This window comes from Ambystoma mexicanum, chromosome 11 (assembly GCF_040938575.1).
Source record: "Ambystoma mexicanum isolate Mex_15411 chromosome 11, UKY_AmexF1_1, whole genome shotgun sequence".
NCBI lineage: Eukaryota > Metazoa > Chordata > Amphibia > Caudata > Ambystomatidae > Ambystoma > Ambystoma mexicanum.
In genome coordinates this window covers 717,350,236-717,422,324 of record NC_090934.1, presented here as the reverse complement: position 1 = coordinate 717,422,324, position 72,089 = coordinate 717,350,236, and positions in this window count along the sequence as shown.

Genomic DNA, 72,089 nt, shown 5'->3' with positions numbered 1-72,089 from the left:
CTCCCCGTTCCCATTGAGCCCTATGGGGGCTCAATGGGAATGGGGAATGGTTTGTGCAATGGGGACTTACCGGTCCTGCCAGGTCCGGACTACACCGGTTAGTCCCCATTGCACAACACCGGTGCCGGACCCTTTATTGGTGGAAATCATGGTGTAAATAGCGCCATGACTACCACCAATCTCGGAATGAGGCCTATTGACATTTGGACCAAAATTATGGGGGCATTCTAATGTGGACAAATTGAAAACAAAAAACAATTCTGTACCGAGAAAGTTGAAGTGTTTACCCAAAGGAACTCTGAAGATTCCACTCATATTGGAACTAGATTTCCATGGAATTGAAAATGAGGTTGAATCTGGTAATTTACTGGATTAGAATATGGTCCTCCCTTTACATTTTAAATACAAACAAACTATTTTATATGTACTCAAACATGAAGGCAGACCCTGCCTGGCATCTTGCAGTCATATTAAAGCTACACTGAGATCCCTAGATCTTTTCTGTCTTCAATAAATCCATGTATAAAGAAGCATTAAGAAAGAGGGTAAGGATCATTTCCTCTGATGAAGCACAATGAAGTCTAATTGTTCTGTGGCAAAAATGACTCTAGCACGGGTTTACCTGACAAATATGTTTTTTCCGGGGTTTGAAGATTACTGAGAGCAGCTTCAGACACCATTATTTAGATTATTATATATTATATTTAGAGTTGGATCTTTTCCCCTGGCTTATTTTAAGACACAATAGAATGATACCTCTGATGATTGTTGTGCTTACTGTTCTAATACAAGAGGAACTGTTGAACCATTTTTAATGATATGTCCAGTGTACATGAACTTGAGAATATCTTATCTGAAGACATTATTGAGTGAATATGGAACTGATCTACTGTTGATGCCCTGACATTTTGGAAATCAATGAGCAGTAAGGTTGTTGTTTTTGCAGTAGCCAAATATATTTATAGGATGTGGTAACATAGGGAGAATAGTCGAAGGGCTTTTCAATCACCAGTTTTTATGACTCTGTTGAATCTTATTTGGTTGCCATGTTTATTTATGGATTTCATCATTAAACATCTCTTTGAAAATAGAATAATTGGTGTATAACTATGTATTTTTATTTATTGTTATTTATTTCTAATGTGCTTTCATGACTTTAAGTTAAACAAATGCAACTGAATAAAAACAATATTGACCCACTCAGTGCTTTCCATTCCTCAATCACAGATGTGTGTTATTTACTGAGTGCAAAGCTTATGTGCAGGTGAAGGATATATTCCTGGATAGGTTACTGTCTACATTCTAAACACAGCTTAAACCCATGACACGATTCACTGACAACTGTATTGCACCATTGTTGAAGGGAAACATGGTTCACTAATGTCATTTCGATCTAGACCTATGTTTAATATGTGTTCAAGATAAACAGATTAGAGGATACAAATTACAAATCTTCCAATGTAAATAATTACTTGGGTAAAATTAATAACACAAATGAGCGAGTGAAATCCAAAGGAAGGTGTCTCTTGGGGTATAATTATGCAGGTGTATGAAAAGAACATGCCATACTTGCTGGTCCGGAGTACAGGTTTATGAATAGGGTGGATGTATAACATTCTCGGTTGGCTAAAATTGGGGAAATGTTGCATTGGAGAATGTTCCGCTTCTGACTGATTGACTGCAATGAAAAATGTTGTACATTTCTAAGCATAATATCTTCATGTATTCTAATGTACTATACATTCATCAGCATAGAACATTACTGCAGAGAGCTAGTGCTGATCAATTCATGTTTGAATGGAAGGCATGCTAAGAAATTGTCCTCCATAAGATCCAAATAATATGAACTTCTTGTCTAACCAAGAGTTGATTACAACAAATAGATATCAGTATTATGACGATAATTACAACTGAAATTACAAGGATATATGGCCATTCCCACTGTCTACAAACAATGGTAATTAGTGGTATATCACAAATATCTAGTTGTTCTAATTAACCCAGGGTCAGTCAAACTCCCGGTGTTGTTTGTGTCAGGTTTTCCACACTTGACACTAAAAGAAGGGCCCCTGTACATGATCTATTACCTGGAAGGATTTGGCAGCCTTATTGGACCAGGAGATATGGTCCACAATTATTGTAGACCCCACTTTGTAATGGCGGCGTTGGTTTTCTTGAATCACTGCTAAAATGGTGATTGAACCAGAACCGAAGTAAACTGAAGCCATCTAAAATTTGGGCACCGGGACGCGCATGTCTTGCAACCCTTTCTTTAATGCTTGCCCTGCCCTTGCACTTCCTTGTTTCTTCTGGAAGTGGCTTTACACAATACTGTGGATACAGTGTCGTGCAGTGTCCCTTTAAAAGCGGATTGACTATACTCATCCGTTAACCTTAGATAAGTTTAGGGAATCTATTTGAGCAAACCTGCAATTATCTTTTTGTCTCCCATTTACTGGGTGGTTCATCCCTGTTCATCCCCTGTTCCAGGGACTGGAACGGGGGATGAAGGCCATTAGCACACCGGATTGCCAAAGCGGTAACCTGGGGTGCTAAATAAAAAGTATTTTCCTTCCTACAACGGGACGTGCAAGGCATCCCACTGTAGGAAGGAAAATGCTTTTCCAAGATGGCACCATGGAAAGGGAAGAGGGGCTCCATGCGGAGCCCCTCTTCCCTTTACATGTCTCAGCCTGTGGGAGGTGAGGGGAAGGAGTGGATGTGGCGGCAGTGCGGCCTCCGAAAACAGGTAAGTAGGGGCAGGAAAAGAAAAAGGTGGGTCGGAGCATGGGGAGAAGATGGTGGCGGGGAGCTGGCCGTCAGGCTGTTTAGAACGTGGGCTTGTACCAGTGGTTCAAGCCTGCGTTCCTAGTCATCTGATTGGCTGGCTCCCCCCGCCCTGGTGCTATTGAAGCACTTCAGCCCAGAAGACCTGCTCGCCTGAATCTCCCGTGCACTGTGGGATGTTTCAACCCACTGGACTAGGCCCTGCAACATTCCTGTGCATTGCTTACATTAGAAACATCAGAAGCTGTGTGGAAATCCATTTTTTCTTGGTTGTCAAATTTGCAAAAATCATGGCTCACAAACCACCGAAAAGATCCAACCTCCTTGTTGGGTGCTGAACATCATTCTACTTCAAGAATCCACATAAATATAATGTCAGCAGAAGTATATTTTATCAGAACAAAGTCCACTTTTTAAGACACTTTCTGGAAAGAAATATGTCAAAAATGGGTGCAATACCGTTACTCACCTCTGTCAGACGCTGGCGATCTCTAAATCTGTCAGGCGAAACCTGTGTCTCAAAAGCTAAATATGCCAATATAGGGTGCCACACATTGATTTTTATGTTGAAAAAGACTGGAATTGAAGATATGTTTGCTTATTTTTAAATGTATAATTTTTCACAAGGAACAATGTCACAATTGACCATAAGGTAAGCTGATTCAGCTGAACTCCAAGAGGTTTCCCACACTGAGCTTCAAACACATTCCACACCTTCTCCCTAAACAAAGGAATCATTTCCCCTGTGCTCTGCTGATTATCTGACAGGCAAGTGTGAAAGGGAATGGGAGGAGCACTCTGGCATGTTGCTCTGAGTAAAGACAATGGGTTTCTTGAACTGAAAAGAAAATGCTAATTTGGGTGTGACAGAAACCAAGCCGAGGCAGGAAGACAAGCCCATGTGACTCTCTAGCCCAGCCAAGCCTTGGAGGTGGGCCAGACTGAAAATGTGGATTTGAAACTGGAGTAAATATATGTTTAAGGAAAAGACTTATAACAAATTGTACTGAACTGGTAAAAATATGGAATTTAGAGGTTATTAAAATGAAAAGATCGCTCACAGTTTAAAACTAATCTGGAATCTGTGCAATGTTCTGAGACTGAGCCACAAAATGTTTAATATTGTAGCTATTGTGACTATGCTATGAAGATGAACATTTACAGAAGTATGCCCAGATGGTATGTGCATGTATGTGTAAAAAATCTGTACAGATCCGAAAATGTGTAACCAACCAAAAGCGTGAAAAATTGTCATTCGTAAACCCAAACTCGTAGGAATATGAGACTTTGACAGAAGCGTACCTTAAGTAATCTGTAATGTAAATATGCATTATCAACAGGTTTGTGATATTGGAAATATGTTTTTTTTTATGAAAAATTGATTTTCTGGTTAGACACAAAGGGGAATTTTTTTCTTTGGACCATAAACACAGTGTCACTCTGACACATCATGACACACTGTTCCCTTCTGAAATCAGGAGAGGGGAAATTCTCTGACCTATCAGATCCTTAGAGGTTTGGGCATTGTATAATCAGCCTCCCCACCCCTTTGGGAGATGGATAAATAGGGACTGCTGAGGACCTAGACACACACACATTCACTCATCAACTGATCTACTGGCGAAGCACCCTGCAGAGAGATCCAGACTCCAGAACCTAGATCCAGACTCCAGAACCAAAATCCAGACTCCAGTACTCTCAAGCAGAAAGGCCAATCCAAAAAGCTGAACCCTTCTCAGCTGGCCTTTAGAATCTTTTGCAACCTGATTCTAACCCCAAACTTTCAAGGGGCACCACAAAATCCAACAGCCTGGCTGAGCTGTATTGCTGCTTCTGGCCAAGAACCTGTGCTAGAACCCAGAGATCCAAAGTGGTAGAGCAGTGCTGTAACCCAGAACCCGTCAGATCCAGTCCAAGAGACCGTGCATACCAGAGTGCCTTGCTGAGAGCAGAACCAAGTGACTGAGACCTGTCCAGTGGCGAGTGAATCCCAGCCAAACCCTTGACCAGATCTTTGATGGGCCCATTCCATTCCAAAGCCATAGTAGTGAGTATTTAGTATAGAACTGTCCATAGTCATCTTTTAGTTTAAAGTAATCCTATTCAATCCATTTCAACCTATCCAGAACTGCATTATAGAATCTTGTGTCCATCCTGAATCCTTTTCATTATACAGTCTTGTGATAACTGTAGCGATAAATCATCCTTGCGCTAAATATATTTTCTGAAGAAAGTCAAGGGTCCTGGCGGACAGAAGTCGGAGCGGAGGCGGCGCTGCTCTGGTGGCTGGCTGTTGGGCATCTTGCATATCCATAGCCCCTTAGAATAAGTCCATTCTTGTTTGTAAATCTTCAACAGCGCAATCCCATTTGTAAAATCTTGACCCTTTTTGAGAAAACTCGACCTTCACTAAAACCTCTGTAACTTTTGAACCGTACGTCCTAGAAACAAAATTTAAATGTCATTGTTTTTCTGTAATCGCATTTCTCGCGTGCGTAAAAGTTGCCGCAAATTTGCACTTGGCTCAATTTCACCACATGTAAAAACAGCTATTTCTTGCTTTCAACTTCAGAATTTCGATTTCCACCTGCTAATCATTCAACAATCATTGCTAGTGTCTACCTGAACCAATCCAAAGCAACTCTCACTAGTTCTGAATCTCATTTAGCGAATAAAAATAATTTTAGCATTTTTCCTATCCCTTCATATTTCCTTCAAAAGCATTTGACCTGTTTAAAATCATCCTGTTCTCTCTAAACTTGCTGGGGGGAATCGGGATTGAAATTGCGATTGCTGATTGTTATTCCTGAAACCTGTGTGCCCCCATTCCATCTCTTCATATTGTATATTGGGGGGAGTGAGTAATAACAGGGGGAAATAGTGATCACATTGTCTTTTATTGAAGTCATATCAAGTTTTATTTCTGTGTTGCATTCTTTCCTATCATTGCATGTCCTTGAAACATACAAAATATTCTCTGCTATATTATTCTTCCTATTCCTACTCCAAATTGATTAAAGAGATTGCTGATATTGTAATATTACCCATTGCTGATCATTGCATGAATATTCATAAGTGTGATATTCAGATATTATTCATATATATATAAAAGTGTGATATATATTGTTCAATACTTCAAATAAATCTTTTAATTTACAAAATAATCCTACTTCTTGGCTCAGCGAGGCCGGGGGGATTCAAAGAGAGGGGCGTTATATTAGGGTACTTCATCCAGAAATAAAAGAACTTTTGACATAAAAATATATAAATAAGGGTTTCCATTGGGCATCCCATACTAGGCATGGACTTAGGTGGAGTGCTGGTTTGAAACCGCTTACAGAGCTCAAAGATTATTTTCTATACCTTGGCGGGGAACTGAAGGAGTTTCAGATATTTGTACAGTTGGAGTTTCCTTCCCTTCTCCAATCTTGTATACTTACTCCATGGTTCAGAAAGTCAGGTCTGTATACAAACATGACACTTTGGCCCTTATGGAGGACATTTATTTAGCATAACAACAGTGACCTTCAAACAGGTTTTAAAAATAACACACGACTTAATAACAATAGTGAAAGTATGATTCCTTGTGGTGCAGAGAATTGTGCTTGGGTACCATAAGACAGAGACAGGGGTAGGTGGGCAGGGCAATACACAAAAAAAAAGAGTAAGAGTGAAATAAGCGAAATCAGTGACACCAAAACTAACAAGTTCATGAAACAAAGACTGCCTACCCCACGTCATACCACATCTAATGACTGAGCTGTGAGAGAGCACAACGGGTGAGTCTTGATGAGGACAGCAGCCCGCAAAAGCGGTTATCTGTCATGATAGAGGTCCAGTCAGCTTTCCCATTCGAACCGCTGGCCTCTCTTGGTAGCTCGAGAGTAGTGCATAGGCTAAGGCTGGAGTGGATAACAAGCTACCTATGTTTGTTCAGTATTGATTGTATTCCCACTGTTTCCCAATCTATCATAGGACAACTGCAGTCTGCCCTCAACCCTTCCAGCAGAACATCATAGAACTAACAATCTAATCCTAACTTAAGTATTTAGCCATTTGAACAATAACTTTCATAATGCCTTAAGATGTTCCAAGTAGGATGCAGTTAGCCCCACCAACATTCTACGCTGGTTGAAGTGTGTACCTCACAGTCATCTACTCCTTTCTTGAGGGCTTTACTTCTCAGTAAACTTTGCCTTCCTGCTCTGCTATAGGTGGCAAGCCTGCATGGACTTATAACCATGCTGGGCAAATACGTACCTCCCAGTTTCTCTCCAGTCAGTAGACAGTCTATAGCAGTGGTCGAAGTGTACGAAAAGAAGTAGTGGAACTATGTTCCCTGCTGGCCTGCCCCAACTCCCCACAAACCCCATTGCCACAACCCCTCGCACACACAATACACCCCCCCCAAACACTTGCACCTGCTGTTTAAGGGAACGTTCAGTGCGTGCACTGAAAGTGAAGGTTTCAACTTCTTCCTACACTTTTATTTTAAAACAAAAATATTCCGGAACGGTTTCTTTTTAAAATAAAAGTATAGGAGCTGTACAAGGTAATTTTTAAAAGTATAGGAGCACCGCTCCCGACCGCTACCGCTCACTTCGACCACTGGTCTATAGCTACTATGTACTCTATGATGCATGCAAAGTAGACCCACAGGTGGACTCCTGTCCTCGCCTGTGGCCCAATCTGAAACAATATGAGAGTGGTGCTTTCCTTCAACTGTCTCCATTTTCCAGCAGTTTATTTTTCGTTCCTTTCGCTGTTTCATCACTCCATAGGCAAAGACCATTCTGTCTGGCCACCAGAGGGGGCTGTGGGTCTGGCGGGGTCTGGTCATTGTTATTGAACAACGTTCGAGAAATCCCCATTATGGAGTTCAGCAGTCTGGCGACGTTTGGGGGTGAACCGATAACATCACAATACTCCACACTTACAGCTCACACACTTATAGAAGAAATTTTATCTGCTTAACAAATGATGTCTGGGTGCCTTTATTTCTCTCTCTCCCAGAGGTGTACTACTAGGGGTTAGTATTGCATCCGGTTGGACTGTATCTGAACACAGACTTTGCCTACCGATTTTACTTTACTAGGCCTTTGCACACAATGAAGTGACTGTAAGGTGATTTGCCACTTAACACATCTCAACAACAAAAAAACTGATATTGGAAACACAAATCAGGATGCACGACAGCAGTGGCGTGTTGAAAAAAGACTACTAAAAATAATTACGAGACATTCCATTTGGTGACAGATGCTTTTAAACCTTGGGAAATAAAATGACAACTGAAAATAATGAATCTAGGAATTTCTTAGAACTGATAACAGGGGCCCATTAGTTAATGAATGAATGCATAGGGCCTTTTTAGTCTCCCTGTACATTCCCATGCATGTTCCATTCCCTTTCACTTAGCCGATTCAGACACGTCTAGAGATCACTTGTCCACACTGGCCCTCATTACAACCCAGGCGTTAAGGGGTTAACGGCGCCATAAAAGGTGGCGGCGCCGTTAAACCATTAACGCCTGATTACGAGGTCCCTTTGCGGGTGGCACTTTAACGCCTGCTTTTAGCAGTCGTTAAAAAACCAACCCGCAAAGGGACCTAGGAGCTAATTACAGCACCGTAATTAGCGCCTTCTCCAGTCCCATTGAGCCCTATGGGGCAAAAATGGGGAAGGGCCATGGCGGCATGGGGAATTACCGCCCCGCCAACCTCGGAATGGGGCGGTAATTCCCCATTCCGCAATGGCGGAGTCGGTAATGAGGGCCTGTGACTTCAAATTAAACCTTGCCCTCTTCATCATGCAGCTTTACATTAATATAGACCCAGGTATAGTGAAATTACTTGAAGTGTAGGTCCGTTATAATCACCAAACACTCAGGTGGTGACATAATAGTGGTTTGTGCAGCCTTTATATCGCTGCTCCCCCGGATTGACCTTCAATATTGTTTACCGCTGGTAGAACGCTTTTGCTCCAGTAGTGTAAGGTGTCAATGCTGAAAGTCATCAATAGCTGACATATATGTGAACATTACTACCAGAGCATGTTATCATTAACACTAGCATTGACTCCATAATCGTGAGGGTAATACATAAATGTAACATGATGCGTTTACATTGGTGGAGAGGTATATTCAGTGAAGTGGTAATGTCCCTCTGTAAGGAGACCTCATTGGAAAACAAAGACAAAGACAGGAAAGACTAACAGTCCAGAGGCATTGCTGTTTGTGTATGCCGTTTCAGACCACCTACCATCACTGCATAGTTTTATTTTTTATCACAAGATCTATTTCAAAAGCAATACATAAATAACTTCAAACTGTTTTATTAAACTCCTTACCTTCCATGTAATGTGAGTTACTTCTAGTATTACTCCTGTTCAGTGTACAATTCAGAACCCATCTTTACATCGTGTGACTTACAATTTGAGAGAACATGATTAGAGAAACAACGCATATATTCTGCCTTTCACCTGCTACCCATGCACACTGAAGACTTGATTTTAAGGCTGCATTTTATTGTGAAAGGTTGATGCCAGTAAGGGTGGTCCTTTTACTCTAATTTTTAAATGAGCAGCAGTTTCCATGAAAAGGCTATATCCAAGAAAATGGGACCATAACGGGACAGGGTCAGGTCATCCATTCCCTGGATATTTTATACCTGAACATGTTAAATCCGTCGCTTGGGTCAGGCTGCCAGATAATTTCATTGATGCAACCTGGAACATGGAGTGCCTCGTAGCCAAATCTGACCAGCTCCTTGGTTTTCATGAACACCCTGTTTGATTTGGTGACAGGAGCTCGATATTTTCTGTGATCCCTATTGGTTTGTGTCCAGGGAAGGACGGCCACCCTGCACCAGATACAGGTTTTGCTGAAGAGCATGATTTCAGAGTGGAGGTCATTCCACTATGTTGTGAATTCGCCATGGCTAGTCTTAAAAAGAAAACCACCTACCATGGTTGCCTTTCAAAGTGAAAGGTGATATGTTGTTATGATTGGGGTCCCTTTATAGTGCCAATGCACAGACTCCATAGTCTGCAGCAATGAAAATAGTGCTCAGCCCACTCACAGACACTGCCAGTATTGAAGACATTGGAACAATATCCAGCCCACATTGGCGCATGAGCCATTAACCACCCTAGTGGATTGTTCTTTTGCCAGCTGTGCTACTTTGGCTGATTTGTTCTCACCTTAGCATCATTGAATATTGTATTATTCACCATAAGCACACAAAGCAACGCTTTTTGCTTGGAGTGCCTGTCTGAGGAGAAGTCAATCAACAAATACAAGGCTAATTGCAAGATGGTATTTTGCTTTCATCTTGTTTGAGAAAAGCGGAATGAGCTAGCTGTAAGGTGTGCCTAATAATTATGCATGGACGGGACTGTTTATGTTAAGCTGGAACTCCTAGAATTGCCACAGGTTTGGTCATGAAGAACTTGCAGTTTTTCCCCTGGCTCGGTCCAAAAACTTCAAACCTCGGTCCATGCAGAGGTAGAAAAATGATGTGCTTGTTTAAATCAATTGTTTCATTTTTTTTGGGCTTTTCAGGCTTGAGAATATACGTCTTCTGGGCTTCTTTGAAAGCACTATTCTTGCTAACGAGTAGCTGCTGTGGTTGGCAGCAGCTGCTTTGAAGGTTTCAACCAGACGGAATGTTCATGAGGGACAACCTGGCCAATCAGAGCCAGCAGCAGATGATTAGGCACTGGCCATCGTTTGATTGTTTTGGTCTTCTCTTGAAGGAGCATTGTACTTCTATTCTATGTCAAGACCGGAGGCTCACATTATGCTTCTCTTTGTTTGTTTGTTTGTTTGTTTGTTTGTTTGTTTATTTTATTTCTATAGCGCTCGGACCCGGGATTAAAAGGGCACTTAGTACAGGTTACAAGGCACAATACATGGTAATAAGCAGTGATACTTTAACAACAGTTATATACAGAATATACAGACAGTGGAGGTGATAGCAACCAATCATGACATAAATTAGGCATGTGCAATATGTACAATTTATAACTAAGTCTAACTTAAAGGTTGTCTTTATGTCAGGAGCCACCCAATGGCGAGTTTCCTGAACCACTGGAAGGATTTGGAGGACTTAATGTTCAGTGGCAAGGCGTTCCAGAGTTGGGAGGCGAGGATAGTGAAGCTCGAGCCTCCGTCTCTTTTAGAGGTAAATCTAGGTACTGTGAGACATAGGGTATTGGAAGATCTCGTGGTTCTGATGGAAGATTTCATGGTGAATTTGTTAGTAAGGTAGGGAGGCTAGATGGTTGAGAGCTTTGTAAGTGAGGCAGAGGGTTTTTAGATCAATTTTATGTTGGATGGTGAGCCATTTGCATGTAGTTCTAGTGGCAGAGATGTGCTCACGCCTAGGAATATTTAGCGCTGCCGGTAGCGCATTATTTTGAAGGACTTGGAGTTTACTGATTATCGCTTGGTTGGCCCCTAGGTAGAGGCTGTTGCAATAGTCTAGCTTAGATTGTATAAGGGCTCTGGCTAACGTGAAGCAACTGTATTCCAACATTGAAAGAAAGCTCAGCAGCAAGATATTTTTGTACCTGAGCACAATAGGTGCTATGTGTAAAAGAAGGTACCCCAAAATATATAACAAACACAATGAAACATATTAGATCATGTCCATCAGTCCCTGGGAAAGACAGAACTATATTTCCCAGAGGACTTCCCTTAAGTTCAGTCAGAGGTCACCAATATGTGACCTTAGTCCTCCAATAAGAATGTAGATCTCTTCATAAACAGTCCTGAACATGATGTAACTTCCTCTTACTTTGCTGCTCACAGCAAGAGATAAGTACATTTATGTTCAGCACTGTTTATAAAGTGTTTTCTAGAACTTGATGTAACGTTATCTTTATATTTACTTATTTTGATTGACGTTGTAATGCCATTTGAAAATATTTGAGCGTGCCTCTTAATAATCATATTGTTCAGCTACCTCATAGCTTCGTACCTTTCTTCCGTGTTCCCTCCGACCCCATCTAGCTTCCTGCTGGCATCGGAGACAGTGTTGTAGATAGCGTGGCACACGAATCCTTTTGCTCATGCCACATCAGCTTTTCACAGCTGATTTGAAGCCCTCGGCAGTGGGCCCCTCCGTGTGCTCGCGCTCGCTTCCCCGACCCTTCAGCGTTCACTCCTTAGGCCTTGGGGAAGCCAGAGCGGCCTTCCGGAAAGCCTACAGCGCTGCTGCGGGCCGCCACGGGAGCTCCTGCTATTCATGGTCCTTTCCTCAGGATTCTGGTGCTCGCGTGCGCATGTCTGTTACTATTATAATGGTCCTTTGTGAACGCGAGCGCCGGAATCCTCACAACAGTGCTCCTTATTATTGAATTAACGGATTTATATAAAAAAAAGGGGTCAAATCTCCTGATTCAGCTATTCCTTAAGGGATAATTATATATCAACTGAAATCCCTCTCAGCTGTACTATCATTACTGGGCCAGAGAGAAGGCGTTTAAGAAGCCCAGAAGAAAAAATAAATGAGTAAAGGTGCTTTAGATTAACCATGGCAGGCTTGGTCCGAGTGTGAGAAAGATACCTGCTGTATTACTGAAGTGGCAAAGGCAAATAACCTGATAAAAAGTGCTGGGATCTTCTGTTAAAACCAGCATTAAAAAGGCAGTAACTGACATACTCCTACCTATTCAACACCGCCTAGATACTATGGAGGAGCACCTGTGAGAAACCTCTCCGCCTGGGAGGAAAAAGACCCAAAATGGGAAGCACCTTACTGAAGGGGGATGTATCCCAGCTCGCAAGAGCAGAAGCTCTCCGACCCCCCCGAGCCAGCCAGAACCTGCCACTGCTGCCGTATCAGATGCCTTCTCCAGGCTAAAGAAAGCCTTTATGAATAGGAAGGAAACCCCTTCCCTTGATGGACCCTTGTACCCCAAGGAGGATAACAGGGGTAGTAGACCCTCATGCCCGGAGGGAGATAGACAGGGCACGGAAGACTATCAGAGCAGAAGCGTGTACAACGCTGATCACTCCCACATCTCCTCTGAGGAGGAATTTCAAACAGAGGGCTCGAAGCCCTCAAACTTGGGGATTGTGGCAGCCCCCATCCCAAACAAGACAACCGGGAACAAGTCTCCTTCAAAGGAAATATTCACGCTGGAGGATCTAATACATCTCAGATTCACTGACTGGGAACCATCTTCCAGAACAGCTAAATACATTTACTCCAGACTGCGCAAACCCCTCGATAAGGAGGTCAGAGCCAGACTTCAAGCCGAATGCCCCTGTCCAGATATTGCAGACAAAGTAGCTCTAACACCAGAGCTAGACTCTAAGATGATCACATTTTTGGGCAAAAATGTTAAGGACCCTAGGAAAGGCATAGACCGTGCCTGGAAGTCCTGTCAGGACAAGCTTCTGGACATTACAGGTCCACTGGTTAAGATCTTGGACCTAGCGGAAAAAGCCATCGACACATCCGACCCAATTGAGCCAGTGATTCTCTCAGGCTGGGTTCAGCGAGCCATCTGCCTACTAGGAAATGGGAGTTGAGCCATATCAACTGAGCGTCGTAAAGGCATTCTATTTAAGATTGATGCCAAACTAAGAGAAATAGTGGACACAGAGTCAGGTGCTACTGCTCAGGGACTGCTTTTCGGGGATCCTTTCATGAAGTAAATGTCAAAATTTGTCGGTACCTCCACCGCATTGGACAGAGCTCAGGCCTCCATCAAGAGAGTCTTTGCTTCAAATATTTTCTCCAAGGCCGGACGAGTAGAGGTCATTCCTCCGGCCGTTATTTCTTTGACAACAGATCTCAGCACTCCAGGGACCAGCATAACGCCAGGCAAGAACACACCAACACATTCTTCCCTTCAAGAGGACGTGGAAGAGGGCGTGCCTGGAGAAGAGCGACTAGACACCCAGCCCAGCAACAATCCTCAGGTCAGTGTACTTATAACAGTGCCTGCGCCACAAACGCCTATAGGAGGGAGACTAGCTATGTTTGTAAGAGCTCGGGATACCTTATAAGGAGACACAGCTCGCGGTCTGCGCCTAGAGTTTTTCACACAGCCTGTTCAAGTCTGGCGCCCTACCCCTATCGTAATATCCCAGACAGATCAAATAGCGTCAGACAACGAGATACACAGCCTATGTCAGAAACAAGCAATTTGCCCCTGCTCAAGTCAAGGAGGCTTCTTCAGCCCCATATTTCTGGTACGCAGAAAATAAAAGGTGCGCACAGTAATAAATGTAAGAGCTCTCAACAAATGTATCATTTACCACCATTTCAAGATGGAAGGTATACACATGCTCAGGGATCTCCTGAGACCGAACTATTGGCTCATGCGCCTACACCTGAAGGATGCTTACCTCGCAGTGCCCATTCATCAGGCACACGTAGGTTATCTGAGATTCTCATGTAGAAATTGAGACTGGAAATTCACGAGTCTACCTTTCGGGCTCTCCTCAGCACCTTGGGCCTTTACCAAGCTTCTAAGGTCCGTAGTAGCACATTTAAGAGAACAGGGCATCCGACTTATAATTTATTTGGACGACATAATTTTCATGGCTCAAACGCAAGAGCTAGTTCAGAGGCAGACCAGACTAGCCATATATATACTACACAGCCTCGGCTTTCTCATAAACTGGGAAAAGTACATTCTTCATCCATCCAGGGGCCTGGAATTTCTGGGGTTTGTGGTGGATACTCAGAATTCTCAACTTTGCCTTCCAACAGCCAAGATTCACAGCCTTTCTTACGCCCAATGCCTGACACTGTCACCTCAAGCGAGGACAGAGCTCAACTGGTGGCTCACTCACATGGAAGCCTGGAACGGCAGAGCGATCTTTGGATCCACAACAGATATCATCATCGAATCAGATGCCAGTTGCTCCGGTTGGGGAGCGAGATGCGGCCTCGTCACCACGGGAGGAACATGGTCTCAGGAGCTGGATCTACATATCAATTGCCTGGAGCTCATCACAGGCTCCTTCGTGGTGCGCTCTTTTGCCAGAGGCAGAGCGAGTTGTTGTATTTTGTTGAAAATGGACAACATTTCAGCAGTAAGGTACATCTAGCCGAATTAGCCAAGGACTTTTGGCATTTCTGTCAGGAGCATCAGATTTCAGTCACAGCAGAGTATCTCCCCGGTCTAACAAACGTGGTAGCAGATTGGTATTCCCGACATTCCACAGATTACAGCAACTGGAGGCTCAACAGAGAAGTCTTTCTCCACCTCCAACGAGTGTGGGGTGCTATGTGCATAGACCTCTTTGCATCCAGACTCAACACCCAATTACCAGTGTTTTACAGCTGGAGGCTGGATCCAGCAGCGCTGCGACAGACGTATTTCTGCAATAATGGACCCAGGGACTCCATTATGCCTTTCCTCCATTCACCATGATAGCGAGGACCCTGGTGAAGGTCTGTCAGGAGCATTTGGATCTAGTCCTCATAGTGCCGGTCTGGACCTCTCAGACCTGGTATCGAGTTCTTCTGGAACTTTCCTCAGATTCTCCAATCCTCTACCCCAGTTTCTGGATCTCCTACTAGATCCATCAGGACAGCGTCACCCCCTTCTTCTCAGTGGGTCACTGATCCTAGAGACCTGGAAGAGTTCAGGTCAACATAGAGAGTCCCCGACATGTCACGCATGGCGGTCAGCCTCATCGAGGAAAGCTGGGCTCCTGCTACTCTTAAGAGGTATTCCAACTCTTGGGGCACCTGGAGCACCTGGTGCAGAAGGAAAGGATTACATTCAGTTTCCGCACCTGTAGAGGAGATCCTGAATTTCCTAGCTTACTTATTTGAAAGAGGTCTTGCCTACAAGACAGTGAACGCCTATCGTTCAACCATTTCTGCTGGACATGACCTCGTCCAGGGGGTCCCAGCAGGAGAACACCACCTTGTTTGCAGATTGCTCAAGGGTATCAGACTTACAGTTCCACCTCTGTCCCGCTATGACAAGCTTTGGGATGTTAATAAAGTATTGAATCTTTTTCTGTCATGACCACATAATGAGGAGCTATCCCGTACAGCCCTATACGACAAACGTACTACCCTTCTTTGTCTGGTCTCTTGCAGGAGTGTCTCTGATGTCAGAGCTCTTGATCTAGCGGGCAAGATCTTTTCTCCTGATGGCATCACATTTCATATACACAGGAGGACAAAATGCAACTCCAGGGTGATTTCTTACCCCGCTTTTAGAGACCAGCTCAAGCTTTGCTTGGTTAAATGCTAGAAGGTTTATGAAGAAAAGACAGCCCCGCTTAGGACCTCCCCTAATGGGCGTCTATTGATTGCTCTGCGTAAACCACACAAGGCAGTTTCTGCTCCAGCTTTAGCACGCTGGGTGAGATGGACTCTAACTCAAGCAGGGATAGACACCCAGCACTTCGGAGCCCCACTCCGTTAGAGGATCCATGGCCTCCAAAGACTTTCAGGCTGGAGTTCGCCTAGAGGACATCATGAGGATGGCAGACTGGGCAAGAGAATCAATATTTAAGCAATTCTACCTGAAACCGATAGATCAGCTGGCATCTATCGTGGTAAGTAAGCTTTAAACAAGCATAATATGAGCCTCCGGTCTTGACATAGAATAAAGATTTTCCATAATAACTTACTAGAAAGTCTAAATTCTATTAAAGAATTATCCCACCCGACGAGTGAAAGAATAGCAGCGCGTTGCATGCCTGATGGTAATCATGTATATAACTATGAACTACTGTGGTTTTGAGATATTGTATGTGCTTTCTAAATAATTCAAGCTTTTCTCTCCCACCCTTCAAAGGGAACTAGGGTTGTCATATACTCCAAGTCATTATTTTCTCTATTTCTTGACAGCGCCTGCAGACAAGTCCGCCTAACATACAGCTCAATTCTGTTTTCTGTTATGAGATGCCTATGGTTACATCTACTTACCAAGTTATGGACAGTCAAGTTCTCAGCCTTGAAAGAGGAAGTTACATCATGTTCAGGACTGTTTATGAAGAGACCTACATTCTTATTGGAGGACTAAGGTCACATGTTGGTGACCTCTGACTGAACTTAAGGGAAGTCCTCTTGGAAATGGAGTGCTTTCGTCTCCATGGACTGATGGACATGATCTAATATGTTTCATTGTGTTTGTTATATATTTTGGTGTACCTTCTTTTACACATACCACCTATTGTGCTCAGGTACAAAATTATCTTGCTGCTGAGCTTTCTTTCAATTTTGGAATAAAGAAAGAGAAGCATAATGCTCGCCTCTGTGTCTTCTTTAATAGAATGAAGACTTTCCAGTAAGTTATTATGGAAAATCTTTATTTTTCTCAACACTGATAGTATGTGAAATTAGTCAGGACACTCAGAGCTTGACATTATAAGTATAACTATAGAGCTCTGTCTCTGGATAGTTAGGGAACGGAATGTATGCAATTAAGGTGCACTAGTAGTTGGGGTTAGTTGTAGTTGTAGGTTAGAGTAGTATTACATCAATAATGAGGTTGAGGTAGAGATACACAATTGGATTATAGTTTTGATGAAGGTTGAAGGAACTTGATTTATGGATGAAGGAGATGTAGCACACCAAACCAGGTATAGGCAAAACCTTTGAGAACCCCACATGCTTTTTTGTAGGTGAGAGGAAAAGTGCAAAAGTAGTGTTAAGGCCATGTCAAATGTGTAGGTGGGGAGTGTGCCAAAGCAGTGTTAGGCATATGTTAATTTTGTATGGAGGGGACTCCGCCAAAGCAGTGGTTGGCGCATGGGAATTTTGTAGATGAAGAATACACCACATCAGTCTGTAGGTTTGGGAGTATGCCAAAGTAGTCATAGGGGCACAAGTGTAGTTTGTAGGTGCAGAGGTATGCCAGAACAGACTTAAAGGAATGGTTTGGTCAAAAAATGTTATTGTCCCTATGGGTCGGCCATGTTTTTTTAAGCCTAAGTCGCTCGATTTTAGAAAAATATCCTATGGACCTTACCCAAGTTTTCGTCCATTAAACGCACGTAACAACAGGCATCAGAGCGCTGCCATTTTGTGATAATCCTATCACTTGCCCCATCGCCCTGGCTGACCTGCTTTTGCGGCACTAAATCATATCCCCTGAGCCTGACATTATCAAAATATTCATATTCCCCGCCTCTCTCTGTGACGTTACTGTGCTGCGTAGGCAAACGCGCCCAGTCGTCTTCTACGCGACTTCACACAGAACATGGAAACCAACACAGATCAATTCACAACACAGCGCGCCACAATTCGGAATATGAAACTGTACTTTCAAATCAAACAGCAACGCGGTACATTTGGTAAAGTACATTTATTTAACATTAAATGTTTATAGAATATTCAGCAATTGGCATATTAAATCGGAATGTCATTTTTTTTCTTTTCTCTCTATCTGCAAATCCTGTTCTGTTTTATCCTGAGTCACGCGCTGTTACTTTATGGTACACAGGGTGTTGGTTTTCGTTAAAAGAAGCACTTTGGTTGCACGGTGAACCGCAAGGCTGTTCCATCAACTAGGCACTAGGCCAGAGTAAAGGTTGATATGTTACTTCTAGCCGCTAGTACCCCGTAAGGGCATATGGGCCCTTGGCGATCGTCCCATAAGATCGTCAAAGTGGTGCAGTTGTTTACGATAAGCTGCAGCTGGCGGTTGAAGAAACCATCTGCCGGGGTCTGAAACTGGTAGCAGTAGCAGTAGGGTAGGATATACCTGTTTTGAAAACATAAAAATTATAATTAGTCTCGCCAGTCGATCTTTATTAATATTATTCATTTTATTTATTACGGCAGATCTGAAACTATTTGCTTTCAAGGATAATGCAATGGAGTATGTTCGGCTCTAAAATCAATGCGAAAACTAACGAAATAAATCAAGGTTAACACACAATGAGAAACGACTGTTTGTCTACATGCGTGTGGAATGTGGACCTGCATGCCCATGTGCCCGGTACAAAGACGATCCCACAAACATTTTACTTGCTCTTCATTCATTCATTCATCCATTCATTAATTCTTCATTCCGGTATAAAAGCGTCTAAAGAGTTACTTACATTATAGTTTCAATTTCCATTGTGTCTCTGCGTAATGTAGTCCGTAAATCCCACTGTGCTCTTGACAACGATTTTTCGTATACTGAACTAACTTGAAACTCGGTCTAGTTTCAGAATTTTCTGCCTTATCGTCTTTTACGTTATTGCATCCCTCCTTCAAATGAAGTCCTTTCGGCATGGTCCCTTTCTCTCAAGGTCAAAAAACAATAGAACCTTATACTGCCAGTGTGAGCTGTGGGCCTCTTCAGGCCGCCAGCTGAAAATCAAAGCCGCTGACCTTCACTCTAAACGAGCATACATTCTTACTTTGCAACATCCCATAGTAAAGCCATCTGTGAGAACTTGAATTTTCGAATCCATCTATGTACTAGCCCTCAATGTGCAAATGTGAACTGGCTTCTCTCTCATCTGCAACGGCTCGCTTGGCGCATTCTGAGGCCCCCAATTTTGTCCTCGTTGTCCGCGAGCTTTGCAGCCCTAGAGAACCATAACTATGGAGACATTGGGCCTCATTACAACCTGCCAGTCCGGGACCGTGCAAAATCCATGACGGCGGTAAAAATGTTTCCGTGTCTGCAAGGTTGCGGAAAAACCGTCCGATTACACGCTGTCGGTCGCGCGCACCACACGGACTCGGAAACGTTGTTACCGCCGCCACGAAAACCCCACGGAAATGGAAATAACGCAGCCACAAGTGGCGCAAAACCCGTGTCCGCCTCCGCCACCACGGACACGGAACTGGAAATACCATGATCGCCAAAACAGGAAACAGAGAGGTGGCCATCATATAAAAGCACAATCCATTGCCATCCAGAGCCAGCACAAGCACAATCCTAACTCTGAGAAGCCAAAAGGGACCACCAGCATGTCTGCCAGGATTCCTGCTCAGAGGCAGCGCAAACAGCGCTTCAGCGAGGCGGAGTTAACCGTCTTGGTGGAGCACATTGTGGACAATGCGGAGATGCTGTTCAGCGCCGACCAACGGCGTGCCACACAGCAGCGGGGGAAGGAGGTGTGGGCCGAAGCTGCACGCAAGTGCACCGCTGTGGGCGTGACAGCGAGGAGCGTGAAGGACTGCCACAAGAGGTGGGACGACCTGAGGCTGAGGGTACACAACCTCATTTCCATGCACCGCCAACGCAGCAGTGGGACAGGCGGAGGACCCCCTTCCCCACTGAGGCTGCAAGCATGGGAGGAGCGTTGCAGTAGCATCCTCCACCTAGAGGGAATCCATGGGATCGGGGAGGCTGAGGCAGGAGTGAGCCCACCTGCAGATGCCGGTAAGTGCCCAAACATGAATGCCACATGAAAATATGCAGTTGTGAGTACTGGGCCAAAGGACCCATTAACAACCCCCCCCCCCAGGCAGTGCATGTGTGGGCCAAAGGACCCATGAACAACCCCCCCCCCAGCTAGTGCATGTGTGGGCCAAAGGACCCATTAACAACCCCCCCCAGGCAGTACATGTGTGGGCCAAAGGACCCATCATGATCCGTATGGCAACCAATATCACAGAATGCATACACCAGCAATCAGATGCATGTGACTAACACTATTCAATGTACAATCTTAATGACACATGTGATGCACCCATCTGCCACCACAACAACACTAATTGCATGCCCTTTGTGTCCCCACAGCCGTTTCAAGTGACAGTGATGCTGCACAACAGGCCAGCCAATCTGCACCGGCAAGTACACAAGCCACCGCCACCACACAGGAGGATGCTGCCGGCAGTTCTGTACCTCTGGCCACATTACCAGCCACTACAGATGTGCGGCCCACCACCACCACCGACATCCCCACCGTCTCCACACTGCCTGAGTCTAGACAGGTGCCACTGGAACCTATCATGGCAAGCCAACACAACACCGAAGGCAGCAGCACTGCAGAGGGGCGGCATGCAGTGATAACAGTGCCCCGCAAGAGCACTCGGAAACGGGGCCACAGGGGGAGATGCCCACATTGGAAGACCTGGGCTCCTTCCATGAGCTGGAGTTCAGCCCCACATCACTGGGGAGTCCCATGAGGTCGCCCACCCCATCCATGGCCGAACTGAATGCCCGCATGCAGCGGATGGAGGACCAGCAGGCTACCCTCACCCAGCTGGTGGAGAGGCAGCTAGAGGAATCCAGGCTGCAGAGGGAGAGCTACAGTGCCTCAGTGCGTCTCCTGTCGAGGTCCATCGGACGTTTTGCGAGCACTATAGTGACCCTTGCACGCCATGTGCGGGAGGGCAACGACCACACCTCCAGGCTTGTAGAGGCCATGTTGGTTGGCCAACAGGCAAATCTGGCACGGATGCCCTCAATCCCAGATTCTGCCCAATCAAACACAACCACCCCATCCAGCTCCACTACTGCCAGTCCAAGGAGGCGCTCGAGTAGGCTAACGGGTCCCTCGGGCAAGGTTGCACAGGCACAGAAGCGCACACGGAAGTGATGGCATGTGTGTGGGGCAGTGCAGGACACATGTGGACTACAAGGGTGTGAGAGGGGTGGGCACGTTTGGGTGGTGGGGTAGGTAGTTTTGGGGGTTTGAACAATGGGGTCTAGGTGGGGGTGGGCACGTTTGGGTGGTGGGGTAGGTAGTTTTGGGGGTTTGAACAATGGGGTCTGGGTGGGGGTGGGCACGTTTGGGTGGTGGGTGGCCCCGGGTGTACAGCTTCCCTAACCAATGCACCTCCTTCCCTGTTGTTATTACATCAATACATCACAGCGGCACACGCACAATGCTCATTGGCCTGGGCACACACACACCACTTCGACAGGGTTGTAGCATCGTCAGCTGTACTCACCCAATAGCCATGTGCTTTGTCCGGCATAGCTTTCCATGTACCGTGGCAAAGTGGAATTCCGCAGTACCATTGAGTCATGTGATGAGCCTGGGAAACGTGAGCAGCAGTGTGTAATCAGTTGCATGGCATCACAAACCATCTGGACATTCAAAGAGTGATACTGTTTCCTATTGCGGAACACCACCTCAATTGCCCGTGGTACTGTCAGCTCAACGTGGGTGCAGTCAACTGCGCCTATGCAATTTGGCATGCCTGCTATGCTATGGCATGCTATGCTATGGCATGGAAGGCCAACTTGGTGGCAATGACCTCGGGGAGGGTGCGGGGTAGGGCTATGTGTTCCGACACATGGCGTAACAGGGCATCCAGTACCTGTACCAGGATTTTGGAGAAACAGGGTTGTGATATGCCGTGCAGCTCACCAACCGTGTGTTGATAGGTGCCAGTGCCAAGGAAATGCAGTACTGAGACAACCTTCAAGAGGGGGGGGATGGCGGTGGGGGTGTCAATTAGGCTGCTGATGTTGTCCTCAATCATGGCGGTGATGTGCAGGATTGTTGCACGGTCCACCCGGTATAGTGTGTCTGGGGTGAGGTTCCAGGGTGAGGCCCTGATGCGTGGTATTGCTGGCTGGCATCAGGGTCGGGCTGGCTGGGCAATGGGGTTTGCCATAGCTGCAGGGTTGGCTGGTTTCCGCCTGCGCCTCCTCCGCCTACGCCTCCTCCTCTGCGCCATTACTGCCACCATGTGCAGTGCTGCCTGTTGGTTGAGTAGGCCCAGTCCCAGTGCTACTAGACCTGCTGCCTGCATGTTTCTGTGTTGTGTTGGTCTGGGTGTGGCCCTTTTGTAGGCTCCCAGTGGCCTGCTAGGTCCAGCTGGGCTGATTTGGTGCACCTGTGCCCTGATTCAGTTCAGCAGGCACTGTATAACGCCATGTTCGCGGTGGCGGCGGTTCTGCCACCGTGATCACGGTATTTACGCCATTTTTTTGCCGGTATTTCCGTGTCCCCGCTAGTTGTGATGCTCACGGTGTTTCGTGTTGATGGTAACGGAGGGGTTTCCGTGCAGACGGACTTACTTAACGGGACCCCTATTTCCGTGGTGGCGGTTTAGGGTGGTGCTATTACCGGGGTCGCGGGTCATGATTGGGCGGACATGGAAACGGTGCCGGTATGGTTTTACCGGCAGTGTTAATTCCGGACCGGAGTACTTGTAATGAGGCCCATTGACTTTTTGGGGGAAGGTCAGGGAAAGTATAACATACCCGAGGAGTTGAGTTGAAAGTGAGATTTATTGTTTGTTTTATTATTTGCAATACGCAAGCCTTGCGAAACTTAGTTACAGCAACAAAAATATATACATACACATATTGACAAGGTCAGCGATATGAGGTGAATAGAGAGAGAAGTCAAACATGACACCCAGAATGGTGAAGGGAGGGGTTAGGGTTAGCATACTTTGTTTGTACACTGTACAATAACATTTATTTACAAAAAGACAATCATATTACAATTATTTAAACCGGGATTTGTACTTCACAACCAGCTCCGCTTTGGGTGGACATGGCACAGTGGCAATGTTTGGTGGCAATGCATCAGTGCTCTGTTCATAAACGTTCAAAATTCCATATCTGTGCTTCTCGAGTACAGCAACAATAAGGCTTTTTACAAAGTCAAACTCCATTTCCTCATAGACTGGTTTGATGACCCATTGCTTACTTCTTTTAGAAAACACCTTAGTGTAGCGAGGCATCCTTACATTACCCGTTGTCCTAGATTGTTCACGGCAGAGATTCTCATTATGGGCCAAGACCGCAAGTAGAGTCCTAAGTTTCATGCCTTGTATGCTGAAATGCAAGCGCTTTGGCATGTACTTTAGGCACATATTGTGGAACACCTCCATAACTCCATTGTGACAGAATTCTGTCAGTCCCCTCAAATCTCTTGATAGAGTTTTATCGAAAACAATCTTCTCAATGGCTTTGTGTGTCGGTGAAGATGGAATCAACCACTTCTTCTTCCTTGCCTCCTCTGGGGACAAAGGGCCATGTTCACATTGGTGGAAATGTAGGTTTTCTGACCAGCGGTTAATGTTGTACAGTGGTGCATCAGTGACTGCCATTTTTCAAGTAGTATTTCCACTGACACGTCACAAATTTTGGAGATCCACCAAAGATGGTTGCTGATAGACTGGGACCACTGTGAAATACTTTCCAAACCTTTTTTTTTCCCTGCAGCCGAGATTTTCTTATTGATTGATTTAGCAAGATGCCATACATCAAATTGATGTTTAATATGTGGGAACTGCTCTCTCATTGTCTTGGCAATTGAAACGTGTCTGTCCGTGGCTATAAGGTCGATTTGCATTCTCCTCGATTGTAGATATTCCACTGATTTTATAAATCCTAGTTTCTCCATGGCCACTGAGGATGTACATTGTGTTACCTGCACGACCACCGAACTCACAATTTTCTTACTATCCACGTCCTGAAAGTGGTAGGTGCAGTACTTGGCAGAAAATCCAGGGCTGTCGCACTGTCCATCGCCGGCTAGCCTGAATTGTTTCCCTTCGAATGTACTTGCTAGAGACAATTGTTCAATTTTCCAAGCATCACTAAAGGCCGGAAACAGATAATCATGTTGCTATTTGTAGTACTGCGTTTTAGAAATGAAATGAAGTCCCACAAACTGAAAGAAAGACTCTAACTTTCTAAAACTGGACCCACTAAAAAGTGATGCAGCTGCACACAGTAGATTGCCTGCTGGCAGCTTCCCCAGCATCAGTTGTGCAGACCATGCGAACGCATGATTTAATCTACAGGCGGCATGTATTTTGATGTTACTGCCTTGTTTTTGACGTGTCACATGAATCAATGGCCTCTGACATACTTTCCCTCTGACGGAATGCCCACATTTCAGCATACTTATAATATCCATGAAACAAATGTCGAATACTATGTATTTGCCCTCATTCATTAGACTGTCATCCGGTGTCACACTTGTTTCGGACTGCATCGTTGAGGACATTTCACCACAACTGAAAGAAATATTGCTGATATCAGATTCTGATGCGTCGGTGAATGCTGCTGCTGGTTCATTCTATGTCATTTCAACATCTGGTTCTTCAACATTGATGGGAGAACACAACAGTGTCAACATCTTTTTTGGTGGCAATTTTTTGGTGGGTGTAGATTGTGTGAATTGATCTGCGACTACTTCCGAGCTATCCTCAATACATTCAGTATCATCTTCTTGTGGTGGTGCAGTCGCACTGTAGCAATGGTCCATTACAACTTTACTGGATTCTCCGGACACATTCATTTCATGTTCTGGCCATTGGATTTGAGCATCTCTAGTCTCAACACGCGGCGTCTGAATTAATAGTTCCTCCATAGTGTAAATGGTCTGGCAAGCAACATCTCTCATTCGCTTCACTGTCTGTGTATGTATAGTTCGTAGACCCACGGGTAACTACAGGACAGATTGGAAAAGGGATGTTCAGTTTAAACACAAGATAAAGTATAGTACAATTGACTGGAAAAAACATAAAATAGTCCCCAGCACAAAGAAATTCTAAAGTTATGAACTGTTTGTAACTAACCTTTTTTTGTTTCTTTTCTTTGCAACTTTCTTGACTCGACCTTCAACATCTGCACGCTGTAGCTCCGATTCGTTTCCGCATCTCTTCCCTTCCTCTTGCGCTGCAACGACTATATTTTCTGTATCCGCATAGATAGCACGGAATGAGGCTCCATCGACTCCCTGAAACATAGTACTTTCATTACTATGCATCACAATATTGATAACATAAAACACACGTGAGGACGAACACACAGGTATATCTCAATAGCTCAACACGAATTAAACATTGTGTAGAACAATCAAACGACAAATATTCGAGCTCTGATGACCTAGTTCCATGGAACTGTCAGTATCCATACCTCTGGCTCTACATGGACTGCCATGAATGATTGTATTGGAGAGAAGGCATCGGCAACTCCCTGAAACACAGTACTTGCGTTAGTATGGTTTTCAATATTGTAAACATAACACACACTTGGGGTCGACGGCACAGGTACATATAAAGAGATAACCACAAATGATGCATTGTCTAAAAGAATCAAGGAATATTTAAATATGATCAGATTTAATCGACTTATTTCTCTGAATCTTTACATCTGCATCATCTAAATTGGATCTTGTGATTGTAGTGGAAGCTCCATCGTCTCCCTGAAACACAGTACTTGCGTTAATAGGGAAGAAAGTATAGCAAATGGAATCACGTTATATGATCACGGTCGATGGAGCTGTCAGTATCCATACCTCATGCTGCTGAAGAATATCTATGGATGTTGTAAATGTGGTGCGCACTTCCGAAACTGTTGCGCCGATTCGTATCCGCATGGTCCCGCTTCCACTTCCCCTGGAATTACTTGAATGTCAGGCTCTGCATCAAGTGCGTGGGTTGACGCTTCAACAACTGCCTGAAACATAGTATTTGCATTAGTAAGGATTACAATATTGAAAACACAACACACATTTGGGGTCGACGGCACAGGTACATATCAATGGCTAACCACGAATGAAACATGGTGTAGAGCAATCAAACGATAAGTGTTCCAGTCCTGATGATCACGGTCGATGGAGCTGTCAGTATCCATACCTCGTGCTGCTGAAGAACATCTAGGGCTGTTGTCAATGTGGTGGACGCTTCAGCATCTCCCTGAAAGACAGTACTTGCATTAGTATGGGTAACACTAATTATAACTGAAAACAAACACCAGGGGACGACAACTAAGGTGTATATCAATTGGAAAGTACTAACCAAACAATTGGTAAAATAATCACACGATACATAAAAACTATTACTTGACATGCATAAAACAAGTTTGTAGCGGAATAGCCAAGTATGATTGGCTATTCCCTTTCCAGTAGTTCCTCCTCGGTATACTCGGGCTCGTACATGTAGGGCATTATTGTAGCCATTGTGTGTTAAACAAACTAAAATATTTTATAGCGGTGGTACTGGTATCTGTTCACACGGGCTACAAGCAACGAAGGTAGCTGACCAGAGCACAGAAACGAGTCACAGAATACTCAAAGTAACACAGAGAGAGGAATGGAATCGAAAATCTGCTGCTGTGTGTTGTGAAACGGTCTGTTTATACTTATTGAGGAAAGAGGCGTCCTGCCATTTCCATGGCGACACGTCATTAGCTGAAGCGCAGCGAATGTTGACACGAGACGTGCTTTGGTGTTGTGAAATGGGCGGTACGCGTCTGCTGATGACAGGTCCAGGGGCGGGGGTTATGATTTAGTGCTGCAAAAGCAGGTCAGCCAGGGCGATGGGGCAAGTGATAGGATTATCACAAAATGGCAGCGCCCTGATGCCTGTTTTCGTGTGCGTTTAATGGACGAAAACTCGGGTAAGGTCCATCGGAAATTTTTCTAAAATCGAGCGACTTAGGCTTAAAAACACATGGCCGACCCGTAGGGACAATAAAAAATGTTGACCGAACCATTCCTTTAAGCTAATTTGTAGACCAGTCAGTATGCCAAAAAAGGCTTGGGCAACCGTGACTTTGTTGGCAGGGGAGTAAGCCAAAACAGCCTTAGGCACACATACTTTTTGAAGACAAGGGTGAGTCTTAAAAATGTTTTTGTCCCAACTGAATTTTATAGGAGGAGGGTTATGCAGCACCAGACTTGTAGGATATGTGCTTTTTGTAGTTAGGAGAGAAATGCAAAATCAGTGACAGGCTGCCATGAGGTTTGTAGGTGAGGACGTGTGCAAAAGAAGTCTTAGACGATCATGAATTTTGTAGGTGTGGCCTTACAACCAGCAGTCTTGAGCAGAGCTTCATTTTGTATATGAGGGAATATGTTAAAGCGGTCATTAGGTACTTGTGCATTGTGTAGGTGTGGGAGTATGCTACTACAGCAGTATTAGGCAAATATGCATTCTGCATTCAGGGAAGAACACCAAGCAGTCTTAGTCACACATGCACTTTTATAGGTGGTGGAGATTGCCAAAGCAGTGTTAGACACACATTAATTTTGTAGGTGGGACTGTGCACCAAAGCTGTTTTTGGCACATCTGCTTTTTTCGGGCAGAGCACTACAACAAAGCAGTCATGAGCCCATGTGTATTTTTTAGGTGTGGGAGTAGACCAATGGAGGCCCCGGGGTAGACATGCATTCTTTGGTAGAACTACAGTACCAAAGCACTCTTAGGCATATGTGTATTTTGTAAGTGGGGGAGTATGTCATAGCATTGATAGGCACATGTGCACTTTGAGGTGGAGGACATACACCAAATCAGTCTTAGGCAAACATGCATTTTGTAGGCAGAGGGGTAAGCCAAAGTAATCAATTAATCTCAATCAATCAATCAATCAATCAATCAATCAATCAAAGTAAGCTTTATTTTTGCCATAGGTCATATAAGTGCATCCTCAAAATACACATAAATCTGACCAATATCAGCATCATAAAGATACAATAAAATGAATAAATAATATAAGGGTGTGGAAGGAGGAGACTGACACACAGTTGACTTTCTTTCGGCTATACAGGTTTATTTGTTTAGAAAAATAAAGAGAAAACCCTAACTTTCCATATCTTCTAAGAGGGGCCCTGCCTCAACCAATAACATTAAGAAGACTGTCAAGATGTCAAGGAAAATAAAAAAGTCCTCTTTCCTATGTCAGAAGCCTATTTCCTTCCCTTACACTTATAACTAAACTAATGGATTGGTGAGTCTTCTTAGTGCAGAAGGATGTCTCCCTTCTTCTGAAGAATGGACTCTGGTTCCAGTGAAACAAGGGACTGTTCCCAGAGGAAATTAATCCCTTCCCCAACTCAGTATCCTTTTCCAAGGTTCCATCAAAGTTCCAAGTAAAACGTCTTAAAGAGGGCTACAAGTTCTTGGTTCAACTTAAAGTTCAAAGCTCCAAAACATCAGCATTCCTTATTGACAATGATTAATGATTTTACTGTTGGATCCCTGGAGAGTGTCTCCCCTCTCCAGGTGTGCTGCTTCTATCCCAGGGGTTATGATTCTCTTCCCCTGGATCTTATTCAGACTTTCTTCTGTGTGGTGTCTATTCCGCAACACCAAATGTGATCTCTTTTAAGCACCAGGGGATATGCCTTTCTTCCCCTGGTTCTTTTCAGGCTTCTCACAATGCAGAAGAAATGACTCCCTTTCCCCTGGATGTATTCCAGCTTCCCACAACACCAGGGCGAATGACTCCCTTCCAATGGTCGTTCTCAGGCTTCTCATTGTATCAAAGGATATGATTCCCTTTCCTCTGGCTTTTCTACAGTGTCTCGCAACATCAGGGGGAATGACTCCCGTCCCCAGGTCTTTCTCAGGGTTTTCATGATGCCAGAGGAAATTATTCCCTTTCCTTTTGCTTTTCTACAGCTTCTCGCAACACCAGGGGAAATGATTCCTTTCCCCTGGTCTTTCTCATGCTTCTCTGCTGATCCTATAGCAGACCTGGTTCACTTTCACGGAGCCCCTGCATGGGGGTGAACTTCCTCAGATTCAAATTTAGATTTTAGTAACACATGGTTGTGTGTTACTCAGCCTCACAGCCAGCTGCACCATTATCAAACTATATCCCCAGACAAGCATGGCTACATGATCTAACAACCAAACTTTCCTTTCTACACTATCCTGCCAGGTACTTCCATTGTCCATATAGCCATTATATCTTCTTTTCTATAATTAGGTGTCACAGACCCTTACTTCAGGTACAATTACTCGTTCAAAGTCTCTATCCAAGGCTCTCCTTTAAGCCCTCCCTGTTCTCTAAGGTACTTCCACCTTTCTTTATAGGGACCCAGGCACATCTTCTGTCCCCACCAGCTAGACCTTGCAAGCACCTACACCTACGTCCAGGGAGCTTCCGTTTGGGCTCCGGTCATTCCCAGGACTCAATATCTTCCATTCCACGCTCTGTAGCTGCTGTTCCCTGCTGGCCTGCCTTTCCAATGTGGATGGCATGGTCCCTTCTCTTCCTTCGGGATTGGCAGACTACTTCCAGTTGGGAGAATGGTCTTTTCTCTTCCAACCCTTTTTGGAGGCATCACATTCTCGCCTCGCATCTCAGTTCCCTGGTTTTCCCTTTGCCGCACCACCAACCTGCTTTCTGCTCCTCAAGGGAGGGCTGAACACCATCTTCAGTCCCTTTTCCCTTTTTATGTTCCAGTTACTCACAGATTATCCTTATTTACTAGCATGCTGTTTTTGGTTCAGAAGAGCGTTCTTCAATACTACGCACCTCTGCTTCATCTTGGTACTGATGTTATTATTCTCTACTGGGTTACTTTGGTTCTTCTTCATCCCAGTCTTCCTACATGACTCACATACGTAGTCCATACTCTTCCTTGTCTCAGTTCTTTTTAAGGAGGTTGGATTATCTACCTTACACAAGTACATGGAAATGTGGGGAACTATGGCACCCTGCCCAGGATAGAAGGATAAGTGAAGTTGTGGTATAGTCTGGATATACTGTGTTCTCCACAGCTAGTTGTCCCTAGTCCCATATGGGGGATACATCCCCATAAGATCCACCTGCTGCGGACCACCCCCAAGGGTACTATCAGGTGGCAGACTCACCTCCCTGTCCTTATGAGAAGCGGCTTCACCCAGGGAAGAAGGGACAACATCCAGGAATTTGTCACAATATATAATCATTTGCTAATGATATCCTCAAAATGTGGAAATGTATCATTTGCAGTCTCAGTTAGTTTCCAAATATTCACAAGACGCCACATAAGTACGAAACCATCTTCCTGATTTACACACGTTAAAAAAGTCGATTTAGTCTATTTAGTTTCTTCCCATGGTATCCTTCCTCTAACGATTAAATTAAGACGAACAGTGATGACAAAAGTATTATAATCATATATCAGGTAGAAAATAACACAATATTTCAACGGAATAACGTAACAAATAACAATTATTATGATGCAAGCATTATGGTTGGTAAGATTAATAAAAAATTACTAAAATGTTTTTTGTAATAGGCTGTTTAGTGGAAGACAAAACTAAATGTGTTTGTTTATTTGACATATCGCTGTAAAATCTAAAATTCCCCTGCAAAAGTTAATGCTAAGGTATTAAGGGAAGACTTTAATGAAAGTTGTTGTAATTTCTGCTGCCACGGCCAAGCATATTTTTAATGCCAAGGCTGTGCATTCCTCTTCTGCAATTATAAGGCACAGAAGAGAAGGTTTGAGCTTCCTGAACTGTCTGTTTCTCGGGAGAAGGATTCATCCTTTTCAATGGTTAAGCCCCTCCGGATTAATAAACCCATCCACAAGAGATATGATTAAGACATGTATTTTTGGGAAAATTCGCATTGGATAGAGAATCACAAGAAATGCAAAAATCCAATCATATTTTCCATGCATAAATGACAAACCTTTAATTTTAGAAAATCATTTAATTTTGAGCTTGACACTAAGGAAGCACTTTTTTATTTCAAGGATCATATTCAATTCTCTACACATTAATTCCATTCAAGTAGAAGGTAGGAAAGAGACCTCTACTATTTTCGATGCCCAAACAGTCCTGAGACGATAATAAACTATCTATTGTTCAGTCCTTTGTATATGTTCATCCATAGAAATACATTAATTGATTTCAAATATTTTTTAACATACATTAGCACCCTGCAAGAGGGTGTTGACCAATCAGGATGCTCAGAAAGTGGGCTGTATTCTAAGGTACAAGCCTGCATTTCTGAGCACCATGGATAGCCAGCGGCCGCATTCCCATCCTGGCTTTCCCTTCCCTGTCACCTTAGCACCTGTATAGTTTCCTACACAGGTGCTAATGGTGTCTTTTTTAATTTGAAACCCCCCTGCCCCCCAAAAAAACTACCTTTACTGCATGGCCCAGCACCATGCAGTACTGGTGTCATCAAAGTCCCTTTTCAATGTTGATGGGTTAACCATCATCAACATTGAAAATGGACTTCCAGCACACCAGAACTGCATGGCACGGTGCCGCGCTGTAGGGGCAAGATATTCTTTTTAAAAGACACCATTAGCACCTGTGTAGAGAGCTACATGGGGACTAATGGTGATATGCCCCCTTGGTGCATGCCATCCCTTTCAGTTACAGCACTGTTACCCTTGTTAAGTGACTCTCGCTGCGCTTGGGCTCTTAACTTGGGTGCAGGATGTTACCTACAGGGTTTGCCTGCCACTTCGGGGCATATCGCCTCACTAACCAACAGTTTGTACCCAGGCTACTTTGGTTTAGAATATCCTGTACAATATCTTTTGTGACCTTAACATTTGGGTTAGAGCATATCGAAAAGCCAGAGAGGAACAGGAGCTATTTTATGTGATCCTCTGTATACTCATTTCCCAACTCTGTATGGACATAATATACTGGGGCACTCCACGGTGGACCGTGTATCTTCCGTAGCAAGTTGTTTTCTTTGGTCTTTATTTTAGATGTGAGCACACATCCCTGAGAGAGCTCATGATTGCTCTTCAGCACTTTAGCACATCTTCCATTGTGGCCATACCAAACTGCCACTTCCGTTTTTGAGTGTAGCATAAGTATCATTGTAAGGAGAGCCGGAAGAATTCACATTTTAATTAATGTTATGCAGAACTTCCCTCTTGTTAACTAAATTGAATGTTGTTGCAGGTTCATAAAAGCCATACATAATTTTCCTTCCTCATAATGACATATTTTATTTCTAATAAATATAGTTTTAATGCCTGGCATTTAGTCCCCAAAGCCTTTCTAAAACTGCACTGTGATTCTGCTAAGATGTTAATCTCCTTTATCCAATTGTTGAGGTTCATATACTTGATGCTTCCAAAGGTCTATAGCGTCAGCGTAAAGTCAAACCAAAGCAACCTTAAGCATGCGTGCAATTAATAGTAATGGAGTATTTCACAGCAGTCTTGGGGATATGTGTATTTTGTGTGTGGGGAGCACCCCAAAGTAGTCTTAGGCAAACTTGCATTTTATAGGCAGAGGTAAGAGGGCAAAACGATTTTAGGCACAAATGAGTTTTGTAGGCTTCTGTAGGTGAATTATGTCATATTTTCTCTCCTGGTTTCTCTTCTTACTCCATGTTCAGTCATGGATTTTGTAGGTACATTTTCTTGGCTACTTTTTTACGTTTCTCTACTTTTTTTTATAGTTTTGATTCAATCCTTCCGATTTGTTAAATCTTTGCACCAACACGGAATTTGGGTAAAATTCGTTTTATTTCTGTGTATTTCTGCATTTAAAATATTTCATGCCGCAATGTCCTGTAGGGTCTGAACTTAAGACCTCCACCATACAGCAATGTGTATTAAGCTTACTGAGTTTCTTCTTGGCCTCAGGCTGTCCATCATTTTAAATTTTATAAATGCATTTTCTCTGGTGCTTTTTTATGTTTCTCTCCTCGGTCTTTTATCAGTTTTGAATTTTGAAGATGCATTTCATCTACTACTGCTTTTTTATATTTCTCCTCTTTTTTAACTTGGAAGTGTGTAGGTAACTATACTGTGCTGTTTCTTTATATTTCTACTCCTGTTCTTTTCTCAGTTTTAAATGTTGCAGTTTAATTTCCATAAGTTGCTACTGTTGTTGAAGAAAAATATAGCCCGGGACTCATTTAGGTGAAGTTAGTTTGATAAACACGAATTAGCAGCATTTGCGAGGTGGACACAGGAATTCACACTAATCCAACATTTGATCATTCAAATAGTGCATACCTCTCACCCATTGGGAATCATCCTTATACAGGCTTTGAGTAAAATATGCCTTTGTCAAAAAAATGTATGACTTCATTAAGGAGGTATTCACACCTTCCAATTAGACCAATACCCTCATGCGAAAGTGGTTGAGTGCCATACTCTCCCGGAATACTTCCAAAAGGTATCAGTGCAGCTGTGCGGCCACAGCCCGATTAAACTTGCAAAATCTCATCAATGTTCTCTTTGAAGTTGGGTCATCTCACAAAAAGCTGAAAATGAGCTGCACGTGCAAAACAGAACTCCATTTTGCCAGCAAGCATTCATGTTTTTCAAAAATAATCTTTTCCAACTCTACTAATTTAGTTATTTTATTAGGCGCCCACATGGCAACTAGGAGGGAACATAGCATTGAAAAACAAGGTATACACTGGAGATAAAGACAACCCTACTATGCCTTGTGAGTATTCAGAACGTTCAAGTGCAGAGAGAGAAGAAGGGGAAGAGGGAGTGTGTGTACGTTCTGGAGTGTCCATGTTCGTGGGTGAGCAGCAGATGTAAGTGCCAAGTATAGTAAGTGTTAGGGAGCATTGAGCTGCAATAAGCAAGTAAGTGCAGGTCCACAATGGTGTAGGCCAGTGGGTGCCGAGGCAAGTGCTGTGTGTAAGCAGAAGCTGAAACAACTGGGTGTGGAAGGCTAGGGTCCAGAGGACACATAAGGGCCCTGGTCACCAATCACAGCGACTGTGAGGTTACCAGAGTAGGGAAGAAGGGAAGGAGGAAATGAAAAGGAAAGTCTTGAGGAGCTTCCAGAATTTCAGGAGGTCTGGCTCAAACAAGGGAGGAAGGCGGAGTTTGTTCCACAAGAGGGAGCCAGCAGAATCATGCTTCACACACAGAGAGTTGGTTCCAGAGGAACGTAGAGATCTAGAGGGAGAATGTTTAGTAATAGCAAGCTACAGATAGCGTAGTTCCTGACACCAGTCAACCTTGTGGATGAAGCAGAGGGATTTGAATTTAATCATGCAGCAAACGGGAGCCAGTTAAGAGTTTTTAGGGCAGGAGAAATACAGTCCCTGGTCATGTGACCAAGGTTAAGTCTCGCCGCCCTATGCCCTATTCTGGATTAGCTGAAGGGGAAGAAGAGGGGAGGTTTCAAGATAAGGCTGTTGCAATAATCACGCCTTGAGAGAACTAGACCTCTGGTAATGATGAGCTTCTGGGGCAAAGTGAGAAAGGGAGAATTTCTTTGAGAAGGAAGAGTTGAAAGTTGGACTTCTTGGAAATGCCCTGGATGTGAGGGAGGAACGATAGAGATGAGTCGTAGATGACTCCAAGGTTTCTGGCTTCAGATGAAAGAGAAGGGGGAGATCCCATAGAGGATGGCCAGAGTGTGAGGAAGAAGGAGGGAGCGTAGGTCACAATAGGAATTATCTCAGTCTTGCTGGCATGGAGGCAGAGATCGTTGGAAGTGCATGAGGACTGGATGGCAGATAGGCCTTCCGGTATGATGGAAGAAGCAAGAGAGTGAGCAGGAAGTTTGAAGAAGAGTTGAGTGTCATCTGTATAGCACTGGAAATTGGATAATGAGGAAATGATGCATGCCAGCAGAGCAAGTTACGTGTTAAAGAGCCAGGGGGAAAGGTTGGAGCCCTGGGGGACCCCACAGCTGGAGAAGGCGGTAGGTGAGGAGAAGGTGCCCAGCATAACCTGTGATGGACGATCAGTTAGGAAAGAGGTCAGCCATTCCAGTTCCCTCTCCGAGATGCCCAGGGTATCATGGAGTTGTGGTTGACTGTGTCAAAGGCAGATGAGAGATCAAGTACAATGAGGATTGCTGGAGAATTGGAATCATGGATGCAAACAGTTCTTCGCGGGTGTTCAGAAGAATAGTTTCTGTGCCTCTGGATTCTCAGAATGCAGATTGATGGTCGTGGAGACCTCCAACAAGTTCAGTGTGTGAGGTATGTTGGGGAAGGCCAACTGCTCCAAGAGTTTCCAAAGGAAGGGGGTGATAGAAATAGGGCAGTAGTTAGTTGGACAAGTAAGATCTGCTGAACGTTTTTTCAGGAAGGGCACAAAAGGGAGTGTTTGAGGGAGGAGGGGAAGGATCCCATAGGAAAAGAGTGGTTGCAGAAATCAGCAAGAGTTTAGGCAAGAGAGCCAATGTTGGCATTGATGGTTCTGGAGGAGCAAGGGGAATCCTGTTTGGAGGAGGAGTCTTTCATAGAGCAGACAAACCTAGTAACCTCATTGGGTGTGACAGTGGAGAAGGAGGAGAGAGAGGAAGAAGGAGGAGGGTGAGACGCCATAGGTGGCAGGGGGTGAGAAAAGGGTTACAGGAGTGGGCAGCAAGGGTGCTCAGGATGTCCAGAGTTGTATTGAAGTGTGTGGCCAGTGCATTGCAGAGGGCCTGGGAAGGAAGAGGGGAGGAGGAGACTGCGGAAGGGCTAGCTAGTTCGCTGCAGAATTGAAAGAGTTCAGCTCTGTTGTTGGAAGCACCCAAAACACGAGCCTGGATAGGGGCCCTTTTCTTGGCACGGATGCAGAGTAAGTATAGCCTTTGGAGCAGGTGGCAGGCTAGTTTGTCAGAGGGTGTACCTGAGGTTGCCACTTCTGTTCCACAGCTCCATACTTGTGTTTCAGGGCTGCAGGTTGGGAGTCGTACCAGGTTTTACGCTTGAAGGCAGGTTTCAGGTGGATCCTCATGACTGGGGCAAGAGTGTCCAGAGTTTCAGTAATGGTCAGATGGAGATTGCTGAGAGCAGAGTGAGTCAGAAGTAGAGTATGGGTGGGGATTGAGGGGGGGTGACGGTGGATGCGAAGGCAGCAGCTGACACTCGTTTCATCAGATGGATGTCGTGAATGAGGTTGGCAGGGCTAGAAGAAGTGCAGTCAGAGGGCCGAGGAGACCGAGGTAGGAAGAAAGGAGAGCATGGTTGGACCAAGAGAGTGTTGTGACCAGAGGGGGGAGAGAGAGAGGTCAGAATGTATGATGGCATCCAGAGTGTGTTCAGCAGAGTGGGTTGGACCAGAAGGGAGAATGGAGGGGGATAGAGAAGTGCAGATGTCAAGGAAGAGAGTGGATGCTGTGACAGGGGAGTCCAATTGAATGTTGAAATTGCCCAATAGGCGATTGGAGGTGGTTTAGAGGACAGAGGAGCAGAAATGAGCCCATTCAGAAAGGAACAGTGTGGTACTGCTGGGGGCCTGTAAATAGTGGCAATGGTCAGAAAGGAGGAGGGCATGATCACCAGGCTCTCAAAGAAGGAGTAAAGCTGGGTGTGTATGATGGAAGAAGGAACCCACTCAGGGAAGATTAAGGCATCCCCACCGCCAGCATGGTGAGCTTGTGGCTCAGAAATGATCTTGAAGCTATCAGGGAGAAGGGAGTCAAAAGCAGTGATTGAACTGGCATTGACCTATGTCTCGGTAAGAGCGTGAATGTCGAGGTCAGTGTCTTCAGGCAGGAGTCAGATATCGCCGGAAGGTTAGTTAGCTGAGCGGGCATTAAGAGTAGCCAGATGAAGGAGGTCTCTGCCTTTGAAGGTTTTCTGAGTTGGAGGACAGGGGCATGGCACTCCAGTCAGAGGGGGTGGGTCAGAGAGAGTGGTAGGGGGGTGAAGGTGGCTGATGGAAGTTAATGAGGGATGGCAGGCACCTGTCAAAGAAGAGGAGGTTGGGTTGTGGACCCTGAATCAAGATAGTGCCTGTGTGGTAGACATTAATGATGCAGCATGATGATGAGAAGCCGGCCAAGAGGACTTCCCACTTACTGCCACCATTACTGGGACAGGATAAGAAAGGGGGATAATAAAGATGAGATGAGGAGTCCATATATCTGGGGAAAGGTCATAGAAAAGGATGTCAGTGAAGACCTGTCTGGATGATACACTGACATAGGAGTCTGCAAAGGGTAGGCCAAGGTTGGCTCTCAGAATGTCTTTTTTGTGCATTTTCATTCCAGACTTTGTAAGAGAGGGGGTGTAGGTGATAGTGTAGCAGTTGGAGAAGATTGGAGAGATGGTGAGTGCCATCAGGGTGGCAGAGGATAGTTGAAGGAAAGAGGAGAGGCTGCACTGCACAGTTCAAGGCCAACTCCCGAGGCAGCCTAGTGGTCACAGGAGGGGCACAACATGCAATGCAAAATATGGAGCGCAGGATGTTGATAAACACACCTAAGTTTCAGAATCAAAAACAAGGCATAAAATGCAATACAAAATATGGGGTGCAGGATGTTAAAAAAACACACCTAGGTTTCAGAATCAAAAACAAGGCACACAATGCGATGCAAAATATGAGATCAGGATGTTAAAAAAAACACCTAGGTTTGAGAATCAAAAACAAGGCACAAAATGCAATGCAAACTATGGGGTGCAGGATGTTAAAAAACACACTTAGGTTTGAGAATGAAAATAAGGCACACAATGCAATACTAATCTGGTGCAAAGATTCTAAGGCCTAGCCTTAACTCAGCACATTTATTTTCTTTTTGTTAGATTTCACTTGCAGATACAATTCAACTTCTCATATCATCAACTGCCTTTCTCTTCAACACTGTGAGGGTGTCAGATTTCCTGGTGGGACTTGGGTGCAAGGAAAGGTTGACTTTTATAGGTGAATATGCTGTTTTATTAGGTGCATTTTCTCTGCTGCTTCTGTCGCTATTGCTGTTTTATAGATTTCTCCTTTTCTTATTTTTAAGTTTGAATGTTGTAGGGTAATATATGTGTTGAAACACTGTGAGGGGTTCACTTATCCTGATGGGTGTTTGGTGCAAGGCGTGTGCCATTTTCTTTAGTAAATGTTGTAGGTGAATGTTCTCTGCTAACGCTATGTTCCTCATCCCCCTTTTCAGTTGTGATTCAGTCCTGTTGCATTGATAAATATTTGCACCATCAGTGATTTTTGGGATTCATGAATTAAGAAATCCACCATAGAGTAATGGGACATAATCTGGCTGAGTTTCTTCCTGTTCTAGGCTGTAGGGATAGACAACACAGCTTAACATATCTTGTATTTTGTAAGCGAATATCCTTCGGTGTGCCTGCTGCTTTTTTATATTTAACTCCTGGTTCATTATTCAGTTTTGGATTTTGTAGGTGAATTTTCTCTGCTTTTGATATTTGTCCTTTTGTTGTTTTTTCAGCATTGAATGTTCTAAGTTTTGTTTTTCTCTGCTTCTTAATAATGTTTCACCTCGTGTTCTTTTTTAAGTTTCATTTCAGTTCTGAATATTGTTAGTACATGCATGCAAATTCATCAGTTCTCGCTTTTTCAACTGCTTGGTCACACCATTGACAGAAAGCTGACGTTTTTCTCAGTGCTTTGCTTTTGCAGTCAGTACTTTCAGAGCCACATAACCGTTCAGTGATGCAGTGACAATGTTGATATTATTACATCTGTTGTAAATGGCCCAGTTAAAGTCACAGTTAGGCCCACTGGAAGACATCACGATGAGATGAAATGTATACTTTCTCTACACGTTCAAAAATGGTAATATTTTATGCAGTGTAGATATTCTGTTGTTGCTGGCCAATTATACCTTTGAGAAAGAGGTGGAAACACTATCCCATTCAGATGTAGGTTCAGATTACTTCTCTGGCATTCATCTAAGTCATGTTTGTTCCCATTGTTTTAACCCTAGAAATATGAGCAGCCTTATTTCAGCATTCACTGTATTTATCCACATCTAGCACTACTGGTCCTTGCCCTTATTTGCTACACCGGGTTTCCAGTGACACATGCAATTCGCCATTGGGTCAGCTACACACTTGGGAAAATTTACTGCAAAAATAGTAAATTATCCTATTTTAGAATGGAAAAAGAACTCTAATTGGCAGGTTGAGCTAAGCTGTCATATTTCAGGACTCACAATTGCGCAGCGGACTGGAACCTTCCTTTGAGAGAGGAGGGGGGGTTTGGCTCATGGTAAACGGACAGCATTGCCCCAAGGTGGGGTCATCCTTACTATGGGAAGGTTTATACCAGAGATTGGTTTCTAAGCACGGGATCGGGATTTGCACCTGCGTTGCGCTGTATTGTCTTGCTTCCAAGGCAAACACGTTGCCTCTGAGCTATTTTTCCTCATCAATAATTACACAGATGCCCATACTTATGTTAATGAATGTATGGTCCACATAATAAGTCTTTTCCTCATGAATTTATAAATGAATTGTGTCACTTGATGACACCCTTTCGTTTTGGAGCTTATGAGTCATCATTCTTTACTTGCATCAAGGTCTCCTTGGGTTGTATGCTGTGTTATCATAGGCTCCAATCCGTCTCATAATGTTATATGGAGGAGGGCATGAACAGGTGTGGAGTTTATCATCAACCACACCGGATATTTGGCACTCACACACTGCATCAACATCTCCATTGCCCTACCCCAGCACACTAGATGGAGAAAGCTGACACAATCAACAACATATTCCTTGACAAAATCATCAACATTCACCTGGACATTGATACTACAGCAGACAATGAATTGATCATCCCATGAAACATAACAAAGCCATAGACATCCTTTGAAAAACTCACTATTGAGGATCTAGCAATGGCTCTACCATCCCTCAAATAAGCATACTACTCAGATAATATCTTGCTAGAATCCATCCTCAAGACACATCCAAGGGGGAACAATTCCTGGAACAGCCTTGTAACATAAAGACCTGTGAACACTGCTAGTATACATGAAACATATGCAAAGGAAGATATCTCAAAGATCAGATTTTGGGCATCAAAGCCATAAGCAGAGACAAAGAACTGCAGCTCCTCAAAAAAGTGTAAATGGATTGGTTACCTTATAATCATGGACTTAACTCAGATCTCAAACCTGTTTGTTTTTTCAAAATGTATTACTATATTTATGGTACTATGCACTAGTGAATCACTGTTGTTGTAACACGCTGTTATGCCTCACTGTCTAATCCACATCAGTTCTGTCCCGTCCAGATAATGATGTTACCCTGCTTGTGATGCATTAGTTGTCTTGTGTATTACTAACAGATACATTGGGCCTCATTACGAGGTGGGCGGTAAGGGGTTAACAGCGCCGGTAAAGGTGCCAGAGCCGTTAACCCCATAACCCCCTATTACGAGGGCCGCTCGCCGGACCTGCTCTGGACATCTGGTTTTACCAGACGTCCTTAGCAGGTCCCGTGAGCGACCCAGCATGCTAACAACGGGCCCGTCATTAATGGGCCTGTTGTTAGCATGCTCCCCATTCCCATTGAACCCTATGGGGGCTCAAATGGGAATGCGGATGGTCCGGGTCCGAGTTCCCTGAATGGGGAAATACCGGGCCCTCCAAGGTAGGAATGGCCCAGTATTTTTCCATTCAGGGACCACGGACTCAGACCCGAGTTTGGAGGCATCCATGCCCTTATTAAGGGCATGGATGCCTCCAAACTCGTAATGAGGCCCATAATCATTCATCTGAAATGATGTGGCGACCTAGTCCTAGTTCACTTTCTGCTCCTTTCTCTGCCTCTCTTAGCTCATCAAGTGCTAAACAATTGCCTCACCCGCCTTTGGTCACAATACCCATAGCTTTCGATGCATGTGGCGTGTTTTCCTGCTTCACATACCATTCCCTATGCACAGGCCCTTACCTTCCTATCTGTGCTATTTTTCCAGATGTTTTATGTGCCTTTCCCAACTTAATAAATGTACATACACTGACTAATCCATCTGTTTGCTAATGGGCACCCATTCACATGCTCTTCATGAAGAGGACTGGCCTCTAGTCCTAGGTCTCTTTATTCCTTTATGCACATTTTACCCTTATACTGACAGAAGACCCATGAACATGTGCCCGTCATGCATTTGGCACCTTTATAATTAACGAAAGAACAAGAGAACTGTAGGTGAACAATTCTGCACAGACTTTGAGTTTGATGCAAAATCCTTTTCTGTTCATACAAGACAGCAAAGGATCCTTAGCCAGATTATGGAGTGTCTACCTCTCCTCTGGCTGAGATGGAAGTATACGCTGGAGGATCCGCTTTTGTGATTCAGGCATGGTCATACATTTGCTCATGCAATTAAGACATGAAATATGATCACTTATCCAAAGTGAGTTTTAATTATACTTTGCTTTTTGGTTACATTTTCATTAGCTGCCAAGTGTTTTGCATGAAGGCACTTCATCGTGGATCTCAGCATTTAATGATCATCATATCAGGTGTGTATTTTGAGTATAAACCAGCACATTTGCCAGAGATGCCAATTGGCAAGCAAGTTGAATGCTCCAGCCTAATAGCACAGCAAACCAACCAATTCACCATTATTGGAAGTGCATGGTTGACAACACGAGACACTTTGGGCCTCATTACGACCCAGGCGGACTTCGCGGTGCTAAATGCACCGCGAAGCATGGCGGAAAGCCGCCGATAGCGCCATGGGGGTTGGCGGATTTACCGCCCCATTCCGACCTCGGCGGAGCGGTAAATCCCCAATCCCCATTCTGCCCTTCCCCATTCCCATTTCTGCCCCATAGGGTATAATGGGAGTGGGGAAGGAGTTAATTACGCCACCGTAAAATACGGTGGCGTAATTAACAACGAGGTCCCGTAGCGCCATGGTTTTCTCCGGCTGGTAAAACCAGGCGGAGAAAACCTCCATGGCGCTACGGGAACTCGTAGTATGGCGGAGAGGTACGCCATGCACTACGCTGGCGTAATACCCTCTCCGCCAGGGTCCTAATGAGGCCCTTTGACATGAATCCGATGTAAGCCCATTTGCTGCATCATTGGAATTCCCTATAGAGACACACACACACACACACCACACACACACACACACACGCACGCACGCACGCACGCACCCACACACACACACACACACACACCAGAGAGGGCCCATATCTCACAGGGGCTCATTAAAAAAATATATTTATTAATTGCAGATAGGGGACCGGCAACCAGTATACGTACATGCACTTCAGTGCCCTACTGTCAGTGTTCATACTTTGCACTATGATATGTCAAAAATGCGTGTAAATTAGGGTAGACATGCGTTTAGATTGTTTACATACAGTTTTTGCACTGCATGCAGCCACCAGGTGTAAAGGCCTCCCACCAGGATGATTTCGAACGGGTGCTAAAAGTTGACAAATTCCATGGGAATCATTTATTTATTTTATTTGTTTATTTATTGTGTTTCAGTATAAAACTTTACACAAAAACATTCAAAATATATTGTAACATTTCAAGTGTATCAAAAGTATCAAAATATTCCATATATCATTTAAAATCTTTCATGCAATCACATCAGATTATCTACAAAACAAAACAAAACAAAACATACTTAAAATCACTAAAATAATATCACTTAAATCACTAAAATCACAGGAGAAGAAGAAAAGTCCCAACAAGTATTAAGCATCACTTATTTGGTAAAATACTGCTATCACTCCTATTGTTCAAAGGTCATCTCACCATGCATTAATGCCAGCAACAAAATTATGTTCTGGTGTTGTTAGTGCATTAATTTTTAGAAGACAGAATGTATGGGACAAGGGGACATGCACATTTAATTCTGTGGTCTAGTTCCGCCTGCCACAAATCGTAAAATTCCGACTGTAGTAAAGCAAGTGTAAAAATATGCTTACACCTTTTGCGTGTGCTTTTTTACACTTGTTTTACCATTTCCCGGGGATTGAAATTGAAAGTGACAGGGTCACATTATTGGTTTGATGGTAATTTTTTGGGGTGAATCTGATGAATTGCCATCAAAATCGCTTACCGCTGCCACCCCATGGTGCCGTGGGTGTACCACAAGTTGATGTGGCCGTATGGTAGTGTTACTCCCCATTTTCGGAGTACATAGGACCCTTCTGCTAAACTAGCGCACATATACGGTACCCTTTTGGTGCCGTTAAACTGGAGGAGTGCCACAAGAAGCCTTGTAAATGGAAGTGTCCATATACACCCGTGCTGTGTACATGAACACTTTCATTTACACCAAAGCCAGCAGCTTCAAAGTTGCAGAATGTAACGTTGAAGCTGCTCGCATTGGTTTAAATAAAAGTGTTCCTATACACCGGTGCGGTGTATATGAACACTTTCATTTACACCAAACCGAGCAGCTTCAACGTTGCAGATGCAATGTTGAAGCTGCTCGCTTTAAATGAAAGTGTTCATATACACCACACGGGTGCATATGAACACTTTCCCATACACCAAAGTAAGCAGCTTCAACATCCTGCAATGTTGAAGCTGCTCACTTTGGTGTATTGGCAGCATTTTCGTTAAATAACGATTCCCTCGTTATTTAACGAAAATGCTGCCGAGATTCTGCAATCCGCCTGTTTCCATTAGAAACAGGCGGATTACAGCGAAAGCACTGTCGTGCTTTGTGAAGACGCCCTGGCCCACTTCAGAATAGCAGTGGTGCCTGGGCGTCAAGAAATGGCGCAGTGAATCATGCTAATTAGCACGTTCACTGTGCCATGATGAGAATCGGACCCTGTATGTTATGTTCTGTTATGTGGCCCTTGTATAGCGCATACTGCCATTAGTATGGCTTCGAAGCAACGTGGGGTTGAACGACCTACAGAAGACTGTAGACACTGATGCAAGAGGTGAAGAAAGGATTTCTAAAATGTTTATGTATTTTCAGCCATTATGAAGGTGGGTAGGAAGTGGCTAGATCCCTAGCAGCAGCCCAAAGTTATCAGGTGAGAGAATGGGTGGCGTGACAAATTGTCAGGGGAGAAGGATAGTCAGAAGGGTCCGATTATGTGAATGGCTGGTTCGGATATTGCCTGGGTCTCAAGTGTATCCTATTGGATGGGGTGATATGTGTTTTGAGTGTGTTTAATCATGTGGTGTTTATTGAGAGTTATGCAGATGAGTAGGCCATGCCTGTGTGGATAATATTATTTTTTGTTGTGAAGGTGTGCTTGATGTTCCATTGAAGAGAGGCTGACACTTGGTTGGAAAAGATCTTGCCAAGCTTATCATAAAGGCTTGACTGGGATGCATTCACTGGGGTTGGTGATGTGTTCCCCCTTGTCGACTCCTCAGGTGCCCTGGCATTACCGTCAGGCGGTGAGTGATAAATCATACAGGATATGGGTTGTTTGTCAAGCTGTCGAAGGGAAGAGCCAGGTTTTGAGAGACTTCTGGAAAGCAACGAGATGTTCTATGCGACAGATGGTTAATGGGTATCTTTGACTATATATCAATTTGAAAATTGGCAAGAAGTCTGTGAATTGGGCCACAGAAGATCTACATACAACACCTATGGGATTTGGGTTGTCACCCCATGCACAACATGTGAAACATGTGCCTTTCTTTCTTCTTCCCTGCCTCATATTGGTGACTTACTCACAGTCCCTTTCCCCTAACGTGTTCCTTTTCCTCAGCTAACCTGCTTATAACAACTGTACTCTAATTCCCATGTTTTTTTTTCAAATAGAATACTCGGAATCTATACGTCTGATGCTTGTTAATCAGTTTAGAATGGCATGCTGTGCATATAGTCCGACATCCTGTGGTCACCGTGAAGTGTTGCGTCTTGTCTTTCGAGAATCGAAAGGGGACGTCGACATGGGTGTGCCTTTAACACTAGCCCTAATGTGACGTGTAGTGTACCAAAAATCCCTCAAGCGTCGAGGGCCCGAAGATTGTTTGTTTCCGCTCAGCATACTGGTCGCCTTATGCAGAGCTCGTCCAGAGACATATATTATATTGTTATTCGAGATCACCCTGACCGTCCTTCATATCGACGGCTGTTCCTGATATCCGCCGAAACCTCCATGGACCTTTGACGGATGGTGGTCCGATCGGCGCTGCCGACCACATGGCTGGGCCTTCCAGCTGGCCTACACAGTAGGGAGACTGGGATTGGGGTGGAGATTTCTGTACAATCTGAGAATGCCTTTCCCTTTCCACCCTTTTTCCTCTCTGGTCATCGTCACTTTCCCTATCCTCAACTATGGAGAGGACTCCCTTTAGGTTTTGCCCCATTTGCAAGGGCTAATTTCCTTGGAGAAATAAGCATCTACGGTGTCACCGTTGCTTGCCCCTCGATCACGACGAAAAAGGTTGTGCGGCTTGCAAGTTCCTCTGTCCGAACACATTGAAGGAGTGCCATGTCAAGCGGTGGGTGGCCTACGGGATGTCGAAGGGCGAGTTGAGTTCTCCCGCTGCCGCAACGAGTGTGACGAGGGCATTAATGACGAGCAGGCCTCCGACTCGGAGGCCGTTGACCTTTCGGCAGAGTGCTGCCACTCCGTGTCATCTGTCCCCAACCCCGCCGGGCACGGCTTAGGCACTGCTATGAGGACTGTACACCCCGGCGACAAAGGCGAACACTCTCAACTCACCAAACACACAACCCCCGGCCAGTCTTTGACAAAGTCGAAGAAGACCACAGCGCCAATGGGCACACTGGAAGTTTCAGCCGTGCCCGCCGACCGTCAGGATCGGCAGCCCTCCCTGCAGCCGCAGATGCGCCTAGCAACTAGGCACTCTAAATTGAAGGGCGCTACCTCCAATGTTCCTAGAACGATCGAGAAGCATTGTAAGAAGGCGTCCACATACGACAAGGCCCTGGTTCTGCCGAAGACTATACAACCGCAGGCCCAGGCTACACGTCTCCCTGATGCAGAGGTTGTTACCGAAAGCATTGAGAGAATTGTTTTGGTGGACACTCAGAAGCGTCAGTCAAGGGATTTGCTGACGCCCACGGCAAAGCCCAAGGATTTGTCGAGATCCAAAGATAGACTAAGGGAAAAACCGGAACCCTCCGCTAAGCCTAAGGACAAGCACCGAGACACGCAACCTCTGTCAGTCCCCCGAAAAGAGTATTCAGATGGAGAAGAGGGTATTTCTTCAGTGTTGAGACAAAAATCTCAACGATTGTCGTCAGAGGATCGTGTACAAGTGCCCTTTCCACCTCTAGACACCTCTGGGTCTTCTGTTTGGACTAGGGAAAAATGTGAGGGTTGTATGGAGAGGCTTGACAGGTTTGTTACCCTCTCAGAGCAATCCACGCCCAAAAGACCAAGGGATGAGGGCCTTTTGCCCCCTGTGGCTAAATTTCAAAGACTCTTTGATCCCTCTCATGAGGAGGATGTGTACAATTACGACCTCACTGAGGAGGAAGTCCCTGCAGACCTATACACTCAGGATGATGAGCCCTTCATTCACCCTGAGGATATGCATGACCCCATACAGGGTTGGGGGGAGAACCCTGATATGGGTGACCCTCAACCTTGGCAGTCTCCTGATCCTCCACCAGATCCTGATGCCTTGTGTTTAGATTCCCCCAGAGCACACCCACTATAAAGCCCTCTCCAGTGGACAATCAAATGACGTTCAACGCCATGTTGTGCAAAGCAACAGAACATTTCACGATCCTGAGGCTGAATTTGTAGAGGACATTCTTAAAGAGAAACCGTCGGCCATCCAGGCTATTCCTCTACTAAACTCAATTAAAAAGCGACTGGCTCCCTTGCTATTAACACCTGCCCTCACAAGAGCAGTTGATCCAAGGATAGAAAAGCTATTTGGGCCTTCCCCTATCATCCTCTTTACATCAGAGGTCACTCCACCCCAGACTCACTGGTGGTGACCACTACCAGGAAAAGGGCAGGGGTTCCCCTGTAAACCGGAGAGCCACCCCCTGACAAGGAGTGTAAAAGACTCTACGCCCTAGGAAAGAGAATCACGGCTGCAGCGGCTTTTTCTATGCACATCGCTAACAATACTACTTTGTTATCTAGCTATGCGGACACTCAATGGGCCATGTTACAGGAAGTCCTGCAGGAGGTTCCTGACCCGCTACAGACTCGTCTTCTGTCCACAGTAACCAAGGGCAGACAAGTAAACCAAAGTATACTCAAAAACACTTTGGATTCCGCTGAGAAAGTGGGTCGAACTTTGGCTCAGGTCACCCTCCTAAAGACACACGCATGGCTAAGAAACTCTGGGTTCAAGCCAGAAACTCAAGCATTACTTATTAATGAACCGTTGGAAGAATCCAACCCATTCAAAGAGCAGTCGACAAAGCTCTCAAGACTGCAAAGAAAGAGCACGACACCCTTAAGACGCTAGATCAAATCACACAAAAGCCCTCCGCAAGGCGAGGAACTGGGTCAAGATGCCTTTTTTGTGGCCAACGCTTCCCTCAAAACCAGTACACCTCGGGAAATAATTGGTCATCTCCACAAGGAACCAGCGGATACACCACCATGTATCCCCAAAGAGGTCAGTGTCGTGGGAAAGGAAAGGGCCGAAACTCTACCCCCAGAGGCTCCCCAGTCTGAGGTTCAAAATGACCCGAAGATCCGGGTATAACTACAGACCAGTGGGTACTGAAGACCGTGGCCCACGGTTACTGTATAGAGTTCTGCCAGTCCCCAAATTTCAGGCCTCCACATGCAAGACGACTGACGCCAGACCATCTCCGTATCCTTCTTCAGTAAGTCGAAACACTACAAGAAAAGGATGCCATAGACGTCATACCTCTTTCAGAGGTAAAAAAAAGTATTTATTCAGTGTACTTCCTTGTACCCAAACAGGATCTCACCATGCGCCCTGTATAAGACCTGAGCCCAGTGAACAAATTTGTGAAGCCACAAAAGTTCTGCATGGTCATTCTGCAGGAAGTAATTCCCCGGTCTCGCAGGGAGATTACATGGCAACACTGGACATGAAAGATGCATACTTTCATATTTCAATGTTGCCGGCGCACAGAAAATACCTCCGATTCATGATATAAAACAAACATTATCAATTCAAGTTACAACACTTCGGCATAGCATCCGCACCAAGGGTATTTACAAAGGTACTGCAGTGGCAGCAGCACACCTGCACAGGCAATCCATCCCAGTTTATCCTTACCTCGATGACTGGCTCATAACAGGGGATTCCTAGGAAACCTGTCTGTCAAATATCCAAAAAACAATAGATCTTTTATTCAGTCTGGGATTCTCCATCAGCGAGAAGAAATCCAACCTAGACCCCAGTCAGGTCAAGCAGTTCCTAGGGGCTCTAATTCTAAGAAAGGACGGCCTCGTCTTCCCCTCCAATGAGAGGGTCCAAAACATGCTGTTTCAAATCCCTCAATATGTAGCCAGTCGAGAGGTGACGGTACGCAAAGCTATGCGACTGTTGGGAATGATGGCGTCATGTATTTATCTGGTTCCTCACAAGCGTTTGCGCTTGCTTCCGATGCAGGAGTGGCTCAACAGCCAGTGGTGTCAGGCCAGCGGACAATGGGACGATCTAGTGGTTGCCTCGCCAGCCCTCATTCTCTCACTACGGTGGTGGTCGAGGGAGAACCTCTTGAAAGGGAAATCCTTCACCACCCCCACAGTGGAGGCCACTCTAAGTACAGACGCATCTCTCACAGAGTTGGGAGCTCACCTGCTTCATCAGACAGTGCACAGAGTTTGGTCGTCAGACATAGCATCCAACCACATAAACCTGTGGAACTGTCAGCGGTATTCAAAGCACTGAAAGCTTTTCAGACTCAACTGCAAGGAAAGACGGTCCTGATCCTCACAGACAGCACCACGGCCATGTACTATCTGAACAAACAGGGGGGGCACTCACTCTCCAGGGCTGTCCAAACTGTCCCAGAACATTTGGAAGTGGGCTCTCAAACACAACATGTTTCTGTTGTCCCAACATGTTCCAGGGGAACTCAATCTTCTGGCAGAGATTACTCACTACTAGTAGAGAGATACTCAGCAGAGATTTCCCACTACCATTAGAGTACAAATGGTGGTTACACGAAGACATCATCTCCAACGTTTTCACGGAATAAGGTACTCCAGAGATCGACTTGTTGGCAACTCTGGAGAACGCCCAATGCCAAGATTACGCCTCCAGGTAACCCCAGAACCACTCAAAGGGGAACGGACTATGGATAACCTGGTCAGCGAAATTTGTTTGCGTTTTTCCCCCCGACTCCCCTACTAAACAAGATATTGCACAAGATTCACCAGGAACCAGTCACAAAGATATTGGAGGCCCCCATGTGGGCCTGCCAACCCTGGTTCACTCATCTGAAGGAGATGTCACTATCTCCTCCAATGAAACCACCTTGCCTTTACATCATGTTGTCGCAAGACAAAGGGGGGACACTTCACCCATGCCCGCAGACATTGAACTTAGCGGCCAGTCATAGAGTTCGGGCGCCTGGAACTCCCTCAGAGATATACTCAGGGAGGCAAGAAAACCTAACACACGATATTGTTATTCCAGTAAGTGGAATCGTTTTGTCATCTGACTCATTTACTTGACTCTGGTCTTTAACTCTCTTAGAGGGTAATTCATAGAATTTAGCGCACAAGTGGCGCACGTGGCTGGCGCACAGTGTGCGCATGTGAATCTCTGCGCCAGCCGTGTGCGCTAAAATCCATTTCCGCGCACAGCGTATTCATGGATTTTAGCTACCAAAACCAGCCGTGGCACACAGTGGCGCAGAAACCCTGCAGCAGCGCCAGCTACGCCCCCAAGAACGCCCCTCGTGCAGGGAAAAGCCATCAAAATCCCCAATCCAGCGCAAAGGGCTGCGCTAACCCTGTACCAGTATACATGGCCGCCACACAGCACACAGCAAGCGGGGAACGTGTATTACTGGGGTTCGCAGGAAGTTTCACACGCGATTGGCCCTGTGCGAGTGGGGTACGTGTATTACTGGGGTTCGCGGGAAGCTTCACACGCGATTGGCCCTCTGCGAGTGGGGTACGTGTATTACTGGGGTTCGCGGAAAGTTTCACATGCCATAGTTCCTGTGCGAGTGGGGTACGTGTATTACTGGGGTTCGTGGGAAGTTTCACACGTGAAAGGGCCTGTGCAAGTGGGTTATGTGTATAACTGGGGTTCGCAGGAAGTTTCACACGCGAAAGGGCCTGTGCGAGTGGGGTACGTGTATTACTGGGGTTCGCGGGAAGTTTCACACGCGAAAGGGCCTGTGCGAGTGGGGTACGTGTATTACTGGGGTTCGCGGGAAGTTTCACACGCGATTGGCCCTGTGCGAGTGGGGTACGTGTATTACTGGGGTTCGTGGGAAGTTTCACATGCGAAAGGGCCTGTGCGAGTGGGGTACGTGTATTACTGGGGTTCGCGGGAAGTTTCACATGCGATAGGCCCTGTGCGAGTGGGGTACGTGTATTACTGGGGTTCACGGGAAGTTTCACATGCGATAGGCCCTGTGCGAGTGGGGTACGTGTATTACTGGGGTTCACGGGAAGTTTCACACACGATTGGCCCTGTGCGAGTGGGGTACGTGTATTACTGGGGTTCGCAGGAAGTTTCACACACGATTTTGCTGTCAGAGCGGGGTACGTGTATCCAGTGTGGTGTGCGGGGAGTCCTACATGTGAATTGGCAGCGTGGGTCCTCCCAGGTGTCCCCTCTACCCCCTCCATGGCCCCTGCAGGCAGCCCACACCACAGGGGACTACCCTGCACCCCTGGTCATGTCCCACAGGCAGCCCATCCATCATGGGCATGCCCCCCAGCCAAGCCACATGTCACCTTGCAATATGATCACCAACTCATGTCCCCCTGCACTCCCACCCCCCAGCAGTGAGGGGCACCTGCTAGCAGGCCCCCACTCATGTCCCCCTGCACCCCCACCCCTCAGAAGTGAGGGGCACCTGCCAGCAGGCCCCCACTCAGGTCCCCCTGCACCCCCACCCCCCAGCGGTGAGCGGCACCTGCCAGCAGACCCACACTCATGTCCCCCTGCACCCCCACTCCCCAGCAGTGAGGGGCACCTGTCAGCAGGCCCCCACTCATGTCCCCCTGTGCCCCCACTCCCCAGCAGTGAGGGGCACCTGCCAGCAGGCCCCCACTCATGTGCCCCTGCACAGGGGGCCCTGGTGGAATCTGGGCTGGAAGACGGCAGGGAGAATGACTGGGGCATAGTCTCCACAGAGGAGGAGAGGTCCGCCAGAGTGCGCGTCACATGTAGGAACCCACCAACCAGGGCCCCTCCCAACAGTGCCACGTCGCGACGCTGCTCTTCGTGATGGCGTGTGTTCTCTGCCCAGGAAGAACGCACGTCATCACGAAGGTCACGCGTCCGCAACGTGACACCAATCAGGATGGAGCCCATACGTTCATGGGGCCCCTCGTCCGCAGGTAGTGGAGAGGCAGATGACATGGCACTCTCCCCTACCTGCGGACGAGCCTGGGACGGGGTGTAACGCTCACCTGATTCCCGTAGAGGCGCCGGTCTTGACTGGGCGTATACCGTATCTTCAAAGGTGATGTGTAACACATGGCTGGCTCTTTGGGTTGGACCTCTGTGCACTGTATGTCTGACTCGAAGGGTAAGATGTCTGCAGATAGAAAATATGGGATTAATGAACTGGGTTATTGAATGTCTCTCTCTTCTTCCCTTTCTCTTCTCCTGTAGAACCCCAAAGGTTAACGCTCTCACCTTAGGTAAGTGAATGCCGTGCTCTCCATCTGCCTCGGGGCAGGGTGCTGTAACCAGTTTCTTCACTGGATAAGGGGAGCAGGCCTCTTGACTTCAGAGGACTGCTGTCTGTCGTTTACTGCACGAACGGTAAGTTTCAAGTAATTCTAATGTCTTTAAAAGTCTTTAGTAATGATGTCTCTTGTTTTGCAGGGTTCCGGCGATGGCGGATGACGGGCTGAAGTGAGTCGAAGATGGAGCCCGTGTGATGAATAGAAGCCCCTGGAAGCACGTAAGTAAGCGCTTGTTGCCTGCTTCACGATGCGCTCTAACTGTCTTTTTATGTTGCAGGTACAAGTTCGGAGCGGCTGCAGGGTGCCGGAATACCCACTGGGTTAGATGTGGAAAGGAGTAATGGCACGTGAGTATTAAAGTTCCCCAATGTCTTTAAACGCACCTTGTTTTGTCTTTCAGATGCGGGATGCAGCGCCGAAGGCCTCCGGAGCGTGCGAAGAGTTGGTAAGCTTTTGTCTTTCAGATGCCGGAATGCAGTGCGAAGACCTCCGGAGCGCACGAAGAGTAGGTAAGCCTTTGTCTTTCAGATGCCGGAATGCAGCGCGAGGCGTTGGTGACAGCCGATGGACCAGGAAAGTGAAGCGCTGTCACTGAAGACCGTAATGCTAACCTGTTCTTTCTTGTCTTTATAGGTGTTGCTGAAGACTGGATTCAGGATGGTAAGCCTTTTTCCTTAGGCCCAGGATCAGATGCAGAAGACACGATGAGCGTTCTGCTGCAGAGGATGCAGAATAACGCAAAGCAAGATTCATCCATCGGGTGTGGTTTAAATAGCCTCCTGTAGTGCTTGGGTGTCTCCTTCCACAGCCACGCCTAGGTAAGAAAAGAGTTCCTGCTTTCCAGAAGAGTTCCAGTGTTCTGAACCTAGGGAGTGGCTCCTGCCCCACCCAACAGGAAAAGTAGTTCCAAACAGAAGAGGATCAGAGGCTCAACTGGCAGGCAAGTAAGCAGCATGGTCTGCTGCAGGTAAGTCCACCCAAGCATTAGGAGCCCGGCGCTTCCAGCGCTGGGACTGGGCATATTTATGAGCCTGGTGCCACTGGCGCCAGGACTGGGTCCAAAAGGTCCCAATTGGGACTGGTTGGCACTCGGAACCTGGGTTATGGATCTGCTTCCAAGGGAGTTGGGAAAACCCTGACCTTTTGGAAGCAGAGATCATGACAGTACCCCCCCTCAAGGCCCCTCCCAAACTGGGCTTCTCCGGGGGTTTTGGCTTGTCAGGAAATGTTCGGTGAAATCTTTTGATTAGGCGAGGAGCGTGGACATATTCAGCAGGTTCCCAGGATCTCTCTTGGGGGCCGTAGCCTTTCCAGTCAATTAGGTAAAATAGTTTAGATTTGGAGATCTTGGAGTCCAGAATGCTTTTGACTTCAAACTCGAGTTCTCCATCAACTAGGATGGGTTTTGGAGATTTAGTTAGTCGGGTTTGAGGTTGCACGGGTTTTAATAGAGAGACGTGGAAGACCGGATCTATCTTCATGTGCGGGGGCAAGTCCTACTTGACCGCTACTGGGTTTACTATGGTAGTGATGGAATAGGGACCAGGGTATCTTGGGTTGAATGTGCGTGGCCCTTTTAGAGGTAGATATTTGGTGGATAACCAGACTTGATCCCCTACTTGATATTGAGGGGCTTCCTTCCGATGTTGATCTGCTCCTTTCTTGTATTGTTCTTTAGCCCTTTGAAGGTGAGAAACAGCTTCCTTAAAGGCTTGGGTGATTGTAGAATGCAGGTAGTCTACTGCTGTAGAACGGTGTAACACGTCTGAGCCGTGTTACACCGTTCTACATGCCTACTCACTTCTGCAATGTGAAAGTGACCTGGCATGTATGTTCAGATTTTCATCCCTTCTCAGTCATGAATGCCACGGGCACAGGTGCAACCTGTGACACATGTACTCAGTATTGGAACTCCCTAGTGGGTGTTCAGGAAAGTTGATAGGTCAATTTGCGGCCTATACCAACTGGTATAGGGCACAGATTGAATGTAGCCTGCCAATCGGGTTGTAATGACTGTGGCGCTGCCTTCACGTGTGTATGTGTACACTTTTACATGCATCAAAGCAAGCAGCGTTGTAGCTGCTTCCTTTGCTATATTGGATGCTGTTCATGTTCACAATACAGGTGTATAGGGAAAGAGGTGTTTTTGAACGCTTTCACATGTACATATGCAAGCAGCTTCAACGTTGTTTAGTGCAACATTGCGGCTACTCACTTATGTGTGTGAAAGTGTTCATTTACACATGTGTCTTCCGCAGCTTTTGAGTTGACTGACTAATATGTAGTTGATTGACGTTAATGCTGGTGAGATTTCAGCATTGCGCACGTCATGTTGAACTGGCATAATCCTGAAGGTGCACTATTGTGCAGTATGTGTACGCCCAGGCCTACTTAGCTAATATGGTGGGGCCTGGCCGTGCAGAAATTACACACGGACTAATGGAACAGTGCACATTCATAGCACAATGTGCTCAATCAGGTCCTGAGGTGTGTTCTGGAGGCTTCATGGCCTGCAGCTCAGACAGTACTGAGCGTTATGCTCCCTCATGCCTAGTTACAGGCCCTTGCTTTGCTCGGGACATTCACAATATCTACATGCCCCATGACACCCGGTACGGGCCGAGCTGCAGATGGATGAAGCTATATTGGTGATGATGGTTTAGTGATGCATGTGTACATGCATATTACGTGTGTCATTGTGTGTTTGGATTCACTTACAGCTGTGGTCAATTTGCAGTTCAGACATGCTTATGGTATGTGCCATCTCTTTGTTGCCATCTGTCTTTTCTGCCTATGACATGTGCTTGACTGAGGTGTTATACTACATTGTCTACTTGTGTAGGCTTTGCTATTTAGACACATCCATTTCTGCTTTTGGGATGTGTTTGCATATCAATGCAACTGGATGCATGCCAGATTCTCATTTGTGTGTGACATGTCTGCTTCATGTGTTGGCTTTCAATGTGATGTCTATGTGTGTGTGGGTTATATGCTTCTGACATGTGTACTCATGTTCGTTTTTTCCACTTTCAGATGATGACGCAATGGAGCCAGAGGATGGTGATGTCAGGCCAGACACAGGGTTGCTATCACACCAGCACCCCGGCACAAGTGGGGGTAGTGGGCTGGTCGACCACGAAAACCCACTTGTGCTCCAGACCATCGTGTCTATGGCTGGCAATGAATCTAGCCCGGATGATCACTCTGGCGACAATGTCGAGATGGATGCGCGTAATGTCCATTCGTCAATGGTGAGTGATTCTGATGTGGACGATCCTCTGTCCGCGACACCTGCACTGAGGGGCCAGACAGTGGTGGGACCTCCGCCTGTGGTGGATCAGGACGCACGGTCACACTCCACACCAGTTGCTGATGTGCCTGGGGAATCACATCAACAGCGGAATGTAGTCCTGCCGCCGCGGGCGGTGCCAACCCAACAAGGACCGCGGCTCCTTGGGCCCCGTGGTTGTCAAGCCTGCAATGCAGTGGCCATGCACCACTGGGTATACTGAGTGGGAGCAACGCATGGTTGCCAATTCTGAACACAAGGGGGCAGCAATTGATTATATCGCTCAGAGCATGGAACGTGTGGCCCAATCCGTGCTCCCCCCTGCTAGGCAGGTGGATTTCCAGCAGCGGGCGGCACAGTACATGGCCCGCTCACTCAGGGTGGGCATGGCGGCCTCAGCCAGGACATGCTGGGCTGAAATGGTGTCTCTGTGTTAAGCAATTGCTGCTCACGTAGAGGCATATGGGGAGGCCCTGAGGGATAACCATAATTCCCTCTGATCTACTGTAGTTGTGCTCTTGATGTCTCAGAGGCAGAGGACAGAGGAGATGTTGGAGCAGCTTCAGAATACCATCTCGGCTGAGCTACGTGCTTGCCGGGAGGTGTTCCAGATGTCATGCCAGGCCATGCAGGAAAAACTCTGTGTTACACGTGCTACCTTGCAAGAGGAAGCACGCATATCACGAGAGGTTCTGCATACTGACCTACGTGTCATCGCCGCACAGAACCAGGCTCACCGGTCCTGCAGACTTGCTGCCGATGAGGGGCAAGCTGCACATAGGTGTGGTCAGGGTACTGTGCCACGTCCACCTTTTGAGTCAGAGGGTGAGGAGGACGACGACTTATCTCACACACAGGTCGGGCCGTCCAGGCGTTGAGCCCATGGAGTTTTTTTTTTTATCTCAACATCATCGCATGAGGGTGTTGAGATGCACCCTGTACGTCCCCCCTCCTGGGTGCCCCTCCCCCCCGGGTCGTATGTGGCCATTTTTGATTTTTACAGTTAGTTTAATTAGTTAATATAGTTTAAAATTGCTTGTCTATTGTGCATTCATGTGACGGTGTGGTGCTTTGTGGCTTTTGAAAGCATCCACTGTCTGTTCCAGCTGGGCCCTTCAAGCTTGTCTCGTGTATGTGTTTGCAGCTTGGGGGTCCTGACTCACATATGCCACTCCTGCTTCCCCTATACATGGGCTTGCAAGGATGGTTCGGTGTTACAACCATTTACACAAGGGCATTGGACTTTCTTCATATCTGTGGCCTGTCTGCTGTCGTACTACTTGTGTTAACACCCCTAGTGGGTATTATGTATGTTTTCTCCATGGCATGTCTGCAATCAATTTTGGTGAGTACATAATTGATATGTCCATTTATTGATGTTGATGTATGTTCTTTTCTTGCCTGTATATGTGCTTGATGCACTTCATGCTGTAGACAGTAGCCTGCACCCTTTGGCTGTCAAAGTCACACTGATGGTGGGAGGAGGTTGGATGTAGGTCTCAGACATGGCCCAGTGACAACCAGCATAAAGACACACACACAGGAAACTGTCCAGCCTTATTAAAAGTGTTTATGCCCTTTCTGCAGGAAAATTATCCTCCAGTCTACTTTTCCCAGCAGACACAGGGCCAAGAACTACAGCAATCTGGCCACGTTGGGTGGTGCACATGTGCGCATGCGTGCACAAGCAGAAACACAGGGCTTGTGCTCACACGTCCGACAGAAGCAGACATGTCTCCAGGAGCTCCAAGCAAGGTGAGCAACACGAGGGGCCACACCCCAGCTGACCTTCCTCCAGGCCCCTCGCAGATGCATGTTAAGTAACGCCAGTGCTGGGGATCTAGGCCAGGCATTGGGGAAGAAGTGCACAGTACAGCTAAGCCACGTTGAGGAACAAATGCCAAGTGGCTTTACAAGTTGTCAGGGGCACACGCAGGGTGTGTCGCCCATATCCTCGAGTCCCCCCTGTGTTAAGGTGTGTGTCCCTAGGGCGGACAGCACCTGTCGAGGCGGGGCTCTTGGATGACGTCTGTACTGGAGAGGCCAGGCTGAGGGACTGATCACTGGCTAGGGTACCAGGTAAGTGCACCGGTTTTTCTGGAGCGGTGACCACCAACGGGTGGGATGACTTCAAGGGGCGAGGTACCCCAGAGAGCCAACGGGAACCCAGTAGGCAGGAGACCTGGGAATAGGGATTGGCTTGCCAATGGTAACAGGAAGGTCTAGGAAACCAAGGAGTGAATAAATGCAGGGTGGGTCCAAAAAGGCAAGAGGGACTGATTCCTGGCAGGCAGCAAGAAAAGGCTCCCAGATAACCCCAGGAGGGCAGGATTCGGGAGAGCCAACGTGACCGGACCCAGGAATGAGAGCAGGCAAAGGACCAAGAACAGGAACTCAGGCTGGAGGCAAAACAGAAGGTAGGCGCTGCTACGGCTGGTCAGGAACAAACCGCGTTAAGACGCGATTTGTTACCTGACACAGCCGCTATTTACATCCCTCGGCATGAAGCCGAGGCGTGGAACGCAGGCCGCCCTGCGCATGCGCAGCCCGTAAACCCCGGAGCGACAACGAGGCTTGAAACGCAAGCCGTTGGACTCCGCGGGCCGTGGCGCATGCGCACAACGGATACTATCCGAGGAATCGGGCGCCGGGAGACTCCTCTCCCTGCTAACCGAAACCTCGGATAGATCCTCCAGGACCGGGAGCGTCTCTCCCCCCAGGTAGGTGGCCTAACACCATAACCCCCCACAGGAAGGGCAGGAGAACCGGGTTTCCAAGGATGAGAGAGATAGAATGCCCGAACAAGACGAGGGGCATGAACATTGTTGACCGGTTCCCAGGTGCGGTCACAGGGGGGATAGCCCTTCCAGTCCACCAGGAATTGCAATTTACCCCTATAGAAACGGGAGTCACAAATCTCCTGGACCTCAAACTCTGGCGTACCCTGTACATCGACGGCTGCTGGTCGGGAGTGGGAACGACCAAAGGAATCGGGACGATAGGGTTTTAACAGGGACACATGAAAGACCGGGTGAACACGCCATGAAGCTGGTAAAGCCAGTCTAAAAGCTACCGGTGACACTTGCTTAGTGATACGAAAAGGACCGTGGAACCTAGGGGCCAACTTCAACGGGAGGTTTCGGGCCGGGAGATTTCTGGATGATAGCCACACTAGATCTCCTACTAGAAAAACCGGACCAAGCTTGCGATGCTTGTCAGCAGCCTTTTTCATACTCGTCTTAGCCACATGCAAGGCACCCAAAACCTGGCTATGACAACCTTGTATAAGGGCTATCAGCTGATCAGCTGAGGGAACTGAACTGGGTCGTACGGGTGAGAGTGGTAGGAGTTTGGGGTGTAGGCCTGAAGAACAATAGAAAGGGCTAAACCCAGTAGCTGAGTTCATGGAGTTGTTGTAGGCGACCTCCGCCAAAGCTAGATTAGACACCCAATTGGATTGGGAAGCATTGGTGAAACAACGTAGATATTGTTCCAAAGTCTGATTGGTTCTTTCTGTCTGCCCGTTGGTCTGTGGGTGGTGGCCAGAGCTGAGAGCCCTGTGTATACTCAAATGGCGACAGAGTTGACCCCAGAAGGCGGATACAAATTGAGAGCCCCGGTCAGATATAATCTTCTCTGGCAGGCCATGTAGACGATAGATGTTCTGTAAGAAAGACTGTGCCATCTGAGTAGCTGTGGGTATTTTCGGAAAGGGAACGAATTGTGCCATCTTGGTGAAGCAATCCACCACAACCATGATGCAAGTCTGACCCTCGGAGCTTGGCAGGTCCACGATAAAGTCTGTGGCAAGTGTGTGCCTGGGGTGAGGAGGAATTTCAGTGGGTTGCAATAGGCCTACAGGTTTCTGTCTAGGTATCTTGACCTGGGCACACACTGGACAGGTCTCCACATATAGCTTGACTTGATTAGCCCAGCCAGGCCACCAGAATTGACGAGCTATCTTCTCCTGTGTAGCGCGTACCCCACGATGTCCTGCAACTTTTGAATCATGTAGTCCTTGCAATATGGCCCTACGGAGTTCTTCAGTGGGTACGTACAATCTATGTCGGAAGAGCAGGAAGCCGTCTTTTTCGCACACTTGCGGGTTTTTCAATAGAGTTGTACGTCTTGGGTCCGCAGCAGTTTCCAGAGCGACTTTCTGTAGATAGGGTGTAAGAGCCAGAAGAAAGTGTTTCGGGGCTAGCACGAGCTCTCCCTTGTTTTCTTGTGCTACGTCATCCTCCAGTGAGCGGGATAACGCATCAGCCTTGACGTTCTTGTTGTGGGGTATGTATGTGATGTGGAAATCAAATTGCGAAAAGAAGAAGGCCCATCGAGCCTGACGTGATGTTCTACATTGTAATGAACGTAGGAACTGTAGGTTGCGGTGGTCGGTACGCACTTCTACAGGGAAACGTCCTCCCAATAGATGGTGGCGCCACTCTTCGAAAGCAGTCTTGATGGCAAGGAGCTCCTTCTCGATGATGGGATAATTCCGCTCACTGGCGGTAAGTTTTCTGGAATAGTAAGCTAAAGGAAGCTCCATCTCTTCATCTGGATCCAATTGCAACAAAACTGCTCCCACAGCATAATCCGATGCATCTGCTTCAACAATGTAGGGTCTATCTTCCCGTGGATGTTGAAGAATGGGGGAGGTGCTAAAGGCTTCTTTTAACCGCAGAAAGGAAGCAGTGGCCTCCGGTTCCCACGAAAAGGATCTCTTACTGCTGGTCAAATTAGAGAGCGGGGCTGCCCATTTGGAGAATGAAGGGATGAATCGCCGATAAAAGTTTATAAACCCAAGGAAGCGTTGCAAGGATCGTCGGTCTCTGGGAGGTTTCCATTCTAGGATGGCACGGACTTTCGCAGGGTCCATATGTATTCCCGTAGCACTGATAACATAGCCCAGGAACTCCACTTGATCTTGATGAAAAAGACACTTTTCAGGCTTGACATACAGATGGTTCAGCTGTAGCCTCTTGAGAACCTCTTGGACTTGAACTAAGTGTTCCTTGCGGTCTTTGGAATACACAAGGATATCATCCAGATATACCCAGACTGATACACCGATCAAATCAGCAAAGACGTTATCCATAAAGCGTTGAAATATGGAGGGGGCATTGCACAACCCGAATGGCATCACGCGATACTCGTAATGACCCATCGGGGTCTTAAATGCGGTTTTCCACTCATCGCCGGTTCGAATCCGCACAAGATGATAGGCCCCTCTGAGGTCCAGCTTCGTGAACACCCTGGCTTCATGTAACGACTCCATCATGGTACGTATCAAGGGGAGCGGGTACCGGTCTTTCTTAGTGATGTCGTTTAATTGACGATTGTCAATGCATGGCCGAAGAGTGCCCTCCTTCTTCTTAACAAAGAACAAAGGAAATCCCGCAGGAGATGTGGAGGGTACAATGTATCCCTTTTGGAGGCATTCTTGTAGATATACCTGGAGAGCTTCCTTTTCTTGCACAGTTAAGGAGTAGACCTTGCCGTGTGGTATCGTTGTGTTAGGAAGAAGCTCTATTGAACAATCGAAGCTCCTATGCGGAGGCAATGGAATCTCTTTGGGATCAGAGAATACCTCGTGGAATTCCCTGTATTCAGTTGGTATCGTAGTGACCGAGTAGAGACCAGTCCTGTTACCTACTTCGGTCTGAGTAGAAGACGAGGCCTTCAGAGCCGGATGATAGTGGTCAAAGCATTCCTTCTTGCAACGGACTGAACAGAATTCCAGTGTCCTGGTCTCCCAGTTAATACTGGGGTTGTGATGTAACAACCAAGGCAAACCCAGGATGATTGGATACGAAGGAGTCTTGATGACGTCAAGAGAAATCGATTCCCGGTGCTCCTCGATTTGAAGTTGTAGTGTCCCAGTATGCTGATGGACCGATCCAGAAGACAGAGGAGTACCATCAATGACCTCCACCATGGAGGCGCAACGTTTCTGTAACAAAGCAATCCCAGTCTTGGCAGCGAAGTCAGCATCGATATAATTCCCGGAAGCCCCACAATCCAGCAGCCCGAGGACTTCTACAGGGTCATTTCTCGCCCAGGTAACATTGATCCTCAAGGCCATGAGGACTACTGGCTGCATGGGTTGTTTCTCCCGGTCGTTCTCTGGAAGGACTGATAACAAGGAAGAGGGGCCTGCCGTCGCCTTCCTTACATACGACAGGCCGTTTAGTTTTCCGACCTACGGAGAGGACGTTGTGGGTACGTAGAAAGGTAATGCCCTGAGGCCCCACAGTACAGGCACAACCGGAGATCTCTTCTTCTTTTCTTTTCAGCTTCTGACAGGGGTCCTCTCAGAGCTCCCAATTGCATGGGTTCGGATGCTGGTTCTTGTGAGCCTTGGACTTTGGGAATGTCTGGCAGGATTCTAGGAAGTGGTCTGTCAGATCTGCGTCGCTCATTTCGCCTTTCCGTCAATCTATGATCAATACGCAGGACTTGTTCTTGTAGTGCTTGTAAGGTCTCAGGTTCTGGGATATGTAATAGTTCGTCTTTGAACTCTTCCCTTAATCCTCTACGAAAGAGGGTTCTCTGGGTGACTTCTGGCCACTGGGAATCTGTGGCTAACTGGCGGAAACGACTGATATAGGCAATGATATCACTGGTGCCTTGTTTTAAGTCCATTAACTGGTTCTGTGCTGTTGCTGCTAGGTTGGGTGACTGGAAGACGTCCAAAAAGGCCTTCTCGAAGGCTAAAAAATCCTCCAGAATCGGACTCTTGGCTACAACCAGGGGCGTAGCCCAAGCCAACGCATTCCCAACCAGGTTACCTAATATATATCCAATTTTGGCCTTGTCCAGATTGAAATGGGTCGGGCGGCACAAAAAATGAATCCGGCAATGATTGCAAAACTCTGCTACTCGTCTGGGATCTCCATCGAACTTCACCGGGCTGGTCTGTGCCATCACAGACTCTGGTGTTATGTTTGCTCCGGATCCTTGAGCAACCATCTGCCGTAAGGCCACGTTCTCTTGGTGGAGTGCCGTCATCTCGGCTCGTAAGGCTCGGATCTCAGTTCTTAAATCCTCGATGTCATCCATCCCTGGAACAGTACAGATTGGTTGGCGTCTTAATCTGTTAAGGTGTGTGTCCCTAGGGCGGACAGCACCTGTCGAGGCGGGGCTCTTGGATGACGTCTGTACTGGAGAGGCCAGGCTGAGGGACTGATCACTGGCTAGGGTACCAGGTAAGTGCACCGGTTTTTCTGGAGCGGTGACCACCAACGGGTGGGATGACTTCAAGGGGCGAGGTACCCCAGAGAGCCAACGGGAACCCAGTAGGCAGGAGACCTGGGAATAGGGATTGGCTTGCCAATGGTAACAGGAAGGTCTAGGAAACCAAGGAGTGAATAAATGCAGGGTGGGTCCAAAAAGGCAAGAGGGACTGATTCCTGGCAGGCAGCAAGAAAAGGCTCCCAGATAACCCCAGGAGGGCAGGATTCGGGAGAGCCAACGTGACCGGACCCAGGAATGAGAGCAGGCAAAGGACCAAGAACAGGAACTCAGGCTGGAGGCAAAACAGAAGGTAGGCGCTGCTACGGCTGGTCAGGAACAAACCGCGTTAAGACGCGATTTGTTACCTGACACAGCCGCTATTTACATCCCTCGGCATGAAGCCGAGGCGTGGAACGCAGGCCGCCCTGCGCATGCGCAGCCCGTAAACCCCGGAGCGACAACGAGGCTTGAAACGCAAGCCGTTGGACTCCGCGGGCCGTGGCGCATGCGCACAACGGATACTATCCGAGGAATCGGGCGCCGGGAGACTCCTCTCCCTGCTAACCGAAACCTCGGATAGATCCTCCAGGACCGGGAGCGTCTCTCCCCCCAGGTAGGTGGCCTAACACCCTGCTCCATAGAAGCTGAGTTATTAGCGCAGTACCGTTCCTAGCCAGAAACTAATACAGTGCAGGGGGCACCCAGCGACGCACAGACTTGAGTGCAGTGCAGATCATTTGCATATGCAAATTGCCACGTGCGCTACCTATTGAAATCCATGGCTGGCAGAACACAACTTGTACTGAAGTCGCACCTCGCCACATGCATCTAGCAGCTCACCCAAGGACCATTCTATCATGTGTGATTCTTAACACATTGGTCTTCCATTTACCGCAGGGCCACGTGTGGCTGCCTTACCGAATTGACAGTGTATGAACCATCACAGGGGCAAGCAAAAGTATACGAACAAAGCAGCAGACAAGAGTGTTTATTTGGGGAGAAGTCACTATGTTTGAGGCTTGAATGGTGTGTGTGTGTGTGGTGAAAATACACACAGAATAGTAACTCATGCTCTCTTTGCAGCATTGAACTTCTCCTGTTACCGGACCTGAGAGTGTGCAGGCAGAAGGCCAGCACTCACAGCAGAGATAAGTCTCTCTTTGGCCAGCATTTGACACATTTTGTACAATGTGCATGTAGAACATGGTTTCTCTGATTGAGTATGTGTTATTGCCAATAGTTGTATTTTGTCTTTTGCCTACTTTCCCTTGGCCATCCATCTCCCCTCTCCTGACCCTCTTTCCGGTTATCCTGAATACCGATGCCTATCCAAACAACGGATCCCTGACCCTCTTTCCCCTCCGGGGTCTCGGAGGCCTGTGTAAGTTTTACCTTGCAGGCGCCCTGACCGTGGAGGGGGGGTTGGTTCGTGCCACTCCTGCACCTGGAGACCAGAGCTGTGACACTACCCATCAGTTGTTGCATCCTCATTGATTATTGTGTACTGAAAATGTTGAACTGTGCTACCTTGCTTGTTCTATCATTCTGCTTGGACATGTGCTTGGCCATTTTCAGCGACTTCAAGTCATCTACTGGAGACTCTTCCAGGGTTTGTTGGTGTCTACAGGCTTTTTCCCTGGTTTGGGGGTTTGGGTCCTTGGAGTTCTATGCAATTTGGTATTTTTACCAGTCAAGGTGGCCTTTGAGGGGGCTGGACCCTATTTACATGCATGGTAGAACATGGAAACCAAGGGGTAGGGGGATACTGAAGCCAGGTAGACTAGAAGGAAGAAGGCTACGGAGCCCAGACGTAGTTCTTCAGAAGGTCATGGTGATGTGTCAATGAGGGAGGGACTTTTGTTGTTGGAAAGTACGTTTGGGCTACAGTGTTTGGGCACTCTCTAACATTGTCATTGTGGGGTACTATGTACATGATGCGTTCAGCTGGTCAATGGCTGTTCCTGTGTTGTGTTTACTTTTCAGGTGTCAGGGGATTGTTGTGATTTGACATGCTGGGGTGTACACATGGGCAATGTTCACATGTGATGTGTACAGGACACTAAGTGTCACTTGATTTCACATGCATGTATTGAGTGCATGTCCCTACTGACACACACACTTACACAATGCTCCACCACACATACAACCACCCTTCCGTGCCCACACGTGCACACAGATTGCCTTCTCTGGCATGCTGTGTCCCTGCAGCATATGATCTCTTACCATTTGGGGATGGTGTACATGCGTCAATAGGTTATTTTTGCTGCTTGTCCTTTTTATGTGATGCTCAAGGTGTATCCTCAACACAATGGCTGCTCAGTGTGATGTGTGCTGTGCAGTGTGTTGCAGGAGACACACACAGCACACGGGTTAGGGATTAGCGGATTTGGCTTGGCCAATGTGCATGAGAACAGGCATTCAGTCTTTTGTTGATGGTACCACTGGTGGCATGCATTTTTGTATGACTTTGTATGTGTGCTGTGGGAGGTTGTTGGTCAGTCATTTCATCTGATTCCATGTCAGGTGTGATTGTCTCGGGCCTCTTTCCATTTATCACATGTCACTTCGTATCTAATTGGTCAGGTGTTGGGCTTTTTCTGTTGCATGCCATGTCATGGTGTGGCAGCCAAGGGTGATGTGGGTTGTGAGGGTTTTGGTGACATACCAGGATTGTCATGGCTTTTTTTGCAGGGGACGGGTGTGATACACACCTTGCATGTGTTCCTTTTGGTCACACAGGATTGGTTATGTTTAAGTAGCTAGGGATGCACACAATGTAGCACTTCCGTGGCAACATTCTCAGGGTGGCAAGGTTGTGACTGTTGACTGTCTCTTTGTCATCATTGATTGTCGCCTGGTATGTGCCAGGCCTGTGTGCACTCCGCAGGGGGGAGTTTAGGTGAAAAATGTGGCCACAAGCTGGGTCCGGGCTGCCTCGCCACATGCCCTTACCCCTCCCATGGGCAGCACCTGTGCCTGTGGTTGGGGATGTGCGGGCACCACCATGTCCACTGGTACGTCCCGCCGTGTTGCATCATTTTGCAGGACACATGCTGCCACAATGATCCTGCACACCACTGGGGGTGCATATAGTAGCTGGCCGCCAGAGCGGTCAAGGGAGCGGAAGAGTGACTTGAGCACTCCGAATGTGCGCTCCACTATGCCCCTGGTTGCAATATGGGCAACGTTGTATCTTACCTGGGGTGGTGTGGTGGGGTTCCGTATTGGCGTCATCATGTGGTTGCTCAGAGGGTAGGCACTGTCCCCTGGGGAGGTTAGGATGGTTGTCATTAGTTGGGTTTGTGTATTTGTCTGTGTGTGACATGCATGCATGTGCACAGACATTTGTACTCACCAATGTGCCATGTGTCGTCATGCTTCCCAGCTTCCAGGTCCCGGCTAAGGGCAGACATTCTGTAAATGAAACTGTCATGGGTAGACCCAGGATAGTTTGCTCAGACAGAGGTGATGATTCCATGGGCATCGCGTACAACCTGTACGTTGATGGAATGCCAGTGCTTGCGATTTCGATAGATGTGCTCAGTGGCCCTAGGTGGACGTAGGGCCACATGAGTGCAATCTATGGCACTGAGCACTTTGGGGAAGTGTGCCACCCTGTAAAAGTCTTGGACCACGGCCTGCCTTTCTGCGGGTGTTCTGGGCATGTGTATGTGCCTGCGAACTGAGAGGCGCGCAGTCATGATTGCCAACACCTGGTGTAGGCAGCTTGACTGCATGGCCTGTGAGACACCCCCGACTTTGGCATTTGTCTGCTGAAATGACCCAGTGGCCAAAAAAATGCAGGATATTGAGCACCTTCTCCAAGGGGCTCAATGCTTGGGAGCACAGGGTGGGTGATGTAAGGTCATCTTCCCACTCCCTGACCAGGTCGAGGATGATACGAGGGAGAAACCTGTACCTGCCATAGGCCTGGTCATCAGGCATCCCAAAAAGGCTGGTCTGGCGGGGCCTGGCTATTCTCCTCCTCCTGTGGTGTCCCACCATCATTGCTATGACAAATGGGGCATTCATCGTAGCTGTATATACATGTTTGTTGTTTGCGCGCACTTTTATACTGCGCGCGGGGACGCTTCCTCCTGCCTTTGTGTGGCGGATGTGTTAACGCCTGTGTGCTTCTTTTGGCGTGCGCAGGTTTCCCGTATTCGATTCCATGAATACGTGTTGTCTGCCTGCGTGTGGGCGTTCTGTGTATTTCCCTGCAGTACTTCCCCAGTTATGCCTTCTTTTTCACACGTTGTTCCCCATTCTGCGTGTTCCGCCCCGTGTTCCGCCCCCTTTTTGGTGTGTGCGCTGATGTTGTGCGTTTTCGCTGTGCACACCGCGCACAGCGTTCTGGATGTTGCAATGACTTTCCATCGAATTACTTTCAATCAAGGGATTTGCATCGAAAAAATATGCATTAAATTCAGGTTTTTAAAGGGTAAAGGGTTAATTCTTTTATTTTTTGGGATTTTGAAGGGTAAAAAACAGGGTGACGGGGCCCCATTAAAAAAAAAAAGAAGAAATGCATTCCATGCAAATTATTTTGATGCACAATTTTCGATGGAAAGGACCCTCGATGGAAAATATTCGAATGAAAGACCATAAACCGTCACTAGGTATGAAATATCTTGATCAACTCTTTGTGCAAGGAATCCCAGTTAATTTTAATGAACTTGCTGCTAAATTTCACGCACAACCTCATTCGTGCAACAACACTTATCTACCATTGATGCAATTATGGAAAGCTGAAACTACTTGATATGCAAAAATACTGCTCCTAATATTGATAGGCTACAATCTTTCTATAATTCTAATATTACTGCTTCACTGTTTTACAAAGCTCTTTCCGAAAAGTCTTCCTTATAAATGATGCGGGAGTGCTGTCTGGATTGGCAGCAACATTGTGCTCCCCTGGACAGTCAACTACAATGTCCTCAAATTTGGAATCGTAAATCTAGAGTGACCACTTCAGGAAGTCCATTGCAAACCCTATATTTCTTCCAGCATAAAATCTTCATCACTCCTTCCATATCCTTTAGATGTCGCAGTGGGCAGAATGCTAGTTGCCAGAGTTTCCTACAATCCCCAGGTTCTTTTAAGCACATGATTCTTGCAAATATGTTCAATATTTTTGTCTCAGTATTTGGATTTCACTCAAAGACATCTTCAAGATACAACAGGACCTTTGTCCTCAATTTCCTTTTCCTGGAAGTGTTACTCTGAAGGATGCTCTTGATAAGGATCATTGCTGCTTTTTCAATCTCTTTAATGTAATGGCCATTAAAACCATAACGTCTAACTGGAAAAAGTTGAACAAACTTCATTACAAGGTGTGGTGGAACTCAATTTGCAGTATTCACAGATTAGAGAGGTGCAATGCTTCTACTCCATCTTTAATGTTAAAACATGAGCTGAAATGGAAATGTTTGATTGAATTCCTATCATGTGTTATGCCTGTTTACCTGCTTTCCAGTAACTCAAATGTTGCTCGCTTTGACATTTGTTCAGAGCTTGCATATGCAGGTTCGAATCCCGGCAGGGCCAAACTCAGCCTTTCATCCTTCCGAGGTCGATAAATGAGCACCACACACAGTGTGTAATAATAAGCAGTGCTCAGATACCTGAGGCTTTGTAGCGCTATATAAATGCTAAATTATTATTATTATTATTATTATTATTATTATTATTATTATTATTATTATTATTGTTATCCCAATGCCATTCCTTCCCACTCCTGTCCTCCCTTCTGTATAAGTTCTGTCTATGTTTTGTTCTCAATGTATGCATGTCTCCCCCTCCTATTCAAAATTAGATTTTTTATAAACACTGACCTTGCATTGATAATAGGCCTACATATGTTTCTACAGCGAGTTCCGAGTGTATGCATGTTTTTTTTTCTTTATGTTTACTACTCATATTATTATCCTCTTATACCTTGTATGATTTGGTACAAATAAAACCTTTAAATACAAAAAAAGATCACCTGTTTCATTGTCATATCATCAAGCAGGTGCAACTGGCAAATCTGTTTTTCAGGGCTTTACAAGGACGAGATTCTGCAGTACGCAAGGTGCATGGACAAGCATTACTTGCTCACTGGATCCATAAAATGGGCCATATTCCTTTAAATGAATTAAGCATTTAATCTTATTGTATAGCAATAAGAAATCACATGTTTTCTTCGGCTGACATTTCTTTTGGTTATTCAATGTAATAGACATGGAGGTGTGCAGATGGATGGATCTTCTTAGAAATCCAAAATGGTCCCACATAATTTAGAGTGAGTTGATACAATGGACACAATTTGGCAGGTTTCCGGTTTACAGCCTCAGACCCTTGACATGGGATTATAGATAATAAATTCATCCATTTAACAAATACAACATGGGTGCAAAGTGGACTGTTTTAATGTGTGCACATAGAAATCCCACATGTGTTTCATGTTATCCTGAGCGTTTTATCAATGCATACATTTTGGGAAAGATTTTCCTTGGTGATAATATATTGCATGCATGTGATGCTGAACGTGGGAAGACAGTAAACAATTGGTGGAGAATGGGGGTTTATAGCACTCAGGGGCTTCTCCTAGCATAAAGGAGGTGACATCAGCAGAATAATTACTGTGAGATGAGCTGATGCAGATTTCAGTGGTTCTCACATGCAGGAAGTACTTTTTCAAGAATAGGGTCAAGCCCTGCAGAGAAGTCTGAATGATATGGGGGAAGCAAGTGCAAGCTATTGGACTTCTGGACAAATTATCTGTACAAACACTAACAGATGCTACCAAACAGGTACACATATCCTTATAGGACACCACAGATTGTGAAGAAGTTGGCAAGTATTGTAGGGCAGGGGGGTCCAACAAAAGACAAAAGAGCAGGATTAATTAACATTGTTTAATCTTAATTTATTGTCAAAAGGAACAGGGGTTCGGGTAAGGCCTGTAAAAGCTAAACAGGATTGGATATAAAATGACAGGAACAATTCGTAATATAACAGTTTAGTGGTCTTGTGGGAACAAAAACAGTGAGGGAGATCCAAAAAAAGCCCTAGTGCCATTTAAGACCATGGCGCTGAGCATATGTTTCCTAGTCAAATGTTTATCTGAAGGTCAGGGTGTTTTTGGCCACTCCAGGGCCATCATGGATCAGGCCCTGGTGTGGTTGACCTCCTTCCTCCTGTATCGCCTCTCCCAGGTCCAATTTGAGTCCTTTCTCTCCACCACCTCTCTCTCCACATGTGGTGTTCCCCAGGGCTCTATCCTCTCACCCTGGCTCTTTGATGTCTACTTAGCCCCTTTGGCCTACCTGATCTCTACCTTCTCCTCTAATTTTCAGTGTTATCCAGATGACACTCAGCTCTCCTTAGGGTCCCCTCAGCCTCCTCTACTCTCTTGCTCATTCCTGACTGTCTATATGCGATTCAGGATTTGTGTGCCTAAGGCATTCTCTGCCTTAATAACTGAAGCAAGAGACCAGGTGAAATACCCAGTCATACAGCCCCTCTCTGAGATCCCAATCTGGGTTATAATTAATTTCAGATCATATAGGCTTTCAGTATCAATTTGTAGAAGTAATGTTCAAAAAGACTCAGAAGATGTAGTTATGTTTCAACGATGATTTTATCTGTCAAACCAAAGTTTTATGAAAAAGTAAATGGTTGTCACTAATAACGTTTTTAGTGAGGAAGAATTTGCCACAATAGCTCAATAATCAGACTAAGTTATGCCAATACATTTCGGAATAGATATTCCTTCATCAGGGCAAGTCTAAACAGCATAAACATCATATGTACATTCACATGATTAAAACAAACAGTGCAAAATCCAAATTTCACATATAATACCAAAAATGTAAAGTACATACCAATAAGTTGTGTTTGTAGAAGCAAAAGGTGGACCGAATCAAAAAAACAGAAGAAAAGGAAAACCAATCAGTATTTAAAGGTAAGTGCTATCTAAATGTAGCTATGTATAAAGTAAATAGTCAATTACCTGAGATTGGTAAGTTAAACGTAGCAAATTGAATTAGGGCTATCATAGTCAAATAAACGAACTGCCCCGCCGAGCTCAGTGAAGTACGTGTCACTGAAAAGCAGTATCTGTAAGCAGGAGGTCGTGTTAGTTACTTTCAAGAAGCGTTCCAGGTTAGAAGCCTTGTTAAACGCGTTGTTAGCAGAACCTGTATATATAAAGCTTACCGTCACGGAGAACGTAGTGGAGCTGTTCTCTCTGGGTCTGCTGGTAGCAGACTGACCTCGCCGCTACCAGCAGAGCCAGAGAGAACAGCTCCACTCCGTTCTCAAAAATGTGCTTAATGTTCCTGGAGGGTTAAGTGTTCCAGTAGCCTCTTTATGTAGTCTTGCAGATTTGGCGCACTCCTGAACATGAAAGCTTTCTGTCCTGGCTGTAATCGTTGTTGTCACACGCCCAGCTAAGGGAAGTAAATGCAAATTTAAAAAGGGTGACTGTGTTCTCCTCTTTAGAATTCTGGAAGCAAGCTCTTATAATGGCTTGCTCCTCTTTCTCTTTCTCTCATTCTGGCTCATTCCAAGAGTTGGTTAGTACCCTAGAAGGCTAAATGCAAGCTTCCGTTTTGTTGCAGAAAAGACAAACCAACTTCTCTCAGTCAGTATCTCCTTTTTCTTCACAGTGATATGCTACTCCTGCCTCCTTTTCTCTGTCTCTATGTCTCTTCTCTTCCTTCAATCTGACATTTTCCTAGACATACTCGCTCTTACCGAGACGTGGTTCAATGCCAGCTCTTGATACTCCCTGAGGGGATACAAAATACTCACCAAACCCAGACCGAACAGGCCTGGAGTTGGAGTTGCCCTGATCTTCCCTGAGTGGGTCCCTGTCTCCATCATACCTACTCAATTTTACACCTCTTTTGAATGTCTCAACTGTAGGCTTGGGGTCTCAGCTTCTCTCTCTCACCCTCACCACTATCCACAGGCCCCCTGGCCCTATCTCTCTCTTCCTTTCTGCATGGGCCGACCAGGCCTCCTCCCTCCCAACCTCTTCTTCTAAATGCCTCCTCCTTGGCGACTTCAACATCCACCTTGACTCCCTCGAATCATCCACCTCTCAGTTCTGTGTCTTCTGTGACTCCCTCTCTCTCTTTATTCTCTCTTCCGTCAGACCCACTTTGCTGGTCACACTCTGGATGCTCTCATTTCTGGCGACATCCCAATCTCTAATCTGGTCACCACCCCCCTTTCCTGGTCTGACCACGCTCTCATTTCCTCTCACCTGCAGCCCCTTAGCCCACTATCCGAGCCACCCCCAGCACTGCCAGCCTTCTACGGCATCATCCGACCCACAAATCAAGTGTCAGTCGCTACTTTCATGACCACCTTCACCCCCTCTAAACTGTCTCTTCTGACTCTCCCTCTGACTCTGTCCTTGCTAACCTTCCACCTCTCCATCTCTAACACTCTTTACATCCTTGCCCCTGTCATGAGTATCTGCCTAAAACCTGTTTCCAAGAACAACAGCTGGTATGACTCTGATCTAGCATCTCTGAAACACAAGTGCAGAGTTGCTGAACGAAAGTGGGAGACCCTGGGTTTACCCTCTGACAAACTGGCTTGCCGCCTGCTACAAAGACAATATCACTTCTTTATGCACCCCATTAAGCGGGTCCACATCCAAGCCTGCATCTCTGGAGCCACTAACAACATGGCTGAACTTTCCAAAATCTGCCAGGAACCTGCCAATCCAGATGCAGTCTCCATCTCTCTCTTTCATTGCCAGGCTC